At 33.4% G+C, this 72,089-nt stretch overlaps 3 protein-coding genes and 1 long non-coding RNA gene across 4 annotated transcripts; 3 read left to right on the top strand and 1 right to left on the bottom strand.

The window, feature by feature from the left end:
• The first annotated feature begins 9,202 nt into the window (after window positions 1–9,202).
• On the top strand, window positions 9,203–10,441 carry LOC149222774 (uncharacterized). Its single transcript, XM_089387671.1, has 2 exons — window positions 9,203–9,730; window positions 9,986–10,441. Exons 1-2 carry the CDS (start codon window positions 9,416–9,418, stop codon window positions 10,439–10,441), a joined length of 771 nt encoding a protein of 256 aa, XP_089243797.1. The 5' UTR covers window positions 9,203–9,415.
• Window positions 10,442–13,514: 3,073 nt separating this feature from the next.
• On the top strand, window positions 13,515–14,797 carry LOC149222775 (lysM domain receptor-like kinase 3). The gene is made up of 2 exons (XM_089387672.1): window positions 13,515–14,065; window positions 14,488–14,797. The coding sequence occupies exons 1-2, from the start codon at window positions 13,515–13,517 to the stop codon at window positions 14,795–14,797; spliced, it is 861 nt and encodes a 286-aa protein (XP_089243798.1).
• Window positions 14,798–14,860: 63 nt separating this feature from the next.
• LOC149222776 (uncharacterized) lies at window positions 14,861–15,597 on the top strand. Its single transcript, XR_016248927.1, has 2 exons — window positions 14,861–14,957; window positions 15,024–15,597. It is a non-coding gene; the product is annotated as an uncharacterized LOC149222776 (long non-coding RNA).
• Window positions 15,598–19,907: 4,310 nt separating this feature from the next.
• LOC149222777 (lysM domain receptor-like kinase 3) lies at window positions 19,908–20,498 on the bottom strand. The gene has a single exon (XM_089387673.1). The coding sequence runs from the start codon at window positions 20,496–20,498 to the stop codon at window positions 19,908–19,910; it is 591 nt and encodes a 196-aa protein (XP_089243799.1).
• Between the last annotated feature and the right edge of the window lie 51,591 nt (window positions 20,499–72,089).

Below are 72,089 nucleotides of genomic sequence, written 5' to 3' on the forward strand. Positions count from 1 at the left end.
GTGGTTGGTCCATACAATGGTTCATTACTTGACGATTCTTATTGCGGAAGCCCCGACGAGGCGAGGTGTCAATATTGTTGATCTTGCAATGTTCATCAACGATGGTCAGAGGCAGTTACATTTTAAATGGAGGTCAAGTGACAACTCGAAGATGTGGTGGTGAAAGAGTGGTGTTTGCAAGATTCCAGAGTGGATGTGAGTGCTGATGAAAACCAGGTAGACATAGATTATCCTTGTTGTTGTAATGTGTTTTCAATGTTTTCCATGTAAGCATTAAGGGAAGGCATTGGAAGTAATGCTTCCACGTCATGTTTTCCATGTGTATTACAAGTTGTCAATGCATATTTCGAGGCGTTATTCTAGATGTGGTTGTTTCCCATGTGTATGAGTTGTAATTGTGAGTCCCAAGGAGTCAGTCTAGAAGTTGTTATTTCCCTTAATGTGTGATTTGTCTATGAATCATAGATCTACCTTTTTCAAATCCTATCATCTAGAAGTTGTTGATCTAATTCTTATATATGTAACTGTTTTATGTGATCAATAAAATAGAGTATGTGATTTGTTGTGTGTATAATCTCTCTTAATTCTCTTCTATTTTCTAATATATATATATATATTTCAAATTTAATGTGAAATTTTATTTTCAAAATTGTTCCTCTCTAATTTTTATCAAACTTCAAAATTATTAATATAAATTTTTATTCTCAATTTTTTTATCAAACTTAACGATCATCAAACTCAAATTTATATGACTATTCAAATTTATTTATTTTTCAATTTCCTTTTACAATATAGATTTTGATTAAGGCTATATTTTGATTAAAACTCTATTTTGATTTATCAACACTGTGTTACACTTTTTAACTTTATGGGGATATAGAATACAATTGTTTTACCTAATGACAATTAATTATACATGATGTTTTCTTTAGTGACAATTAATTATACATGAAAGATAGTAGGATTGAACCTTCCTCAAGTTTAGAACTATTTTAGCAGAGTTTTGAGTAAAATTCTTAGGATAGTTTTATAAACATTCTATTCACAATTCTAATAGACTATACTAGAAAACTTGAAAACCTAAACTCAAGTTGGTCTTACGTTGGACCTTGTTGTTCTCCCTAGAATTAGTTGTACAAGGAGTTTTTGTCTTCCTCCATCTTGGCCAAATGAGAGTTCGTCAACTACATTTCCACTTGGAAGACACTCTTGAACTTTTTCCTTGCCTTCAAGCCTTGATATCTCATACCACAAAATTTTTCAGGAAAAAAACTTAGGTAGTAAGAGTCTTTGTCTTCCTCCATCTTGGTCAACTGAGAGTTCGTCAACTACATTGCCACTTGGAAGACACTCTTGAATTTTTTCCTTGCCTTCAAGCCTTCATATCTCATACCACAAACATTTTCAGGAAAAACTTTTAGGTGGTAAGGACTTTCTTGAATTCCCCTCACATACATGTGAATTTCCTTGTATTCGAAGTTGGTATTTATCCTCTTTCTAGATAGTTGTTAGTCTTTTTCCCAAACCTTCCAAGGCCACATGAATTTCATGTTTGAATTGTATTGTAACTGTAAAATTACGCTACCAGTGCCTAGCTCTAGAGTCTTTTAGGTCTACATGTTCTGAGATTTACGTATTCACCTACCTACTCTGCGCCTCCCATTTCAGTTGTTTATTAATATCAATGTTTCATTTTCAACATGCTCATTGATTTCTTAGATTTGGACTTTCTCCAAAGTTAGGAATTTTGTCTGTCTTTACCTGCCCCTGCTTCTGATGGGTACCTTAATCTAGGTTGTTCTATTTTCCTACCCCACCTCCCCCTGATCCTCTTTTCCTAAAGCAAATCCAATTATTGGAGCTCCACAAAGGCAGGACATAGGACTTGCAAGATGAAATGTCTTAACAATCTAGGGTCAATGAATTACCCTGGCAAAGGATCAAACTGAGGAAGTGGAAACATTGCTCAATGCTATTGATCAAACTAGTTCCATAAATTTCATAGGAAGTTGGTCATTCCTACAACCAGGAAGCATTGAATGCTCCATGATGCCTCACTAAACAATGGTATGTTGGTCCTCCAAACCAATTATTCTTCCACTGAAAAAAATATTTATGCTTCAAGACCTTTTTATTAAAACAAAATAAAAAAATATATCAAAAAAACATAATAAACTAAGACTAAGTATTTCATATATTTTATTATATAATCAATCATTCCTCTCTCATTCCTCCTTTAAAACTTCAACACTATGGTCATATTTCCCCATTGCCACCTCCTTACTTGGTAGTCAAACAATGAACTTAATGGCTATTTCTCTAAATGAATATATTCTACCTCTCTCAAACCTTCCTTCTAGTAACGTAATTAAAGATAAAATATTAGGACTTTGAAAAACCGTAAAATTCCAACAATTTTCAGACATGATGTTAAAGATAAAATATCATGTCTCAAAGACTTATAATTCCAACAATTTTCATCCATCTTGTTAAAGATAAAACATCTTGACTCTAAAAAACCCTAAAATTGTAATTGTTTTCAACCATAGCATTAAAGATTAAATATCATAACTCAGAAAAACCTTAATATTTTGACAAGTTTTCAACCATGGAATTGAAAACCTTAAGTTTTTAACATATTTGAACCATGAAATTATTGACAAATTATATGACTAAATAATTTTTAAAAATGAACAAGTAAATGAAAGATTCATTATTCCAAGAGTAATTTTTATTTTAAAGGCTAAAAGTATAGCTCTTTTGAAATCTTAGCCTAAGACAACTTATATTATTACAACAAAAACCTAAAAATCAATCATCAAAAGGAAGTGTCCTCTTTCAATAAGGCATTAAATGGTTGAATTGAGGCTTCTGTGATCCATAACAATTATAAGAAGAAATTTCGGCGTAAATCACATTCAGAAAATCATTGTCGACGCGTTTCGAACCAACCAGTGTGGTTCATCGTCAGGACAAGTTGAGAAATCAGATCTATCTTTGCCAGTTAAATACCTTGAGCAGAGCCTCCAACGGCTAACTAGGGTAACGTCTAAATTTGACTAGGGACCAAGGTCAAACAAACCAGTTATAAATTAAACGTAAACTATATATAAATTAAATGCATAAAGTAAATTTAATTAAATTGGTAGTTTAATAAATGGTTAAAAGTATTAACTATTTAATAGATACATAGAAATTATAAATATTAATATATAACTATTAAAATTATAAAATTTTTATTTTTATTAAATAGGAGGCTAAGTTTAAAGCTAGATGAAAAAAATAAAATAAATAATAATAAAAATAATAAATAATGAAAGAAAAAAAATAATAAAAAAAATATATAAATATAACTATTAATTATATATATATATATATATATATATATATATACCTAAAAAAATAAAAATGCCAGGGGGTTATTTAATAAAATAAAGAATATTAGTAAAGATTTTAACTATTAATATCTATCAGGGAAAAATAAAAAGAAAGAGCGACACATTAAAAAGAAGGAGCAGGTCAGGAAAAGGACCAAAAGAAAACCACAAAGCAAGAAGGGGAAACCCTAGGAGGAAGGAAAAGACAAGGCTCCAAGGGGAACAACGAAAGCTCGAAAAGGAAAAAAGGGGGGGAAGGAAAAGAAAGACTAGGAAGAAAGGGCAGGGATCCAACAGCTACTGATCTTCCAACCATCATTTCTATTGAGATTGTTAGGCCTTCTTTCAATTTCAATAGCTTCCTTCAATTTACGATAATGGAATTGAGCAACTTTGACAATAACCTTGGCCTCCTCTATACAAACCTGATGCTTGGTCTTCTCCGCATGCTTTGCTAACACTGAAGACTTGGTTCTCCCATGTCTTAGGTCAACTGCATGTTCGCTGATCCTCTGATAGATGGAGCACCCTGTTTCCCCGATATAGGGGGTCCCACACGAACAAGGGATCAAGTAGACACCCTTCATGTCCTTAGGGTCAACGGGATCTTTCACCGATCGGAGCGATTTATGAATTAAATTTTCAACATTTTTAAACGTATCTTATACATAATGATAACAATAAATAAATTCATGGCAATATCATTGTATAATTTAAAAATTGAACATTAATTTCTAATATTTTTTAGTTTTAATCAAAATATGAACAGATGATAACAATAAATAATATTATGGCAATATCACTATATAATTTAAAATTTGAAATAAATTTCTATTTTTATTTTTTTAATTTTTAATCAAAATATGAACAAATGATAACAATAAATAATATCATAACAATATCACTGTATAATTTAAAAATTGAACATTAATTTCTTATATATTTTTACTTTTAATCAAAATAAGAACAAATGATATCAATAAATAATATAATGGCAATATCACTGTATAACTTAAAAATTCAACATTATTTTTAATATTTTTTATACTTTTAATCAAAACATCAACTTTGGTAGACTGAATATAACATAAATTATTTTTGTAATTCATTGTTAAAACAAAAATAAAAAAACATTAAAATAAATTTAAAAAATATAAGAAAAACACAATAAAAACCATTAAAATAAAAAACTTTAAAAGAAATAAATAAGGAAAAAAAATGTTAAAAAATTAAACTTATAAAAAAAACATCAAAGAATAAATTTTAAAAAAATCAAATAAATAAATTCCATAAAATTTGTTAAAAAATAAATTAAAAAAAAAAAATATATATATTAATGGTAAAAAAAAATGTAAACAAAAAATAAAAATAAAAAATGGAGAAAAAAATAAAAAATAAAAAAAAAAATTAAAAATATATTTAATTTAAAGGAAAGAAAAAAACATCAAAAACATTTTTTAATTAAAAAAAACTAATAAAAATAATAATAATAATAATAAAATTACAAAAAAATAAATAAATATAAACAAATATAAAAAAATAAATTAAAAATAAAAAATAAAATAATCGAAATAAAATAATTAAAAAAATCAATTTAAAATAATGAAAAAAACAATTAAAAATAAAATTAAAACATTTAAAAAATTATTATATATATATATATTAAAAATCCACTGGTTGTGGGGGCTCCACCGCAGGTCCCTGCCCCAGGGTCGAGCGCCCCTAGGGTTGAGCTTGCACGATCGGTTGATGCCTCATATATATATATATATATATATATATATAAAATCCACTGGTTGTGGAGGCTCTGTCGCAGCTCCCTGCCCCAGGGCCGAGCGCCCCTAGGGTCAAGCTTGCACGGTTGGTCAATGTCATATCTATATATATAAATAATTATAATTATAACTTTTTAAATGTTGTTTTATAATTATTTTAAAATGATTTTTTTCGATTATTTTTATTTTTATTTTTTTATTTTTTTTATATTTATTTATTTTATTTCTATTTTTTAATTGTAATTATTTTTTATTTTTATTTTTTTTGGTTTTTTCCTTTTAAATTATGTCTTTTTTTAATATTTATTTATTTATTTATTTTTCTTTTTTTGGTTTTTTTTTTTTTTTTTTTTACAAGTAAATTTTGTTTTTTTTTTAACAATTTTTTGTGTTTTTTTTGTCATGTTTTTTATTTATTTTTATTTTTATGTTTTATTACCAACATGAAAATCAACATTTTAAAAAAATTATCCACACTTAATATATAGAAAATTTAAAGTGTAAAAAAAATGAAAATTCCTAACATTTTAAAACAAATGTCCCTGATACATCAAAAAATTTAAAGTGTCAAAAATAAACCCTCTAAAAAACTGGGTTGATTTTGTATCAATATTTTTCAAAATTAGTATGAAAATCAGTAACATTTAAAAAAATGTTACTTAAGAAAATTTAAAGTGCCAAAAATATGCTAAAAAATATAAAGGTTATTATGAATAACCACTTTTCAAAATCGAGTGTTTTTTTTTGCTACCTTATAAAAAATGGTATTAAGTAATTTTCTCGTTTGATAGGTAACTATGTTGAGTCATAACGCTCTGCTTTTTAATCTCCATGTAATTTCTTGTATCTGAAGTATTTGCCTTCGTCGTTGTTAATCTCTATGTAATTTCTTGTATCTGAAATATTTGTCTTCGTCGTTGTTCCAGGTATTTCAGGGATGCCCACACGGAGTTAGTAGGGATGCCCATCTCCATATCCTTCTGAATGTGCACCATCTCCACCAATAAATCATTGACTTCTTTGGATAGCGCTTTCTTCTTATCTCTTTCCCGACGCTGCTTTTGAGTCATTTTAATTTCTTCGAAATATTTGTCATCGTAAGAATATTACCATTCCTCTTTATAGAGAGCTATGCGGTTTTAACTAGTTCATTAAATTCAGCATAGTAATCTGTGTGCCAAGGGATCCCGTTTGCGTCGAGGCCCCCAAACTTCCTTACTGGGGCTCAACCTTGCAGGGCTTTGTGACCATTGCCGTGGGAATATGAAGTTTCACCACTAATATTCGTAGGAATTTCAAATCTAAAACTCCCTTCAAATTTATGCAATTTGTTTGTCTTCATCATTTGAACAAAGAATGTTAATGGGCATGGGAAAAAAATTATTGTGTTTAGTAAAATACTTTGTGATGGGCAGTTTGATTGTCTAATTCCATCCTTGCTAGCAAGTGTTATCCCAAATCTTCTCCTATATTTATTTGTGTGTCTTCGATAAAATATTGAAGTGCATTCTAATCGGTATTTTATCGTTGTTTTATGCTCAAAACTATATGTACAAAATAATATGCACACAATTCACCTATACAAAAAAGAAGCAGTGGCATATCACCACCACACAACTCTTGTTAAGAAAGATTCCAAAATAAAACCTATTACACATTAAAATATTGGGTCAACTTTTTAAAAATAGATTCAAAACTAGTCTCATCAAATTAATTTTTTTAAATTAAAAATGGCGTAGGTGGAAGAATTGCCCGAACTGTCAAAAGTGACCGAAATCCGACCAAAAAAATTTCAAGAAATCTTGTAGAAGTAGTGTTTGAATCATGTTTTTGATGGTGGAAATGGATTCAGAGCCATGACAAACCTCTAAAGCTCCCAATATCTTAAAATTTTGAGAATAAATAACTTTTTGTCAATTTACAACGACAACTATTTTTGTTATTATTTAAAAATATGAATAATTTAGATAAATGTTTTTTGGAATAATCACATCATTAAAATTTAATTTACATTTATAATTAACTAATATAATTAAAAAGATAAATCAAATCTTAATGATGTAATTATTCCAAAAATATTTATTTACATTATAAATCACAATGGAAAAATATTTATTTACATTATAAATCACAAATATCTTAAATTTAATATGAATAATTGTTTTTGTTCATTGTATAACACGATCCCGATGATTACATTCCTTTGGTCGGAGCCACAATTATTGACTCACATTTAATGTTGAAGACATATCGTCACTGTCTACATTAAATGCAATGTATTTAATAATAGGTAATGCAATGCATTTCGCACATGTCACAAGACGCATATTTTAATAGGAGAATGCCTCTACGTCATCATTTGTAAGACACGTAATCAAATCATTTAACCATACACAACTGAGACGTGTAAATAACACTTTTTCAATACAATACATCAATTTCTCCTTGAATTAAGTCGTTTAAAGTGTATAGATAGATTCATCTTCTTGAAAAAGAAGGCGCCTGATTAAATTTGAAGTTTTTTCAGAAAGAAAAAGCGAAATTGTATTATATTGAGTCTATGTAACTGTTCCAGGTAGTACATTTACATGTTAATTGAGGAAGTTAAAAACAGATGACACAAAACTAGAGAAAGAGATTCTCTGAAAAAGATTCTGGAGTTCAAAAACATACACAAATACAAATATATTAGACACCTCGAGCATAACTAGGAACAAGATCAGAGATAGATATAGTCATTCATACCATACAAATGCTTGAAAACCAAAAAGGTAAATAAAAACAGCCCTGAAGGACATAAGCAAGAGATTAAAAGCCAGGGATAGCAAAACCCTGAATGATAAAGGACTCTTCGCCAGATATTACCTTCATGGACCAGGGACCTGTATCTAGTTGAAGACCCTCCTTTGACAGGCAGTCCGCTCGCTGGTTCTGAGCTCTGAAGATGTGCTGAATGGAACACCCTCTCATAAGTCCCCAAAAAAACATGATCCTGTCCATCCAGTCTACCAGGTGAGGGCACCTGATGAAGCTTTTACCATTGACATGATCGATCATGGTTTTGGAGTCCCCATAAATAGAGATGGAATGAATGTCAAAAAAAATACAAAAGGCGAGAAGACCCGCAAGGGCCTTCGCCTCTGCCACACTGTTTGTGCCGTTATCTGCGTTCCAAGAAAGACTATATTGGAGATTCTCGTCCATAATTATGAAAACCCCACAGCCGCAAGAGTTTTGCTGAGCGGCGCCATCAAAAAAGGCCCTCGGGGACCTGAAAAGAGAAACTACTTGTCCATTTCTATTGACAGCGTTCAATTTGGGCAACTTTTTCGGGACAGAGTCGTAGATGAGAATTATGTGTTGTAATATATCCTTGAGAGGCTCCTTTGCTTCTTTGAAAATAATGTTGTTCCTCCACCTCCAAGCACACCATAGAACGATAATAATGAACGATCTCCATGAATCTCTTTGCCTGCTTCACCAATCAAATGCAGCATGTGTAAAAGCATGAGAGACAAGAGGGAAACCATATAAAATTGCCAATTCGTGCCATATTTGCATAATAGATTTGTATTGGAAGAACATGTGAAAGTTTGTTTCCTCTTCTAATTCGCACATGCCACGAGAAGTATATTAATTTGGGAGAGCATCCTGATTTCCAAAACGCTGATGGGAAAGTGAGATTAGAATACAAGGGCTTCAAACCAATCAGATCTGTATAAATATCCTTTACGCATACCTGTATATTTGCGTTTGACGTTTTCCAGATTAAATAATCCTGCGGCCTGGACCCGAGAAAACCACAGCTTCTCAATACGATTCTGACTGAGTTCCACACATTATAACATTAAACAAATTCTAACAAATATTCTAAAAATTCTCTACAAATTTAGAGATTCTAACAATTCCGAATTTAAAGATTCTAAAAACTCTCTTAAAATTCCAAATTTAAAGATTTAAACAATTCTCTTTGTTTAGAAACCTAAGATTCTAAAATTCCCTTTGTTTCATCCTATTTATATGCCAGCGTTTCCTGCTTCCGCTCTCGCTTTGGAAAGAATTGGTGTTTGAAAGCTTTTGGGTGGAACGTCCTCGACAGGGAGGCCAAATTCAACATCCACTATTTTGGTATTGTTCTATTTTAGTGATAAGTTTGGCCAATTTAGATTATCTGCAATCCATCCGTATGACCTTGGGGGTTGCCAGAAAACGTTTCCTGACCTGCAAATCCAATCCTAGTAATTAACGCTTGCCAGAGTTCCAATGGTTACCAAGGCACTGCAAAGCGGAGTCTTTGTTTTTCTTGAGAATTCTGTGGTTAAGCCTGCGAGATTGTCTTCTAATGGAAAACAAAGCGTGCCCATCTCTGCAATTTCATGTAAGAATAGTATTTCAAACGCCAAACCCTATGTCTTGACCAGCAATGCAACCAGTTTTCAAACAGGGAACAAGGAAAACAACAAAATGAGCTTATTGCCCATCGGTATAGATGAGCTAAGTTGTGCCGAGGAAATGAAAATTTGTCCGCCAGTTACATCTGAGAAGCTCGAAGAATGGATGAGAGATTCTGTAGTGGAGGTAGGCTAGTAACCATGAATAAAAATATAGTAGTTTTTACGTTTTGGAAGAATCTAATGCAATATTATTGATGGGTTTGTCGTTTATGATGCAATTGTCTTGATGTGACTTTAATTGTGGATAGAATCTGATGAAATTTGATTAATTGGTTTTCATATTGTCTGGCAGAAGTTAGGAATATCATCTTTTTGTATATAGCCGCCCCCCTGGTGAAATTCTGACTTCTGCTCCATGTTACATTGCCTGGTCGAGCAGATTGTCAAGCATATTCAGGAAGCCCCCTTTCTGCACTATGTATTTGACAGAAATTCTCCTTCAGCAAGTTTGAAGAAACAAAGGGATTATGCGGATATGTTTGGAAAGGTAGACAGTTGGGCTAAAACCAGAAATTCTCTGAGAGATATATCTCCTGATGCAGTTATTCTTGTACAAAAATTGAATCAAGATCTCTCTCCTGAAAGTGAAGAAGAAAATGTGCCCTCTAATGGGAATGGAAGGCATAGTACAGATCAGCAGGGCCGCACAGCTGTTTGGGGTTTGCTCATTCAAGGTAAAAGTGTTGGAGTGAGTGCTTGTTATATTTTGAAGACAACGCAGATTGTTTCAACCATTGGATATTGCACCAGTTTCTATTTGACAAGAGCAAAGTGCTTTGGTCCAACTCTCCATATCCATTTCCAAGAATCCTGGCTTCTCTCGTCTGCACCATAAGATTTCTCAATACCAATTATTTTTCCATTCATTGAGACATTCACTACAGTTGTCTAGTGCATATATCAATTATCATTGTAATCATAGCTAAGGTCTTGCATCATTTACATGGGGAAATTCCAAATTGTGAAACCCTAATGAAAACAAGTACACTATACATTGAGTCTTAGCCTGGTCTACTGTAGTAAACAGACGTAATTCCTTTTTCGTTTCATTAATTAATTCAGAATACTGATTCATTCAAATTGGTATTTTGATTGGCTTCCTGTGTTAATTCTCGCTAACTGTGTAATGGTGGGAATTTAGGTGCAACTCTACCCAAAGAAATAGAATAAACCCATTATTTAATCCGTGTTCAAAAGCCCATCTTGTGCCACTTGAGCTGTTTTTTATCTAAATAAATATGCCAATGGCCTACTTATTCAATGCTGTTACTATCCTGTTCATTAGTAGATTTCAGGATATTTGCTAAGGATTAATCAATATAATCCAATATTTTTCAGAATAGTTTGGATGAACCTGAAAATTATGTGTTCAAACAAGTGAAACGTTGGCTGGTTTTTGATCTCCAAGGATATTATGAAGATGTGAAAATGCAGTGTGGCTATACGGTGTTGGTTTTACGGAACATTGCCGAATATGATTTTGGATCTAGATTGTGCCCTGAGGCAAAACAGAAAGGAATAATGTGTAGAGTTCTCTCCTCTGTCACATCCATTTCGTTGGTTGAACATTAATGACAATAATTCAATAGTCATGCACATGAAAATGTACCCAAGCATGAGGCTGGCCATAATCCTCTGTGTAGTATGAATAAACCCCCGAGTAATAATGCCGTAACCCTCTATGTAGAATGAATAAACTTCTGAGTAATATTGCTGTTATTACATCTACAGTTTAGATATGTTGAGAGCAATATATTCAGCAATAAGGATGCAGATGATAATTAAAAGAGATTCATATTGTGGCATTGATCTTTCAAGCTTGGCTGATTGTGGTTGTGTTAGATAAATATTTCTTGAATGAGTCACATATCGCATGAATGAGCTACACACATTTGGAATTGAATGAGATTTAAAACATAGGGGAGTTATTTGGAATTTAGGAAATGGAATGCTGAAAAACGTTTCAGTTTCCTGTTTGACCTGGTTCTTATGATAAAGGCACCTCTGGGCTACTACTATCAAAACTCTAGGCTACTTGAATATTAATGAGAATAATTGATTAGTCATGGACATGAAATGTACCCCAGCAAGAGGTTGGCCATAATCCTCTATGTAGATTAACAAAACTTCAAAGTAATATTGCTATTATTTCATCTACTGTTTAGATATGTTGAGAGCAATATATTCAGCAATATTGATACAGATGATAATAGGAGATTCATATTATAGCATTGATCTTTCAAGTTCATATTCAGGCTGATTCTGCCTGAATTAGATTAATACATCTTCAATGAGACACCTATGGCATGAAGCTAGAGCTGAGCTATCGCATGAAGCTAGAGCTGACCTATACATATTGGAATTGAATGAAATTTCAGAAGGTAGAGGAGTTTTTTGGAATTTAGCAGATGGTACGCGGAAAGATTTTTCAGTTGTCTGGTTGATCTTCAACCAGGTTCTTGTTATAAAGGCGCGTATGGACTATATTACTTTCAAAGCTCCAAGTTTCAACTAATGTAACTTGAAATTAAATGTGGGATGGTTGGCTTCTAGGATGTTTGTTTCAAACATAATCAATTGATTTTTAATCACATGTAATAGAAGGCTTGTAATAGAAGGCTTGTACTGGTTGCTAGTCTGAAACTGAGCAAAAGGTTAGTTCCATTAGTGGAATTCATAGGTACTAGTTGCTAGTCTGAAACTGAGCAAAAGGTTAGTTCCATTAGTGGAATTCATAGGCACTAGTTGCTAGTCTGAAACTGAGCAAAAGGTTAGTTCCATTAGTGTAAATCAATTACTATGGTTGGTTACTGATGTTACTGATGATAGGGCAGGGAAAATAGATTTTTTTTTATTTATTTTTACCCAGATGAACCCAGTAGCAGGCTTAATATACCTTTAGGCAGGCTGGTTCCTCTGAGTCTAAAAAAAATAAATTGAAAATTGCAAGATTAAAATACCAGAGATTTTTATCTTTACCATCCAACACATTATTTTTAATCATTACATTACAAAACTCTTTAAACATTTTCATTTTCTTGGAATATAAGATTTGGCCTATAACTGGAAACTTTCCTTCAGGAAATGTAACACTGAGAATACATTACATTAGAATATTAGAGTTTCATTAACCCTGTGAAACTTACAAACAATATAATATTATATTTTTCTTAACTCGTTCAAAGTTATCGATTATAACCCCATGGAACAAAGAGATAGCCAAGAGCTAACCACAACTTGAGTCATTCCTTGCTACTGCTCAGATCCAGCTTTCTTCAATCTCTTTGTAAAATTCTTCATATTAACTTATTCCAGTTGAATTGATTAGCAGGAACTGCATTCAGCAATAAACAGCAGAGTTTCCCTGCTATATAAACTGACGAAATTTTGGCTTGCATGGCAATTTATGATAGCTATCAGTCCTGCTCTGCTACTTCGTGATTTGGAATCACCTTCACTCCGAATAAATTTAAGCTAAAAGAAGACAAATAGGGCATGATACACACCACAGATGGATTCTGAATCCCAGAAAATGTTTGCATTGTTGTTGACCGTATTAGATATTAAAAATGCGAGGGGTTGGTGTGCTTCTAACCAGGCGGAGGAATTGTCCAGTTTCCATCGCCGCCCGGAAAAACGTCCGGCTCCGGCCACCGGCAATTTCTCCGCCCTCCGCGACCTCCGCCACCCTTAGCATTAAAGTCGACGTCTGACAAGAATCGGTGGAGGCAGGATTTGCAGAATCTGAATAAAGCTGCCGGATAGCGCCCGCTTCTAGAGGTCACGCGACCCTCGCAAAGCTCGATATCGCCAGAGGAAAGGAGAAGGCTGCTGAGGTTCCTGCAAATCGATTCACTCAGAAAATCACTACGCAAGATCCTCCATGCCTGCATTTCCCGCAAAGAGTTATGCACCACGACACCAATATCAAGTACGTCCATAATTACATAAAGTCCAGCAGCATTCTCGTCACGGAGCCTGGTTACAGAGCGCGGATCTGCCATTTGGGCGCCTCTTATCTCGCCGGGGTATATGACACAGAAGGGGTCGGGGTTTTGCCTCAACGTTCCAGCATGAAGATAACCGGAACACAGGGCTACATGGCGCCGGAATACATCAACAGCGGCATCGTGTCACAGAAAGCGGATGTGTTTGCCTTGGGTGTTGTGTTGCTGGAGCTCCTATCTGGGCACGAACCGATAAGGTATGTGGCGGATGAGGGCGGTCGCGGTATTAGGAGAATAGGGCTTATACAGAGCCTGAATATTGTTATTTCAGAGGCCGGCGATAATTTTGCAGGGAGGCTGAGGAGATGGATGGATCCTCGGCTCAGGGGCTCCTTTCCTGTAGATTGCGCAGAGAGGGTAGCGAGGCTTGCTGCTTCCTGTGTGGATCCGGACCCCGGAAAGAGGCCTGATACAAGATATGTTGCAGGGGAGCTGTCCAGAGTGTTTATCATGTCCGAACAATGGTCTGAGCGAATGAATGCCAATAAAACATGTGTCAGTGGCACCTTCGAGGCCAGATAGAGTCATTTGTGTTTCATAAATATTCCAGAGTAAACGGGTTTGGATTATATTGGTGTGTATTGCTTTGAACATTGTTGTACTGCAAAAGGGAGAGAAAAAACCATGGTGGTTTGGATTATATTGGTTTGTATTGCTTTGAACATTGCTGTACAGCAAAAGGGAGAGAAAAAACCATGGGATATATGTGAGAATAATGAAGAAATAGGATTAGTTAGTTATAGTTAGTTATGAGTTGAACAGAATAGTTGGTTGAAGTAGTTATTGAACAGAATTGAGTTTCCTATATAAGTGAAGTGTAATTGAGTAAATGATGAATAAAGTTAGTGAGTTTTATATTTTTATATGGTATCAGAGCTCAGGGTTTGAGCTGGGGTGAGAGGGCAGGTGAGGAAGGCGTGTTGTTTGTGCCACCTGCGTGGAGCCCAGCAGAACCGGTCTTCTTTGCTGCGTGTGAGTTTGTTGGGGCAGCATCTTTTCAGAACCGTCCTGTGAGCAGTTGCTGGTGTGCTGTCGAAGACCGTCGAGCCGTTTGCTGGTGTGTTTTGCAAGCTTCCACCGTTTCTATTACCGTGGTCATATTCTTTTTCAGTCGGCTCGGTTTTTCTTTGCAGAGAGAGGCTGTAGAAAAGGCGTTTTGTTTGAAGTGTGATAAAGCTAACTGATATGTCTATTTTTTTAGACTTTTTTGACGATGATCCTTTTAATGATCATTTTCTCATGAACCCATTTGGGAGTAGCAGTATTTTTGCGTCCATTGACAAAGAGTTTCATGTTGTTGACGATCCTGTCCTTGAAGAAATCACTCATGTTGTTGAGGATCACGTTGTTGAAGAAATCACTCATGTTGTTGAGGATCACGTTGTTGAAGAAATCACTCATGTTGTTGAGGATGTTGAAGAAATCACTCATGTTGTTGAGGATCACGCTGTTGAAGAAATCCCTCATGTTGTTGAGGATCACCCTGTTGAAGAAATCACTGAAATTAAAACTTGCCCGGTTGTTCGAAGTTTTATTGGATCTACTTTCAAAGATGATTGCATTGTGGTGAATCCTTCGTTGGTTCCTCATGGAAAGTGGGGAGAACATGAATTAAATTACCTCGTTCGAGATCTTGCATTGCCTCTCAATCCAAAAGAGGTTGTTGACGTTAAGTATGTAAGCAAGGAGCAAAAGAATTTCCTCAGGAAATCCAAAAAGGTGAAGATGAAACTGCATCAGCAATGGAAAAGGAACAAGCATGGACCTTTTAATAAGAAGACAAAAATGAAATGTTTTGTTGTAAGCCTAGCTGAGACTTAGACCAGCAGGCAAGATAAAGTTTAAGTCGTCATCATTAAGAATATATATAGTTTGTTATATAGTTGGAATTAAGGGGGAGTGGTAGAAAGGTATTAATCCCAACTACCCTCTGTTAATGCAGTAGTTAGATAGAGAATACAGCAGATGTTGAGAATACAGCAAATGTTCAAAGTACAAGTTCTAGAAGTCAGTTAGGTATGGTAGAAAATCCATTTCTCCATTAAGGGAGGATGTGAGAATAATGAAGAAATAGGATTAGTTAGTTATAGTTAGTTATGAGTTGAACAGAATAGTTGGTTGTTATTGAACAGAATTGAGTTTCCTATATAAGTGAAGTGTAATTGAGTAAATGATGAATAAAGTTAGTGAGTTTTATATTTTTATAATATAATGATCCGAAGACTTCCTGTGAATATGGTTTGGATGGGTCATTTCGATGGATTATAAGCAGGATATTCAAAGGTTTCAGATCTTTTATGAGCACCACTTTGAAGCCTGGCCAGAGCTTAAACCTGTTGAGATGAGATCTACCAAAGAAATGTTTAAGTGCAAGTTTTTCTTTAATTTGTTCTGGAATGTATGATTCTCATGCCCCCTTCAATTTTTTTGGACCTATGAGGCAAATTGTATTCTTGGTCAAGAAAGTAATAAACTTCAAAATACAGACAATACATTGTTTGATCTTTGGATGTGTATTTTCTGATGCATGTATTTATATTTATTCGCTTCAGTTGAATTCCTGGAGTTTTAGCTTTCCAGGTTTAAAAGAAGTGTTCATGCAGATGTGCCTTTGTGTTGATACTGCCATGGATTTTGCATTTTTTCAGTAGGAAATTGAGAACGGTTTGCAATTTTTTATTAATTAAATCTCTCTTTAATATAGCTTTTCTTATTTTTATTAATTGAATCTCTATGTAATATATAGCCACTTTCTATTGAATCTCTCTTTAATATAGCTTTTCTTATTTTTATTAATTGAATCTCTCTTTAATATAACTTTTCTTATTTTTATTAATTGAATCTGTATGTAATATATAGCCACTTTCTTATGAAAGTGGAAAACTAAGATTCCCATTTAAAGAGAGCCGTGCTTGGATGGGAAAACTATGGCAATGATGTCTCAAATATTTTGCGTAAATATAAGAGAATATATTCCAAAACGTTGGGATTGCTTGGATTCATGGCAAGCAATATCATTAAATACTGATTAATCACGTTAAATCCAGCGGATGGATGTTTGAAAAGAATGACAGTATTTTCCAGGACAACGGGAGAATCTTTTTTTCAAAGTTTTTAAATTTGAAAAATTATCATCTTTTTCTTGATTTTATACTACATACATATAATGTGATGATGTTTATTATATAAATAATGTTTTAATTGATGGGAAAGAAAGTTTTTATATGGTTTTTAATTAAATTTTAAACATAAAGTTTGTAGTTACAAAAATTTATTTTAATGTGATATGTAATTATGATTTTTTTTAATTATTTATAATTTTATTAATAAAAACAAAATTACAATATAACAAATTGAATTCAATCATATTATTCTTTTTTTTGGTATCTCAACTCGCTTGACACATCACTATCAATAAACCTCTGGTGGTCTAGGACTTGTCCTCCTTTGTAAATTGGTTCACAAACAAAGGCATTTGAACCTTGGATCTGCTTGCCTAACACGTAACTACTAGTAAACCTCTGGGGTCTACCACCTGTTTTCCTCTCCGTAAACTGAGTCACAACTAAACCTCTGGGGTCTACGACCTGTCGTCCTTTCTGTAAACTGGGTCACAACTGGGGATTTGAACCTTGGATCTCTTAGTTTTTACAGATTTCACATTAATTCGATCACAAATTTAGTTGCCCCCTTGAAACAACTCAATTACTCTTTATTTATTTTTTTAATTTTTAATCTAACTTATATTATATTTTATTATTATTATTATTTAGTTAAAAATATGTTTTATTATTATTATTATTTTGTTATGTTATTATTATTATTATTATTTAATTAACTTTATGTTTAACACTTCATTCATTAAATGCTCCTCTATATCTCCCCTACATCTACCATACTTGGTTGTCAACATTCACTCGGGCTATAAATCTACTCTTAGCCCAATGATTTATATTAAAAATTTATATATTAATTATAAATTAATGTATTTTTAATTTCATCATTATTGTAAGAACAACTCTATAATCCAATATGAGGTAGATATAGCAACCAGACAAAGAGATGTTGTAGTATATCATTAAATAATAATAATAAAGTAATGATTAAAAGTAAAATTAATAATAAGAATAATAAGTAGATACAATTCAATTTATTATATGGAGTGTAAAGAGGAATTAAATTTGGGAACATTTCCTCATATTTTGCACTCAAAAACAAAGTCACATGTTGAGATATTTAGAATGAATATGTCTTAGTATATATATAAGTTTGTATTCTGGAATTAAGATGGATTTATGTTGGGGTCTCAATAACATAATAATTTTATACTCTTTCTACCCTTTATTGTGAGAAATATATCTAAAACCTTTCATAATAATGAAATGTGAGATATATAATCCCTTTCATAATCAATATAAAATTGACAAGTAATGTTTATATAATGGGAAAAAAACACTCACAATTAAAAAAATGTGTGTAATTCCATTTATAGAATTGTCATATAATGCTTTTAAAAACATTAACAATAAGAAACATATATTTCAATACCGATTATAAATAAATAAATAAACAATAAATAAATAAATAAATATTATAAATAAATATATTTCAATACCGATTATAAATAAATAAATAAACAATATCCATATTAAGTGATATATCAACTTTATTTTGTGTATAAAGGTGTTTTCTACCCTCTAAATGTGATAGCAAAAGTGTTTTGTACCATTAAATTGTGATAGAGATAAGTGCAATGGATATGTCTAATTAGTTGATGTTCAATATGGAGTTCACATGTTCTATTTCACCATTTAATTGTGATAGATATATTGTGATAAATGTGTGTAATTGTTGAAATGCTAAGTTGGCATATTATATCTATTATGTCAAAAAACATAATTTTATCTATGTAAAAATATTCTTAAAAGACATATATACTTTACCTTTCTAGTTTTGAACTTGAACATCTGACCTGGTAAGAGAAAACACACCTCTAATTTTGAACCTAAACCTCTAAACTAGAACCTAAACCTCTGACTTAGTAAGAGAAAACATATACTCTTAATTATTAAACCCAATCAAACCGTATAAAAACATTCAAATTATAAACTAATCAAACCTTATAAAAACATCCCAATTAGACATTAGATCTAGCCCTAGCCATCCAGGCTAAGGCAACGTAGCTGCTAGAAATATACCGACATAACCAGAATCAATTAGCTGCTAAAAATATATCGACATAACCAGAATCAAATCATCACATTATATGTATGTAGTATAAAATCAAGAAAAAGATGATAATTTTTCAAATTTAAAAACTTTGAAAAAAAAGATTCTCCCGTTGTCCTGGAGAATATTGTCATTCTTTTCAAACATCCATCCGTCAGATTTAACGTGATTAATCAGTGTTTAATGATATTGCTTGCCATGAATCCAAGCAATCCCAGCGTTTTGGAATATATTCTCTTATATTTACACAAAATATTTGAGACATCATTGCCAGAGTTTTCCCATCCAAGCACGGCTCTCTTTAAATGGGAATCTTCGTTTTCCACTTTCATAAGAAAGTCGCTATATATTACATAGAGATTCAATTAATAAAAATAAGAAAAGCTATATTAAAGAGAGATTCAATAGAAAGTCGCTATATATTACATAGAGATTCAATTAATAAAAATAAGAAAAGCTATATTAAAGAGAGATTCAATTAATAAAAAATATGCAAACCGTTCTCAATTTCCTACTGAAAAGATGCAAAATCCATGGCAGTATCAACACAAAGGCACATCTGCATGAACACTTCTTTTAAACCTGGAAAGCTAAAACTCCAGGAATTCAACTGAAGCGAATAAATATAAATACATGCATCAGAAAATACACATCCAAAGATCAAACAAAGTATTGTCTGTATTTTGAAGTTTATTACTTTCTTGACCAAGAATACAATTTGCCTCATAGGTCCAAAACAAATTAAAGAAAAACTTGCACTTAAACATTTCTTTGGTAGATCTCATCTCAACAGGTTTAAGCTCTGGCCAGGCTTCAAAGTGGTGCTCATAAAATATCTGAAACACTTGAATATCCTGCTTATAATCCATCGAAATGACCCATCCAAACCATATTTACAGGAAGTCTTCGGATCATTATATCCCATGGTTTTTTCTCTCCCTTTTGTTGTACAACAATGTTCAAAGCAATACAAACCAATATAATCCAAACCACCATGGTTTTTTCTCTCCCTTTTGCAGTACAACAATGTTCAAAGCAATACACACCAATATAATCCAAACCTGTTTACTCTAGAATATTTATGAAACGCAGATGACTCCATCTGGCCTCGAAGGTGCCACTGACACATGTTTTATTGGCATTCATTCGCTCAAACCATTGTTCGGACATGATAAACACTCTGGACAGCTCCCCTGCAACATAACTTGTATCAGGTCTCTTTCCGGGGTCCAGATCCACATAGGAAGTAACAAGCCTCGCTACCCTCTCTCCGCAATCTACAGGAAAGGAGCCCCTGAGTCGAGGATCCATCCATCTCCTCAGCCTCCCTGCAAAATTATCGTCGGCCTCTGAAATAACAATATTTAGGCTCTGTATAAGCCCTATTCTCCTAATACCGCGACCGCCCTCATTCGCCACATACCTTATCGGTTCGTGCCCAGACAGGAGCTCCAGCAACACAACACCCAAGGCAAACACATCCGCTTTCTGTGACACGATGCCACTGTTGATGTATTTCGATGCCATGTAGCCCTGTGTTCCGGTTATCTTCACGCTGGAACGTTGAGGCAAAACCCTGACCCCTTCTGTGTCATATACCCCGGCAAGATAAGAGGCGCCCAAATGGCAGATTCGCGCTCTGTAACCAGGCTCCATGACGAGAATGCTGCTGGACTTTATGTAATTATGGACGTACTTGATATTGGTGTCGTGGTGCATAACTCTTTGCGGGAAATGCAGGAATGGAGGATCTTGCGTAGTGATTTTTTGAGTGAATCGATTTGCAGGAACCTCAGCAGCCTTCTCCTTTCCTCTGGCGATATCGAGCTTTGCGAGGGTCGCGTGACCTCCAGAAGCGGGCGCTCTGCAAATCCTACCTCCACCGATTCCTGTCAGACGTCGACTTTAATGCGGAGGGTGGCGGAGCTGGGCGGAGCTCGCGGAGGGTGGCGGAGGGCGAAGGAATTGCCGGCAGCCAGAGCCGGACTTTTTTCCGAGCGGTGACGGAAACCAGACAATTCCTCCGCCTTGTTAGACTACTCCAAATTTATTTGGTTGTGGATGTTTGCCGTAATAGTTGAATCAATTTAGTTTCTAAATAGATCAAAATGCGAAATTGGTTTTACTTCGGGATTGAAACAATGCTAAATTAGTCAATGTTTATAGTAGGGTTGCTAGCGGTTTAGAGTGAGTTGAAGTTATTTTGTTTTAAATTTTTAATTTATGTTGGTAGAAGTTGAATTTATATTTAGCTAGTAATATTAGATTAAGAATAAAGTAGCTATATAAATTAAATGGTTAGTAATAATTATAAATATTAATTAAATGATTGGTAATAGTTATAAACATTAATTAAGAATAAGCATTAAAACAAACTTTTCATTATATAAAAATTAATAAAACTATAAAAATTAACTAAATTATAACTTTATTTTTAATTATTGTTATTATTATTAACTATAAAAATAATTAAGGTATAAGTTAAATATATATACACATTTAAAAGAAACATAGAATAAGATTCCTAACCATGCAGATTTACAGTCACTTTATCATTAAGATTCTTAATCTGTGAATAAGTTTTGCTACAATAGCATGGGACAATACTATGACTTATTAATGCCACACGTCCAAAAATACATAACTCACTTGACATGACACTTCTTCATATGATTTTTTTTAATTTTAATTAATTTAGTCAAAAGGACATAATTGATTTGGAGATAAATCTTTTTGATTTGTGTATATTATTATGAATATTCTATGAAAGTTGAATCTCTAATATTTTTTAATAATTGAGTTGAGAGACTCATTCTACAGGGAAATGTGAAGGCTTTGTATAAGTATGTCTATCCCTCTTAAAATAGAAATAAAATATTGTGTAAATAGAAAAACAATGTCCACATACAAAAAAAAAAAAAAAGAGGAAAAAAAATGTTATGTAATCTCTATAACATTCAAAAATACAACTTAAACAATAAAAAAATACATTTTTTTTTGCACTCTAAAATAAGTTTGTACTTGAAGAAATTTGATCCCTATTGACTCATGTTAGATCTACGATTAAGATGGATTTGCACTGATTAAATTAAAATTATAAAAAATTTACTAAAAAACATACCCTATCAACATGTGTGTGTGTATATATATATATATATTTGTGTTTTTTTTTTAATTTATTAAATACAAAAATATAAATTTATTATTAAAATAAATGAAGACTCATTAAAAAAAAAAAAAAAATTATATATATATATATATATATATATATATATATATATATATATATATATATATATATATAATTCACCACGTTATGATAAGTTTTCACACCTGTTACAGCCTTCCAAAATCTTCTATATTGATATGTGATATGAAAAGAAAATTTCAATAAATACATTTTCAGCCTAAAATATTATCATCTAATAAATAAAATTCTACATACAATGACAACCCTTATCCCGATTGCAGATTCGTTCAATTACAACCCTTATCCAGATTGCAGATTCGTTCAACCTGCTGACATGTCTGTTCGGACCCACTTGTTTATCTCCGTTTAAATTGACGGACGTTAATGTTGATTACGAATGTATTTATCACCGGAAAATAGTGCAGCCCAAACCTATCCCTTAACGAACTTATCCCTTACAAAATTCAATATTGACACAATTGCATGCATACATGAACAATTCATAATGAATCATTTACATCATACTTTAAAAAAATTGCCAAAGAGTTCTAATGTCATTAAACATGGATAGAATCAAAAGAAAGAGTTGTATTAGAGATCTTGAATCAAAGGAGCATTTTGGATACAATCCTCAAATATTCTATGGTAAACATCATGAATATAAAATTGTACAAGAAATAAAAAAAATATAGCACAAAGGGATCTCATGGTTTTTAATATAGTTAAAATATATCTATTTATGTAAAATTACCAATCATGGCGAGAATCTACTAAACCTACATATTACTACCTCAAATTTAAGTAATAAATTGAATTCATTTACCTTCCACTACTTGACCTTCAAAGTTGGCATTTCATCCAATTTCTTAGCAATATACGAGCTTGGCACAACAAGGATTATCGCTAATGGAAGAAGACATAACCCAAAACCACCCTCCTTGTAGATTCATAATCATATAGTGTGATCCTTGTAGATTTCATAATCATATAGTGTGATTAGGTCCTCCAACTACTTACCCTCATATTGTAGGCATTGAGATGTTAAGATAACCACTTTGGCTTGGTGTTCATTCTTGAAGGAAATAATAAAATTCAAAGAATTTACTAGAATGATAATGGATTTCTCCACAATAGTTCTCACAAATATTTGATAACCCTACTTGTAATAATGAATTAAATTAAAAGGTGTGGGATTTCCCACTTAAGCTCTCGAATATGCTTGAATCACCTAGAGACATTTAGATCTTCCCAAAAGTAGTCAAATTTAACCATATTTTCTTAAATCAATTCAAGAAAACATGAAGTTGTACTAGATGACACATATTTGCTAGAATCTAATTACTTCACATAAAACATATGTTGATAGAAATCTAACTACACACTTTGATCTTTGCCGATTGGAATACATCAATCATGGTTGCCTGTATTATAGACTAGAAGATGAGATATAAAGAATACCAAACCTTGCCTTTCTATATCATATGGGGAATTTGGAAATGCAAGAATATGTTTGTTTTTGAGAATTTTTCATTGGACATCAATTAAACCAGTATTAATATATTTTCATACTTCAATAAGACTTGTCCTTGGGTATTCAAGGGTTTGAAGAGATGCATTAAATAGGTGGAGTTTTGGCATTGATACCCAGTGAGGTTTTTTTACGGGGCTGCAAATAAGAACATTTATGGGAGTGGTGCATATATAGTTATTAAGCTTGGACAATACTATAATTTCTACTGGTTCAATGGGATGGGCACCAACTCGAGGGTAGAGATCATTGCACTATGGGGTATATTATATTGTGCAAAATGGTTATCCATAGAGGTAATAGATGTATTTGGTGACATAATGCAATTATTGAGTGGGTTTCAGACAAGATTTCCTTTGATCCTCCCATACTTGATTAAAAATATGTTTGTACTATTTGATGGGTTGACTTTTACTCATATATTCTGGGAACAAAATAGGACTGCAAATGCATTATCAAAATTTGGCCATCGATATCTTCCTAGAGAGATCATCTACATTGCATATAATAATCATTATTATCTGGGGTAAGGGATAATCTTCTATACATGATATATCATGGGATTTTTTTGTTTATTGTCATCAATGTTTCTAGCAATAATATACTTGTTGCGGTCATATGTAGATATGATATTTCTATTTAAAAGATGTAGTTGATTTTGGATGATTTTTTATAGATGCCATATGGGATACATTGGACATATTGTTAAATAGGGGTATCTTTGGTGATTAATGCAAGAATGATGATAAATATTAATATATGTAAACAGACTTATTAATAGAAAGTATGTTGATTTTTTCCTTCTAAAGAAGAAGAAGAAGAAGAAGCAAACTACACACTCCAAAATGAAGACTCTCTACTAATTCTTAACAAAAATTACAAGATACTTCAATGACATGAAAGTGAAAATTTTCCAAAATAATAAATGAAACATTTATAACGAATTCCTCACCTATAAATCCTTCATCACTAAGTGCACATAAAATGAAAATATAAATGTGTATCCCTCTTCAATTTCTCTAATAATATCACCCTAAGATTTGAATAATGTAACAATAAAATTTCCCTTTTCCCATCTCTAGAATGTAGTAACACATTAAGAGCAAGGTAGTTGAGTTCTATAGAGAAAAAAGACCATTGTAATGTTGTAAAACCTTTACACCTTACCCATAACAAAATCTTTCCTCAAGACCCATGACAAAATCTTTCCTCAAGACCTTATCACAATATATTTTAATAATTACTTTTTCAATGAGGAGAGAATATATATATGTGTGTGTGCTTTTATTTAATAACATAAATATTATAATGAATAGATACACAATTTCATTATTATTTTATTTTTTTTTGTATTAAGTTTTTTTAATTTATTAGGGATCTATTAGAATGGAAAATATGAGTCATATAGTTTCCATGATCTATGTGTCTTACAATTTTTAAGTTTTTAAGGTACTAATCAATTTATGCATTCAAAATACAATTTGAATAATTAAAAATTACATTCTCATTTAAAATATATATTAATAAATTAAAAAGGAAAAAATACTAAAAACATAATAAAATAAATTTTGAATTATATTTATTTTAATGTTAAACAAAACCTTTATAATTCATATATATTTAAGAAAGAAAAAAATATTATAAAAAATAAGTATAATTTCTATTTATACATCAAATAAAATAAAATAAAAATTACATTAACATTTATATTAATTTCATGCATTTTCAAACCTAAATACTTTTAATTACAATAATTTTAAATTACTTAAACAAATATTCAAATTTGTCATATTCACACTCAGATTCAAAATCTTAAACAAAATTCTAAACAAAAAATGACTTTACAAATAACAAAAAGGTAGGTGATAAGAACCCTTACCCTTACAGCAATATGATGCATCTCAACCAGCCTAGATCCATCTTACCCTAGGATCTATTAGGCACCAAGAGGGATCAAATATCTCGAGGTGAAAACCTCTTTTTTTAGTGCACAATTTGAGGAAAGGTTTGCACCTCGAGAGATTTGATCCCTCTTGGCGCTTGATAGATTTGGGGTTAAGATGGATCTAGGTTAGTTTCAATTGTGCGTGATCACAACAATTTTTATTTTATCTCTTTCTTTAATGTTATTTTGAATGCAAAGTGACAATGTAATAGCGTTGAATGATAGAAAATGTGGATAATAAAAATATAGTCAACATATTTCCTTCTACGATTTTTATTGCCACACCTATTAGTTTTGCCATCTTTTCATATCGATCATATGAAAAGGGTGGTTGAAATTATAGACCATTCAAATCTTTAAGTCAAGATATTGTAGTAAACATCATACCTTGTCTCTCTTGCTCTCTAATATTAATAGTAGCTTTTTCCAAGGTCAATCATTGTGACTTATGGAGTGTTAAACCCCAAATAATTTTCAATGGTAGTTGTTTTCTATTACCTCATTTGAATGCAAAGTGACTAACAATGTTGAATGATAGAAAATGAGAATAATAAGAATGTAGTCAATTATGAATAGTTTATAGTTACACAAAGCAAACATTTCAAGTAACATTTAAAATGAAGTATTTATTTATGGTTGAATTATTGTAACACAGATGTCAATGCATGTCATCAATATTTTTTTGTGCTTACATTGAAATCAATGCATCTATTTAAATGAAAAACCAAAATATTCATAAGATGGAAGAGTTTGTCTCTCTTTCTCTCCATATCTCTCTCTGCCCCTATCGTCTATATCTATATCTCCAAACATATTTCCTTCTCTGTCTCTCTATCTCACTCCCCAAATACATATTCTCTCTCTCTCCATATCTATCTATCTCTCCCTCTCTCCCTCTCCTTGTCTCTCTCTTATTCCCTCTCTCCACTCTCCATATATATCTCTATCTCCCTTTGTCTGTCCTTATTTGTCTCTCTATCCCATCCCTCAAACATACACACTCTCTCTCCATATATATTTATCTCTCTCTCTTCCGCTTCACTCAATCTCTCTCTCCTTCTCTCTCTCTCTCTTACCTTCCACTCTCTTCTCTCCCTCACTCTCTCTCCATCTCTCCCTTGTAATTCACGCTCTCTCCCCACCTTTCTCTCTCTATGTCTTTCTTCTTCCCTCCCTCCCCCCTTCTCTTATCAAATAGGATCAAGAATAAACATCTACATTGAAATCAATGCATCTATTTTAGTGAAAAACCAAAATATTCATAAGATGAAAGAGTTTGTCTCCCTCCCTCTCTCTGTATCTCTCTTCTTCCCTCTCTCTCCTCCCGTTGGCTATATCTATATCTCCCTCCATATTTCCTTCTTTGTCTCTCTATCTCACCTCCCAAAACACACATGCTCTCTCTCTGCATATCTATATATGTCGTTCTCCTTTCCTTCATCGATCTCTAATCAAATAAGATTAGGAATCAACATCTACATTAAAATCAATGCATCTATTTTATTGAAAAACCAAAATATTCATTAGACAAAAGAGTTTGCCTCTGTCCCTATCACTATCTCTCTCCTCTTCCCTCTCTCCCCCCACCGTCTATAACTATATCTCCCTCCATCTCTTCTTCTTTTTCTCTCTATCTCACTCCCCCAACACACACACACACACACACTCCATATCTATATATATATCTCTCCCTTCCTCTTCCTTTCCCTCTCTCTTCCCCTTCTCTCTCTCTCTCTCTCTTCCCTCCCTCTCTCCTCTCTCCCTCACTCTCTCTCCATCTCTCCCTCGTAACTCCCTCTCTCTCTCTCTATCCACCTTTCTCTCTATGTCTTTATTCTTCCCTCCCCCTCTCTTCCCCTCCAACTTTATCTCTGTCTCCCTCCCTCTCTCCTTCTCTCTTTATTAAACTTCATATTCATACCTTATATTATATTATATTAAAATTCATTATCCTAATATATTAATATATAATATACATGAATATTAAATTTATGACATATATATCCTAATACATTAATATATTTTATAATATATCAAATTTAATATTATTTTAAAGTTAATTAAATCATATTACAAAATACTAAGATACTATTTCACTTATATAGATAACAAAATTACCTTTTTCAACCATAAATATTTCACTTACACTAAAATAGTAATAAATTGGAGTATCTAAGTAATGATCTATAAATTGAAGTATCTAAGTAATGATCTATATGGTTATTTTCATTTTTATTTAGGCAGATATTCATTTGTATTAAGTAAATATTTTATTTTAATGGACACTTGTTAACTCCACATTGAGCACGGACGAAATTACACATCACCCTCATACTAGGTTGTAGAATGCATCTCTTACCGCAATAAAAGGTTATGCATTTATTAAAATTTATATTAATTTATTGACTTTTTAAACTTAAATATTTTGAGTTACAAAAGTTTTAAGAACAATTTTAAATTACTTCAATAAATATTTGTATCTTCCATATTAACACTAAAAATATTCAAAAGTTTAAACAAAATTCTAAACATAAAATGACTCTATAAATAACAAAAAGTTAAATTGCAATATCCCTTAGCCTTCATGTGATATAATGCGTTTAAATAATGATTCATGCATTTAATTAATGCACTTTTTTCACTTATATTTAAAGTTACTTTAAGGGGTAAATGATTTCATATAAAATTTGCTTGCAATGTTTTGCCATCATATATTAATTGCATTAATTACGATTAGAACATTGCTACATGCCAGCTTAGCCTTTGTTATTGAAGTTGGGAATTCCCTTATTTTGTTAACTTATAAGAGAATTCTCTTAGATTATATATAAATAATAACTCATTCTCTCAAATTAAAAGAGGATGCTATATTGAAATTACTCTTCATTTTAAATTTTCAAATTATGAGTACATGGATAATATTATGATAAAGACAACTTGTTCCAACCTAAAATCGTGACAAATTAAATATACTTTTACAATCTTATATATAATAATAAATCAATAATATCTAAAAAGAAATAAATGTTGAATATGAAACATGACTAGACAAACACATTATGAACCTAAAAACATAATAAATTTAATCTACTTTTATAATATTACATATAACAATTAATCAAAATATCCCTAAAAAGGAATAAATGTTACATATTTAACATCGACCATCATCATAAGGAAAGGGAAGAATGCTTGAAGATAAGATAAGAATGCACTTGATTATATTTATGGTTTTTGCTTTCAAATTTCTATAAAAGAATAATTTGTTTTCAAATAGTTCCTCTAAATTGCCCAATTCATGTTCCTTTTTAACTTCTCTTTGATGTGAGAGTTTACAAAAAAATTAAACATAATAGATGTTAGTACATAAGTCAAACTTCTCAAGGATGAGGGCACAATGAGGAGTGCTAGGGTTTCTCTGTTCATTTGCAAGACATGTCGACCTATCATCACTGAGTGTCATTGTTTCCGGTGGTCATGGAGGGCATTTCCTCCATCACAATCTCTACTTCAAGCGTGTTGGTTTTTGGTCTTTGTTGAGAGTATTGTCTAAAGATCCAGAGCCATGTTCTAATGTATATTACTCAACAACCTATCTTAGGGTCTGACGACATTATTTTGCTTTAGTTAAGGTCGTTGTGGGTGCGAAGATATGTTTTCTTGTTTTTGCTTTAGTTGGGATCAGAGTAGTATGACAACAGAAGAGTCACATATTTCTCAGTCAGGGCGTATTTTTCTAGATATGCATATAGAGAGTGTCATTTTGTATGATGAGTTTATCTCGTCATGCAGTCGCAAATGCACTATGTGGGGCTTTCCCTTCGTAGATTCATGGAGTCAATCCCAAGAACAATCACCCAACGACGAAGATATGCAAGTTTTTTTTGTTGGATCTGATAGGAAAATTGGTTTTTTCAATAAATATAGGAGAGTTTTCATGGTTCCCCTTCCAATCTTTGAAGTTATGGGATATATCTAAAATCCAAAGGAAATCGATAGTCGTAAATCAAATATGGCAAGGAGAGCAATCAACAATTATAAGGGTTCAGGGGATTAGGTGCTTTTTAGCATTATGCATTATTTCGGTCTTCCTTGATTGGACTTTTATAAATATCCCCAACCCTTTAGTGAGCATGCCATATTTATAGATTTTAGAACTTACCTTAACACAAATTTTGTGATAACTTATTCTAATTTTCTTTTTCAAACCTCTATATCTATCTATATATATATATATATATATATATATATATATATATATATATATCATCTTTAATGAATTATCTCAAAAAATATATATATATTATAATTTTTTAATTATATTTTTTATATTAAATTTTATAAATTATTAATCTTTCTTCTCTTTGAAATTATTTAAGAGTAGCACATTCATATAAATTAAATGGTCGGTAAGTCCCAATTGGCATCAAAACACTTACTATAAGATACATCTCACATTACTAAAATTAAAAAATTAATTAAATTATTAATTCATATGAACTAACTAAGTTCATATGACATTATTTTTAATTGATCAATTTAATTAAAAATACAAACGTTGCACATAAATCTCAACCTTTGATTTATGTATATTACTATGAATACATAGGTTGAGATTTATGTATATTACTATGAATATTATGTAGAGGTTAAATCTCTACCATCCAGTTAATAATTATTGATAATTAAATAAACATTTTAGAAGTCTTATTTCAAATAAACAAATCTATCAACATAATTAAATTGTTACTTAGTTTTTATTCTAATTCTGAAAAACAAAAATTATTGATTTCTCTTTTATAAATAAATTTTCTATTAATCTAACAATCTCTAATCTTAATATTTTATTATTTATTTAATTTCATTTTTTAAACATAAATAAAATATCAAATATTATTTTATATTTTATTAAAATATATATTATCTATTCAAGTTAAGTTTTTTTAAACATAAAATAAATTTATATTTTATAAAAAAATAATAACAATTAAATGCAAGTTTTAAACATTAATGCATAACATAAAAGTAAAAACATTTAAAATTTATTAAAAGAAATGTGTCATGCCAATAAAGACACAGTTAACACAAAATTCCAATACAGATATAAGACAATGATAAATTAATGCATAATCTAATAATATCATCCTAATATACTCCCTACAGTTTGTAGAACTGCTCCTTCGCGCGCACATAGCTCTGGGGCGACCGGAGTCTCTACCTCCTTCGCCATGGCCCCAAGTGGGGGCCCCGAGGCCCCTCCTCCTCTGCCTCCTCTACCAGAGATCCTTGCATTCAAGAAGTTGATCGACTCCAGCAATAAACGCCCAGCAAGGGAAACTCAGCGCAAGTTTATAAAGAAACTTGACAGCATCCCCACAGTCGCCCTGCGCGCAGAAGATTCTTGCAGATTTGCTATGAACTTATCTGAAAGAGGGCTCATCGGTCATTTTACAAGTCTATGGCCCTCCCCCAAGGCTGTCGAGGCATGGGTACAGAAGAACTGGCAACCATTAGTCAAGGAAGGCATCAGAAGTTTTCTGGTTGGTAAGGGTTTTTTTGTCCTTTTTTTTTATTCGATAGAAGCCAGAAATATCATTTTTAGGAATGAACCATATTTCATGGGCCCTCAGGGTCTGTACTTAAACTCATGGTCACCAAACTTCGATCTGACACAAGATGTGCCGTCAGCAATTCCAGTGTGGGTGCGCCTCCCACATCTACCACTGCACTGCTGGAACCCGAAGTCACTAGAATCGATTGGCAACACCCTGGGAAAATACATAGACCAAGTAGAGAGAAGGGATCAATACTCATGTGCAAGAATATGCATCGAAGTTGACTTGGAAATAGGGTTACCTGAAGCCATAAAATTAACAATAGCAGACTAGTCTTATATTCAAGAGTTAGACTACGAGCAACTTCCATTCAAATGCAGACATTGCCATGACTACGGGCATTTCGCAAGATACTGCAAAATAAAAAGGCGGAGGAAGACCTAGAGAAGTCGAAAGGAGAAAAATGGACCCAGGTACATAAAGCAGTCTCGTCCAAGGCGAGTAACAGAAATAAAGGGAAAGAGGTACTGTCAGAGTCTAGTGCTCCCTTAACAGGAATGGTACAAGCGGAAGGAAGAGGAGAACAACCAAGGACAATAGCTTCAATAAACCCATTCAAAACCCTCAGCACATCAACAGAAATTCCAGAATCAGTGATAGAGGAGATTGAACACCAAGTTCCTCCACCCGAAGTAGAAAAGGATAACGTAGAAGTAACCCATCTTGACTCCCCAGCAAGAACCTCCTCCTCACCTACCTATGCAGAAATGACAAGGAAAAAACCTCTGGAAACCTCTGGGAGATTCGAAGATGAGACATTCGAGAGACCCTCGAAAAGAGTTGGGAGGAAATCTCATAAGGAAGCCAAGGAAGAAGAATCGGAGAGGCAAAAATTGCAAGGTAGCCAATCCACCATTGAAATGTCCATTGGGAGAAACACCAGAGCAAGGCCCCCTAATGGGGGCCCAACCCACTCCACTCCCGTTAAATAATGAGATTAGTCTCTTAGAATTGCAGAGGCTTGGGGAACCCTGTGAAAGCTGAAGCAATTAAAGACCTTCTGGAAATAGAAAATCCTTAGATCCTCATGCTCCAAGAGAATAAGATTAAAGGGGAAACCCTTCTTAAGATCGGCAAATTAAAATGGAAAAAAAATGTAGGAAAGGCCATTAGTGCAAGAGGTTCCTCTGGTGGCCTAGCAACATTGTGGTCGAAGGACAAGTTTCAGTTAGAAAGTTCCTTTGAGACCCAACACTGGATTTACACCGAACTCCGGCACCTCTCTAGTAAGCTCACCATCTCTCTCTTCAACCTTTATGTTCCAGTCCTCCTTACTGAGAAGAAAGAATGCTGGCAGACCTTGTCTGATTTCTTAGACATTTACTCCCCTCAGAATATAATAGTGGCTAGAGATCTCAACCTCGTCTTTGATCCAAAAGAAAAGAGAGGTGGCAATAGTGGCAGGGACCAAATGCTTCCATTTGTAGAGGAGCTAATACTTCATTGGGATCTTCTTGACTTCAAACCTACGAAAGGTCTTTACACTTGGACAAATAATAGAGTTGGGGTAGATCACATCTCTGCTCGCCTAGATCGATTCCTAGCACAAAGCTCTTTGTTGCTAGAAAAAAGGTTGATCTCCTTGAAAATTCTCCCAAAGCTGGCCTCAAACCACAAACCTATCCTCTTACAGCTGGAAGAGGAAGAAAATTTGGGCCCTATCCCTTTTAGATTCAACCCGCTTTGGTCAGGGAAAGAAGGGTTCATGGAAATTGTTCTGGGGGCATGGTCCACACCTGTGACAGGATCTCCCAGCTTCGTGTGGGAGCAGAAACTGAAAGCAACCAAGAGAGCTCTGAAAAAATGGATTAAAAAACCCTCAAAATCTCCTACCAGCAACAGAAAGGAGACAATTCAGCTTTTATCAAATCTGCAAATGGATTTGGAAAGTAAGGAGATCTCTTCTTCAGATTTAGAAAAAGAACAAGCTACCCAAATCAAATCATTCCACGCTTTTCGCCAAGAAGAAGAGTTTTGGAGGCTTAAGTCTCGTAGCTTGTGGCTAAAAGCTGGAGACCGAAACACCTCATTCTTCCATAGGCAATATAGAGCTCGTATATCCCAAAATCATATCTCTGAAATCACTTCTTCAGATGGGACTGTTCTCAAAGGTCAAGAACAACTTAAAGAGGCAGCAGAAGATCATTTTCAGAATCTTTATAAAGAGGGTGGGAATGGCTGTGAAGAAGTCATCTCTGACTTTCTCTCTCATATTCCATCTTTGGTAAGCAAGGAGGACAACACTGGTCTCTTGAAACCTTTCTCTGAGGAAGAAATCTACAAAGTAATTTGGTCCATGGAGCCAGACAAGGCACCAGGACCAGATGGCTTCTCAATTCATTTTTATAGAATCTGCTGGGAAATAATAAAAACTGATTTACTGAGGATGATTAAAGCTTTTCACCAAAAAGCTAAAGTGGGAGGCAGTACTAATTCTACCTTTCTTGCATTAATACCAAAAGAAGTGAATTCGGGCACTTTTGACAAGTTTAGGCCAATCTCACTCTGCAATGCATCATACAAAATCCTAACAAAACTGTTGGCAAACAGAATCAAGCCATTGCTTGGGAAACTCATTTCTCCCACCCAAGGTGGCTTTGTCAAAGGGAGACATATCTTGGACAATGTAATACAGGTGCAAGAAGTCATACACTACAGTTATCTTCAGCAGGAGCAAGGTATGCTCATAAAGTTAGACATTGCAAACACATTCGACCGGGTAAATCTTTCTTTCTTGTAAAAAGTCCTCCTTTCCTCTGGTTTTAGCTCTAACTTTGTCAATTTGATTAAAGCTTGTACTGAAAATCCATGGATAGCTCCATTAGTTAATGGCAGGCCAACAAACTATTTTCAAGCCTCGAGGGGAATAAGGCAAGGCTACCCTCTTTCCCCTTTCTTGTACATCCTGATGGCAAACTCGTTAAGTAGAAAACTAACAACTGAAAAGAAAGCAGGGACAGCTCCAGGATGATGAAGGGGCTAGAGCCTCTCAACCATGCCTTATTTGGAGATGACTCTCTTCTTCTGGGTGGAGCCTCCATCAAGATAGCCAAAGTCTACAGTGGAATTCTCCAAAAATTCTGCAGCATATCAGGAGCTCTTATAAATAAAAGGAAAAGTGCAATATATGGGTGGAATGTGGATCAACATTCAATCCAAAGAATAGCCCTCTTCTTAGGCTTCTTGGGTTTCGCTTCTTGGGATAAAATCAAATACCTCGGGTTACCAATAACCCTAGGTTCTAACAAATCTTCGTTGTGGACAGATGTAATAAGCAAAATTAAGTCCAAGATTATAGCTTGGGGAGGGAAATGGCTCACCAATGCTGGCAAACTCATCCTTATTAAATCTGTTTTATCCTCCCTGCCAATTTATTAGGCTTCCTTTCTTCTAGCTCCAAAGAAGATCACAGACTAGATCTCCAAACTGATCACGGAGTTTCTGTGGAGAGGAGGAAGAGGAAATCAAAGAAAATTTCACTTAATGAACTAGGACACAGTAAAGAGCCCTATCTTTGAAGGAGGCCTACAGATAAGAGACCCAAGCCTTGCCAATCTAGCTCTAGGAGGAAAAATCCTCTGGACCCTCTTCTCAAACAGCAAACACCCTATCAGTCAGGTTCTAAAGAAAAAATATCTAAATGGCTCCACGCTAAGAAACCTTCATATCGATAACAGCATCAAAGGGATGATGATATGGCATCTTTGTCGTCATGGGATCGATTTCTTCCAAAAGCACTTGTATCGTATCCCTGGAAATGGAAAAAACACGATGTTGTGGCAAGACAGTATAATGGGTCAGTTGCCTCTTGGCAATTCTGAAGTAATCAAAGAAGTCAAGAATTGGCTCATGCAACAAGTAATTCTCATCCTAGCAAACATTTCAACATGGGATGACTCCGGAAACTGGAGAGATTGGAATATTCCACGAGCTCCAGAGCAATTGCGCATTCAAAAGACACTCCTGGAAGAAGCTTTAACGGGCCTGGCACTAGTCGATTTGCATTCAACAGACAAATGGGGATGGGGAAAGATTGGAATCTACACGGCAGCGCATGGATTTGCCTCTCTTCAAGCTCACCAAGCTCCAATCCACACTGCAGCATTGTGGAAACAGGTCTGGGACTCTCTTCGTCTCCCCAAAATAAACTTCTTCACATGGGTTTTAGTGCATAGGAAAGTGCTAACTAGCGACAATCTGAGTAAAAGAGGTATTTACGGGCCACATTGCTGTTCTCTTTGCTACAAAGCCCAAGAAACCATGGAGCAATTGTTCATGGATTGCTCATTTTCTCAAGAAGTTTGGGACTGCATCCTTCAAGGCCTCAATGTCTCTGCCCCATCGCAAGTCACAATAGTAACCCTCTTCAGCACCTGGAGAATGTGATACCCCCACGTGACCCAAAGAAAGACAGCATGGAACAGAATCTGGAAAGCATTACCTAAATACATTTGCTGGAAAATATGGCTCGCCAGAAATGATCAGATCTTCAACAGCATTCTGAATTCCCCTTTGAAGGTGGCAGCAAAAGCAAAAGCACTACTCCTTGAGACTGTGGCCAATCACCCCTTTAAAAATGATAACTCACTCCTCCCTGAAGAAAAGAAATGGTTGGGAACTTATATATTCCGAGACAGGATAAAGGACACTACTCGCCCCAGTAAAACTCTTGTATGGAGATTACGAGATACAGACACAGATTTTCAAGCTTGGTGGAGGAAACAGGGTAAAACAACAATCTTTTTTTATGGTGCCTCCAAAGGCAATCCAGGGACAGCAGGAGTAGGCGGAGTGATCTACTCCCCGGATGGTATTTGAGAAGATAGCTTCAATTGGGGTCTTGGACAGAGAACCAACAACCAGGTAGAAATCCTTGGGCTGCTAAAAGCCTGTCAGATAGCACGTGAAAAAGGCAATAAGGAAATACAAGTCTTCGGGGATTCAGAAATTCTGATAAAGATATTAAATTCAGAGGACCACTTCAGCAATCCAGCGCTTAACAAGACACTTCAAAGGCTGCGATACGTGCTTCAAGATTTCTCCTCCTACCTTCTTTTCCATATCCTACGTGGTTCAAATAAGGAAGCAGACGCAAAAGCAAACCTGGCATGCCTCCTGCCTCAAGGAGCATTTAGCAAGAATGATGAAGAACCTACATGGATCCTGATCCCGTAATCTAGAGTATATCTACACCTTTGTAAGGAAAAGGATAGCGGCAACTAAAAGTACTTCTGAATATTGTAATGATGGTTGTTTTGGTTTCGGCCCAACCGGTTTTTAAATAATTAATATAATCGTTATAGTTTAAAAAAAAATTAATGCATAATCTAGAAGTAAAAGAAAGATGAAACCACCAGCGTTTATTTGATTATTAAATTATTAAAGAGAAGTCCAATGCACACTGTTGTGTTAACATCATGGTCAGTGAGCGATTTGCCAATACTTGCATCACAGGCAGCTTGAGATCTCGAGTTGTTTTAACTGCTCTGCTCTATATAGTTGGCGATGCTCCTAGGTGATCATTGCTCAGGCTGCAACAATTTTTGCTTCCTCTGAAAATAATAAAAGGAAGTGAAAATAACAAAAGGAATTCTATAGACAACCTGTTCCTTTTCTATATACCATGAACCATTAGGTGTTCTAAGCTGTCGTATTTTCCATTACTCCATATGTGTCATTCAAATTTACATTAACTATTGTTTGAATATTCCTCTACAACCTAATTCTAATTAATATTTAAATCAATATTTGTTTGAACATCCCCTACAACCAAATTCTAATAGCCTCCCTAGCAATAAAATCCTTAATTCTGAACATATGATTCCAAGGAACAATTTATATACATAACCATTTTCAGCCTGCAAAATGATATTCCAAACTTTTGACTCTTAGTAACTTAGCACAGATATATTTAAGTGAAATTCATACCTTAGCTTCTTGACTTAATGTCTAATAAGACGAAGTTATGGTCATATGAAACTGCATACTTAGTGTAAAGTCGTGAAAGCTTTCATTTACTATTACACCAAATTCAATAAGTGTTGTTAATGATAAAAGAGCTTCAGCTGGGTATCTCTTCAGAACAAGGGCCAATCACATTATCGATTGTGTCAATTAATTACTTTGCACGTATATGTTTTGTTCACCAGATTTTCTCTTGTATATCTCTTAATGGAGTCGTATATCAAGGCGGATGAATTTCCCAGACGGTCAAAAGTGGTCGGAATCCGGGCAAAAAAAATTCAAAAAACCTTGTAGAGGCAGTGTTTGAATCACGTTTTTGATGGTGGAAATGGATTCAACACCATAAAAAACGTCTAGGACACCTAAAATTTTAAAGTTTAACAACTATAACTTGGATTTACAAAAATCCTTGCTGGATTTTCTCTAAATATGACCAGAATTCCCATAACTTTCCGGGCAATTCCTCCGGCTAGTTAGACTACGGCTCTCTGAATTGATGAAAAACTAAAAATATATGAACTTATAAATGGATGCAATTGATCTTAACTTTTTTAACCATTATCTTTTAATTTATAAAACCCTTAATATTGTATTAATAATATTAGTATCAACATTTATGTTAAATATATTTAATATAAGTTTTTATATATTAATATTAATCTTAATACTAACATTAACAATAATACTAGTATTAATTGACATTCATAATAATAATAATATCAACATTGATATTATTAGTATTAATATTAGTAGTAATATTAATAATAATATTAATATTAAAGTTTTAATTTTAATATTAATATTAATGTATTTTTTTAATTTTCATTTTTATTTTTTATATTAGGATGGAAATTGGTAATTGGAATAATATATTCATATGCACCACACATGATCACATCACGTCATTGCGAAGAAAAACCCTCATGACCCAATATAATAACATGTAAACTATATCGAACAAGGTAAGCCAAAGATACCCCTAATGGACTCACCCATGGGGTTTGAACCAATGACCTTTACAAATGAGTGCCTTAACGAAACACTCAATCACCAACAAGCCCCGCCCCGAGGGCTCTAATATCTCTAATATTAATACATTTAATTAATATTAATATATTTAATTATGACTTTAATATTAATTTTTTTTGTAAGGAAACTTTGTAATACAGTAGAATTACAAAATGTACATTCGTCAGAGCCTTAGAGCTCAACAAGGACTAGCCATGAACATGGGCCTGAGAGTCAAGAAGAAAATGATGGAGGCAAATATGGGAAGGTGAGGCTCACAAATGAGAAACAAGAGAGCCTTTCTTCGGTTACAGTTCAACAAAATATACAAAACCATGCCTAGCAAGACAACACTACCTTGAAGGATCAACAACATAAAACATATAGCAATGGTACCTTAAAAGAACAAAAATGCAAAACATGCAGCTAATGCTTAGGGGGGTCCTCTTAGACCACAGGGCATGGTTTGTAGTAGTTTGGGTCGTATGGCAAAAGGAGACCTGACGAGGTTGGCTAGTTGGAAGAAGTTGGGAACTCGGAGTGTCTTTGGAGAGAATCATTGACATGGCCACTGTGACCATTGACTTGGTTGTTGACATCACCACCTTTTCCACATGAGGGACCTAAACCGATAGAAACAGGTTTCGAATTGTCACGTGATTGGCGTTGGCATGATGAGGGGCTACGAGGTCTCTCGTGGGGAATGTCTGTGTGCACTAGAGAAAGAGACGAGTCATTTAATATGTCATTCGAGGGTGATTATGAACCTCGAAGCTTCATACCCAAAAGTCAGGAAACTTTGTGTGGTGTAGGTGGCATTCCAGGTCCAAGACATTGCCTTCCAACAACACGTTAATGTTGTCTTCTTGGTCCCTATAACAATGCCTCGAGATGTTGCATAAGGTCTAAAGATGGTCACTCAAGAGACGAAGCTCACGTGCTTCAACACCTTCAACCATTCTTTTGAAGCAATGAGGAAATCACAATTAAAATCTTCCTTATTGTGGCCATGCCAGGGAGGGTGAGGAGGTCAGTGTCTTTTAGGGGCACCTCTTCTGGGACGCCCTTGTTCTCGGACCATAGTTGCACAGAAACAAAATGCAAAGCTATGAAGCTGAGTGGAGTAACCACCTTCACACGGCTAGAGGAGTTGGAGGCCATATTGAGAGCTCCCAATAATTTAATGAGGAGTGAGGGATGAAAGACACCAACTAGAATTGCAATGCACTTAATGTGCTTTAAATGCAGGAGGGGGGTGGACTTGATGCCACCACAATGCTCCAACCTTGAGGCAATGTGAAAATCAAGCCTATTGCATCGTCGAAAGCCCACCCCAAGCTTATGTGCTGGCTTCATTAAGGGCATTGAAAACTTGAGTTGCTAGACTACCACCTGGATCCTGGGGACTTCAATATTAATACATGTAGTTAAATGTTAATATATTTAATAATGACATTAATATAATAATAAAACATATATATAACATTATTAACACATTAATATAGCCCTAAGGGTTAGCTCAATTAGTTGAGTACCCATCGCATAAGCACCTTGCTATGAGAGGTCACGAGGTTGATTATCCTCGACACCCTTGGGGTTGGGTTCAAAAATGAGCAAGAAAGACTAATCCATTTGGGTGGATCTACCTGGGACCATTTCCATGGACGTAGTGGTCGCCGATCTCTGGAGTTAAAAAACAAAAACAAACAAACATTAATAAAATTAGTATAATATTTAAATAACATTAATAAGCGTTTATTATAACATTAATGACACATTAATAATATATTAATCTACACATTTATAATGTCTTAACTATAAATTAATCTATACATTAACACATATTAACTATGGTTGACTATAGTTGACATGGTAAACTATATTCAACATGGGCATCATAGTCAATAATAATCAACATGACTGTCATGGTGAACCATACTTACCACGGGCATCATGGTCTATTTGTAGGTGACCTATAGTGAACCATATTGAACTATATTGAAACATAGTGGACGACCATGATTGATCATGGAGGCCTATAGTGGATGGTCGGGGTTAACCATAGTCAAAACATGGTTAACCATTAACAATCACCATTTCAATGGTAACCATAGTCAAACCATGGTTAACCATTAACAATCACCATTTCAATGGTAACCATATTCAAATCATGGTCTACTATAGAGAAACCATAGTCAAATTGTATTCAAACTATGGTCAACTATAGTCAATCATATTCAATTGTGGTTGAACATATGAAAACTATGATCAAATGTTGGCTAATCATAGTCAAACCATACTCAATCATAGTCAATCATCATCAACTGTAGTCAAATCATGGTCAGCCATAATCATAAAGTCGTTAACCATAGTCATTTGTAGTCAAAACATAGTGATGTTTAAACATGGTGAACGTGGACAACTATAGTCAACCATGGTCAACCATAGTCAAACAATTGTTAAAAATACTCATTCATAATCAAAACATAGTCATTGATGTTTAAACAAGGTGAATATAGAAAACGATAGTTAAGCATGGTCAACCGTAGTCAAAGGATCATTAGCCATAACCAATAATAGTCGGCAAAGTTTAACAATAGTCACACATGGTCAACCATATTCAATTATACTTAACCATGGTTGACCAAAGTCAAACATTTTCAACCTTAGTCAACTAAGGTCATCCTTGGTCGGTCACTATCAAGATTTAAAAATGTTTAATGATATCAATATTAATATTAATAAAGTTGACTAGTAATAACAATAATAATAATAATGGAACGTTGAAATGATATGGAAATCTATCCAACATTGCAATGTGACAAACATTGTCGCAATGTAACATTACATTGCAATTTATCCAACGTCGAAATGTAACATTACAAAATTAGTCAAACATAGTCAACTGCATTAATAGTCAAACATATTAACAGTCAATCATATTAACATAATCAGTCATATTAATAGTTAAACATAGTTGACCAAATTATTCAAACATAGTCAAACAAAGTCAACCTTTATAATCAATGTTTAAATAGTTGAGCATGCTCAAACTTGGTCAACCTTATGTTTACCATATTTAAAAATACTCAACCTTGTTCACTTGTAGTTGTCCTTAGTCAAAATAGCTCAACCATATTCAATTATAGTCAACCGTGGCTAACCAAAGTAAAAAATTGTCAACCTTAGTCAACTAAGGTCATCCTTGGCTGGTCATAATCAAGTTTTAAAAATGCTTAATAATATCAATAGTTGACTAATAATAATAATATTGATATTGTGACATTGGAATGGTACATAAATCTATCCAACGTCTCAATGCTACAGTTAACAATATTAATAATATTGTGACATCATAATGGTACAAAAATATATCCAACTTTGTAATGTGATAAACATTGTCGCAATTTTACATTACATTTCAATTTATTCAATGTCGTAATGCCACATACAAAATTATTCAACCATATTTATTAATGTGGTTGACTATGTTTGATAGTCAACACTCTTCAACTTCAATCAAACATAAGAAATTGACAGACTAGTACATAAATCTATCCAAAGTCGCAATGTGACAAACATTGTTGTAATGTTACATTACATTGCAATTTCTCCAATGTCGCAATGCAACATTACAAAATTATTCAACCACATTTACTAATATGGTTGACTATGTTTGATTATGTTTGACAATCAACACACTTCAACTTTGGTCAAACATAATCACATTTTAATAGTATCGATTAATATTAATAATCAAACATAGCCAACCACATTAGCCAAACACAGTCAAACAAAGTCAGAGTTTAAATAGTTGACCATGATAAAACTTGGTCAACACTATGCTTACCATATTTAACAAAGGTCAACCATGTTTAGTCGTAGTTATCCTTAGTTAACGCAACTCAACAATATTCAATTAGAGTCAACCATGATTAACCAAGTCAAACACTGTCAACCTTAGTCAACTAAGGTCATGCTTGGTAGGTCTCATTCAATATTTTAAAATGTTTAATAATAATAATAATATTGATAAAATTGACAATATTATTATTATTATATGATTGAATATAATATTAATAGTTGACTATGATCAAACTTGGTCAACCCAATAACATTAATATTAATAAAATTGACTAATAATAATAAGGTTGACTAAACCATGTTCAATTATAGTCAACCATGGTTGTCTAAAGTCAAACATTGTCAACCCTAGTGAACCAAGGTCAACTTTGGTTAGGGGCGCAGTCAAGATTTAAAAATGTTTGATTTTAATAATATTAATATTAATAAAGTTTACTAATAATAATCATTACAGGGAATTTTAGCCTAAAAGTGCTCATGAAATTTTCACGTAATTTCCATGTCATAATATGTAAACCAATAAAAAATCATTTAAATTTAAAAAGAGGTACATGTAAATAGTTTAGAAGGAAAATAAGAAAGAATACCTTTTTAAATTGTGTTTCTGACTTATCTCCTTATATGTTTACTCAAATTTCAAGTGTAGACACTCATTGGCTGCGGAATTAAATTTTGCATCCAATGAGTACCCATCATGAATAATTTTGAGAAGACCCACATTGATAAAAGAAGAAAATGTAGATACATTAAAAAAACATGTTTAACATGCTTTTTTAATGTATCTTCAATTTTTATCAATTTGGGTCATCTCAAAAGTATGCATGATGGGTACTTGTTGGATGCGTAATTTAATTTTTCATCCAACAAGTGTCTATACTTGAGATTTGAGTAAACCTGTAAGGAGATAGGCCAAAAATACAATTAAAAAAAAAAATAGTTTTCTTCTTTTCCCTCCAAAATTCATAACTTTTATTTTATTATTTTTCTTTAGGAGGCCACTTTTAGGCCGAAATTTCCTCTAATGAATATTAATATTACTATTAATGTTGTCTATATTATTATTATTATTATAATATGAAGTTGACTGTTTTTTTATTAATCAAGCATGGTCAACCTAATAATAATAATTTTGTAGGTTGACCAACCTTATTCACGGACCCTAAGAATAATAATATCAGGGTTTGTGAATAAGGTTTAATATTTAATAATGTTTTGTTATTATTATTATTATTAAGAAAGTTGACAACCACTAGTAATAATAATAATAATTGAATATATTATTATTAGTATTAGTATTATTATTATTATTATTTAATATACTATTAATAGTTTACCATGATCTAACTTGGTTAACCCTATGTTTACCATATTCAACAATAGTTAACATTGCTCATTCATACTCATCCTTAGTCAACATAACTAGACCATATTTAACTATAGTCAACCATGGTTGGCCAAAGTAAACTAAGGTCAACATTAGTCAACCTTGGTTGGTCATAGTCAAGTTTTATAAATGTTTAATAATAATAATATTAAAGTTGACTATTAATAATAACAACAATATTATTAATAATCATCTACTATTAATAATATTAATAATAATCATCTATTGTTCCTCCCCATGCATGTCGGTTATTAACTAGCACAACCACATTAGTAAATGTGGTTTACATACGTCGATCGACATCGTTTTTCACCCTTTATATGCCAATCGACATTTCAAAATGACGTTGAGCGATGCATATGTAATTGTGTTAGTTATATAGGATATTTTCTCTAGTGACAATTAATTATAGAAGAAAGATAATAGGATTAAACCTTCCCCAAAGTCTAGGACAGTTTTTCCAAAGTTTTAAGTAAAATTCTCATTTTTTCACAAGGATGGTTTTATAAACTTCCTATTCACAATTCTACCAAACTATACTAGAAAACCTAAAGTCAAGTTGGTCTTATGGTGGACCTTTTTGTTCTCTCTAGGATGAGTTGTCTAAAGAGTTTTCGTCTTCCCCCATCTTGACCCACTGAGAGTTCATCAAATACATTGCCACTTGGAAGGCACTCTTGAACTTTTTTTTCTTGCCTTGAAGCCTTGATCACTCATACCAAACACTTTTTAAAGGCAAAAATTTTAGGTAAATGGGACTTTGTTGAATTTCCTTCACATACATGTGAATTTCCTTGTATTCGGAGTTGGTATTTATCCTCTTTTTGGATATTTGTTATTCTTTTTCCTAAACCTTTCAAGGCCACATAAATTTAATGTTTGAATTGTACTGCAACTCTAAAATTACTCTGTTAGTGCCTAGTTATAGAGTCTTTTATGTATATTTATTTTCAGCTTTACATATTCACCTTTCTGCTCTGCCTCCCTCCCATTTCAGTTGTGTATTGATATTGATGTTTCCTTTTCAACCTCCTCATTGATTCCTTGGATTTGGACTCACTCTAAAATTAGGAATTTTATATATCTTTAGTTGCCACTACTTTAGATGAGTACCTTATTCTAGGATGTGCTCTTTTCCTCCCCTCCACCTTCCCTTAATCCTCTATTCACAAAGCCAATCCAATTATTGGAGCTCTACAAAGGAAGGATATAGGACCTGTAAGATAAAATGTCTTAACAATCTAGGGTCAATGAATTACCTAAAGGATCAAATGGAGGAAGTGGAAATATTGCTTAATGTTATAGATCAAACTAGTTCCGAAAATTTTGTAGGAAGTTGGCCATTCCTACAACTAGGGAGAATTGAATGTTGCATGATGCCTCACAAAATAGTGGTATGTTGGCCTTCCAAACCAAATATTTTTCAAATGACAAAAATATGTTTAGGATTTAAGACCTTTTTATTAAAAAAAAAAATCTCAAAAAAAACATAATAAAGTAAGACTAATCATAGATTTTAGTATATAATCAATCATTTCACTCTCATTCCTCCTTTAAAACTTTAATTTCAACAATATGTTCATGTTTCCCCATTGTCACCTCCTTATTTGCTATCCAAACAATGAATTTAATGGCCATTTTTCTAACATGGATATATTCAACCTCTATCAAACCTTCCTCTCCTTCTTGGACCCAAACAATAGGTTTTTTTTTTTTTTTTTTTTTTTTGTACAATCAATAGGAGAAAAAACTTCTACTAGTCAATTGTTTTCCACAATGACTACTTTCATGTATCCAAAATTTAAAATGGTTTTAAACCCTCCTATTAAAACTTTTATTTCATTTGTGTCCATGCTTAGATTTCCCCTTTGATTCATTATTGTTCCTCTATCTACAACCAATCTTGATTTCCTTTGGATATTAAATCAAATTTAATTGAACTTTTTGGAGGGGGAATGCAATGTTGGTTCATTTCCATTAAAGTACTTAGCATCTGTCAATTATTGAGATAATGCTCCTTTATTTTATTTTTATTTTTTTTTTCCGAAGAAAAAATAGTAACTTTTTATTAAAGGAGAAAAAGTTACAATTTGTATATGCATCGATGTGCATTCCAACCCTGTTCCAGCGACCAAGGAACAAAAAACCGCTCTCAAACACACTAGCCCTATGAACATGATATAACATCAAAAAGATAATCTTTTCCATATCCATATTATATTAAATGAAGACATGTGTTGTGTGGTGATAACAAAAATTGAAATCACATAGGATAACCACTATCATCATATAATATGTATATCAAGTCATCAATTGATATGTGGAGTAAAAGTATGCAATCACATTAAAACCGTAAAAAAAAGATCGATGTGTAAAAGGATGATGTTGGTATTCCTGGGCTACTCCATCTATATGCTCTGGCATCTGCCAATTCCCCAAAGGTTATCTAGTTCCCTCCTTAGACATAAAATATGCTTCATTGTTTAGTTCCTTGTAAATCAGGAATAAGATATATAATCAAATTCTTGTTTCAGTTGTAATATCTCCTTCGGAATTGGTAGTAGTGTGCGATTGTGACATTTTTTAGAAGCTTTAAACCAGTTTATAACATCCAGGGAGTCCCCAGAGACTTGAAGAGAATGACGGTTTTTTTTAAGAGCCAAAAAAAGAAGGATTTTGATATAGATAAGCTTTGCATAGCCGTTGGAGCCCCTACCCGATCCAATATTTTATTTTAAGAAGTGTTGATCATTAAAGAAAAGAAGTAGACCACCCCCACATATATCGTATTCATTGGATTCTCCCTCAAAATAAGAACATGGAATCTGACGTTCGATCACCTCTTCAGAAATAGAGTGAGGAACATGGTGAGAGTCCTTAGAAGGAAACATAGAAAAAAATGCACTGATTTGGGCAGAAAGAAGATCAAGTCTAGATGAAGTATCTATGAAACTAGCATTGTTCTTGGCCAGTTATACCCCCCAACAGATAAGGGGAAAAAAAATTCTGAGTGCTTCATCATTTGATCAATCCCGCTAAGACTTCCATGCTTCAAGAAAAGAGTCATGCCTCCATTCCAAATTACATCCAAGAAATTGTTTGGCTTTGGACCATATGCTCAAAGTAAATGGGCAGTGCAAGAACAAATGAGAAATAGACTCTCTTGCATCCTTACATAAGATGGACCATTTTGGACCTTGATTCTATCGCTTTTGTAAATTGTCCCAAATTGGGACCTTATTTTTGATAAGGCGCTAAAGAAAAAGTCTTGACTTTCCTAGGAAACTAAGCTTCCATATCTGTTACACTTCATTTTGTCACCATGACAAATAATCATCAAAATTGGATCTCTCACCATCCATCCAAGTGTCATGAAACACTCCCTTGCAAGTCAACAACTTATATACCTTGAAGAAAGTTGAATTTCTGGATCTCATGGTACAAAACTCTGCTTTTGAGCATCTGCACAATTTTTATGAACAAAAACCGCGCATGTGCAGTTTTGTCCACACTAAACTGCGCAGACCTGCGCTATGTTTCTGAATAAAAACTGCATAGGTCAATCAATAAAAAGTAAAAATAAAAAGTGAGGTCTAGAAGCATTGTTGGGGGAATAATTCCCAATAGAAAGCCTCGAACTCATGTTTATTTGAGCTTAAACTCATTTTTTATGGAACTAATTCCCATTCTTCAAGGAGCCCCCATCCCTATTTTAGTGGATCTCATCCTTGGACTAAGGATCTCAAACCACTTCCTTTTGGCCTATTAATCAAGCCATATGTTGGGGGATTGAGGGAGGCTACTGAGAGTAAGTTTATGCTGGAGTAATCAGGTTGGAGAGATTATCATTCTTAAGAGGATTGAGATCACTGGGAGGAGTTTCACAACATCAAGGCATAGGTTTTGTAGCTCTTTTATGTTTTGAAATTAATACAAACAAGCATTTCTTCACACTTCATTGTTTAATGGATTAATTGATCAATTTCATGGATGGTTTATGTTATTTATATTTGTCCATTGGAATGATGTTATTTATACTTGTCCATTAGAATGATGTTTGTTACTAGTCTCCTTGATCACTAGTTTGAATTATTGAATCATTTATGTTGCATATGCATTTTTTTGTCACTCATTGCTTTTTCAGTCACTAGTGGCTTCAGAAGCCAAATAGCAGTGATGTTTTATGCCAAATTTTGAGCCACATAAGCTGTCAGAACTAGATGGTACCCTCTCCAGTGCGTAGTGCTCGGAAAGAGAATTCTGGTGGTATATAGAAGTCCAAAAAAGGGTTCCTGGATCAGAAGTTAGAACCTGCTGAAGAATCTCTTTAGAAAATCCAAAAAATGGCTAAGTGTTGAAGAAAAATCGCAATCGGGACTTGAGACAATTCATCGCAATCGCGTATTAGTATCGGCAAGGTTCAGGAGGTAAAGAGCATTGGCGGAAGGAGGAATAGTGATCTTTCGATCGCCGATATCGCATATCAGCAGTCGACGAGTCTAGGTGCATCGCATATCAGTATCGATGGGGTCCAGGAGGTAAAGAGCATCGACGGATGTCTATTAGCGATCCACCGATCATTGATATCACATATCGGTGATCGGCGAGGTTTTAAGGCCTAAGACAACGCAAACAGGGCCAATTGCGATACTGTGTTGTACCGCTGGGAGGGGCCGATTCTGATTTACAAAGGAAATGGCTGCACAAACCAAGGGTCGAGCCTCCCCTTCTCTCTCCTCCACGTGGCATCGGTGATCGGCAGATCGGCGGTGTCACATGTTTGAAACTATAAAAAATCACCAATATTGCAATATGGACCAAAATCGTCGAGGAGGGCCGATTTTTAAATACAAAGAAAAGCATGGAAAAACATGGATCGGCGGGCCTCTTTCTCTCTACTCCAGGGGGTCCGCATGACGGCCTCTAATTGGTCCACTGAGCTGACATGGTAGCTGACGTCAGCAATGACGTGGTAGGTGGACACGTGTCACTCGTTTTGGGCGTTTTTAGGGGTCCTATGGGGTTGTTTCTGGGTGCCACGTGGCACCACTCACAAGGTGATACGTGGCAGTGATGACATCAGCAGGTAAGCGGTGATCAGTGATCAACGGCTCTGGGTCTCGAGCTTATTGGCGGTTGTGATGCAATAGAAAAAAGCTCTAGACACGATATATTATAAGTTGTGATTTACAAAGATTTCGGGTCCGGGAAATTAGCCCGTGAGGGACTTATGCGATATAAAGAAAAAGGCCCCCGCACAACAAGTCAAGGCCTTATGCGGGGGTAAGGGGGAGGAGAAAGTGGGTGTGGGGCTGGTGTTTTTTTTTTTTTTTTTTTTTTTTTTTCAAAATATATATATATATATATATATATATGGGGTTTATTTTATTATTATTATTTTAATTTTTAATTTTTAATTTTTAATTTTGAATTTTTTTTTAGTTTTTTTGAATTTTTTAAAATTTATTATTATTTTTTTTTTTTTTTAATTTTTTGAACATGTTTTGAATTTTTTTCCTTTTAAGTTTTGTTTTATAATTTAATGCTTTTATTGTTTTGAATTGTTTTTTTTTAATGTTTTTCCCTAATTGTTTTTTTAATATATATATGTTTTTTTTTTTTTTTGTTTCTTTTTGGTTTTTTTTTTTAATTTAAATTATATATTTTTTTAATTTGTCTAGATTTTTATTTTATTTTTAATTTGGTTTGAATTTTTTTTAATATGCTTTGAATTTATTTTTTTATAATTGTTTTGAATTGTTTTTTTATAATAAAAAATAATTATTTTGTTTTTAATTTTTATATTAATTTTTTTGTTATTTATTTTATGTTATTTTTTTATTAAAAATATATATATATATTTTATTTTATTTTTTTATTTTGTTTATTTAAATTATTTATTTTTAATTTTTTTAAGTTTTTTATTTTAATTGATTTTTTTCCTTAATTAATTAATTAATTAATTTTAAGTTTTTTCTCTAATGAGGTTTTTATTTGTTTTTTTAACTTAAAAAAAATGTTTTTAGATTTTTTTTATTTAATTTGTTTTTCTTAAAAATATATATATATATATATATATATATAGATATATATATTAAATCATTTATTTATTTATTAATTTTTTCTATTAATTTTTTATTCAATTTTTTTATTTTTACAAGTTAATTTTGCTTCTTTTTTTTACATTTTTAAAGGTTTTTTGTTTTTTTTTTTTGTAAATATATTTTTTTTATTTAATTTTTTTTGTCATGTTTTTTTATTTTTATTTCTATATTTTATTACTAACATGAAAATCACCAACATTTAAAAAAAAATATCCACACTTAATTTATTAGAAAATTTAAAGTGTAAAAACTAAGCCCTTTAAACAAAAAGGGTTGATGCTCATCAGCTCTTTTCAAAATCAAGACGAAAACCACTAACAAAAAAAAAAATGTTCGCACTTGATACATAAAAAAAAAAAATTAAAGTGTCAATAATAAGCCCTCTAAAAAAATGTGTTGATGCTAAATCAGCATGAAAATCACTAACATTTAAAAAAATTTAAAGTGGCAAAAATATGCTCCAAAAAAAAGGTGTATTCTGAATCACCATTTTTCAAAATCGAGTGATTTTTTACTACCTCAAAAAGAACGGGTACTAGTTCATTTTCTCGTTTGATCGGTAACTATGTTATGAGCACAGGCGGAGACCCGGGACTTATCTTTGAAGCGCTTAAGGCCTTGACTTGCTATGCGGGGGCTTTTTTATTTATATCACATAAGTTCCTCATCGACTAATTTCCCGGACCCGAAATCTTTGTAAATCGCAGCTTATAATATATCGCGTTTGGAGCTTTTTTATATCGCATTACAACTGCCGATAAGCTCGAGACCTAGAGTCGTTGATTTCCAATAACCTGCTGACATCATCACTGCTACATGTCACCCTGTGAGTGGTGCCATGTGGCACGTGGAAACAGCCCCATAAGACCCCTAAAAATGCCCAACGAGTGACACGTGTCCACTTGCCACGTCATCTTCTGTATGTGCCACGTCATTGCTGACGTGAATTTCCATGTCAGCTCGGTGGACCAATCAGAGGTCGCCATGTGGCCACCCTAGAGGAGAGAGAAAGAGGCCCATCAAGCCCTATTTTTCCATGCTTTCCTTTGTATTTAAAAATCTGCCCTCCCCGGCGATTTCGGTCCATATCGCAATATCGACGATTTTTTATAGTTTCAGACCTATGACCCCTCCGATCCGTCAATCACCAATACCACATGGAGGAGACAGAAGAGGAGGCCCGACCCTCGGTTTGTGCAGCCATTTCCTTTGTAAACCGGAATCAGCCCCTCCTAGCGGTACAACACGGTATCGCAATCACCCCCGTCTGCGTTATCTTAGGGTTTAAAACCCCACCAATCGTTGATATGTGATATCGGTGATCGGCGAATCGCTAATCTACTTTTGTCGATGCTCTTTACCTCCTGGACCCTGCTGATACCGATATGTAATGTGCCAAGACCCGCTGACTGTCGATATGCGATATCGACGATCGACGGATCACTATTCCTCCTTTCGTTGGTGCTCTTTACCTCCTGGACCCCGCCGATACCGATATGCGATTGCGATGAACTATCCCAAGTCCCGATTGTGATTTTTCTTCAACACTTAGCCATTTTTTGGGTTTAACAATGTAAACTTTGAAACAGGAACTGATACTGTTACCCGTTTTGTAGAGATAGCAAAAAAGTGACCCGATTTTGAAAAGGGGTGATGCAGAACACACATGTTTTTTTTAGAGCATAGTTTTTTGCACTTTCATTTTTTTTATGTACATTGCGTTTTAGAATGGTAGTGATTTTCATGCTAATTTTAAAAAATGGTTATTATGCATTAGACCCTTTTTTTAAAAGACCTATTTTTTTATTTTAAATTTTCTAATGTATGAAATGTAAATAATTATTTCGTAACCCTTTTTTAAAAGACCTATTTTTTTACTTTAAATTTTCTAATGTATGAAATGTAAATAATTATTTCGTAAATTTAATAATTTTGGAAGTGATCTTCTTCTTCACAACTTGGAAAGACATAATTAATAGATATCTCAACTTAAGTAAATCATACATGCTTTCCTCATATTCACTCTTTTGTTGAGACTTATTTCCATGAGTTGTCATGTTCAAGTTTACTTTTAATTATGTCCTTTTCATTTAGCTTTTCTTTTGATTTTTTATTTTCTTTCATTGTTTTCAATTTTTGAAGTGTGTTGATTTCGTTTCTTGCTTTTGGATTGATTTTTGTGATATTTCCAAAATCTATATGGAAAAATCTTCCCTACATAACATCAATTGGTTTACATGGGGAAATATTTACTCTATCTTTTCAATAGGATTTCATTTATCTAAAGGTCATCCTTATTGAGTGTCATTTTTCTTGTGCATTGACCATTATCTATGGGGAACATTGAGATTCAATTCATTAGTATAAGTTCATATTTATAAATGATTGAAGTGTCTATAGTATTTGTTTTGAATCCCACCACTAACTAGCACTGTATTTACCTCTTGTAACACCTTGCTCTAATTACCCAATTTCTAAATGCAATTTTATAAATATACTAATCAAGAGGGTGGTGTACGACAGTTGAAAGAACATACATGTGGGAAATGTATGCAAACATGTCAGGGTACTAAACAGGCTCGCTAATAACAGGTCAATGTATACATGGTACCAAGACATCTTAATGTATACATGGTACCAAGGCATCTTCGTTGAGCTACTGAAGCAACAAAACAATGTGGGAAAAAAGGTAATTCTATATTTAATAGATGCATAAGAATCTTTAAAATATTATAGCTATCTTTGTTATCCAATAGTAGAGAGGTAATTAAAAGTTAATAAACATTCCTTATATTAGGATTCATTATTTAGAACTAAGCATTCTAGTACTTTAAGTTTTAAGAACTTATTTTAGTTTGAATCTATCGTATGTGGGACCTTTAGAAATGGTCTAATATGCGGGAACCGTTTAAAAGCCCCTATTTTGACCTTAGTATATTTAGTCCTATTATATTAGCCAAAGTTAATTGCTTCGTCCCATGTGCCGCCAATTGTTGTGGCCACAACTATCCCCTTAAATTTTTCAAATTTTGGGGGCCCTCTATATGAATTTGGTAATGTTTCTTTTGGTTTTGGTTGATTTCTACAACCTGTGCTTATGTAAATAGCTAATTTTAATTGTTTTTATTGAATTAGTTTTATTTTTATTTTTTAGCTTATTTAAAAATTATTTAGTTTTTTTAAAACTTTATGTAAAAAATTTGATTTTATATGTTTTTGTGTTGATTAGTTTTATTGCTTAAAATATATATGTTATAGTTAATAAATGGATAGATTGGAGAACCCTTCATAAACCTCGTTATCCTATAATCATAGTGGCCAATTGTATTTATTATATTACATGACATTGCTCAAACCTTTTAACTCAAACCTTATACTTTATGCACCATTTGTTTTGGAGTCGTCTAACAAGGCAGAGGAATTGCCTAGATGGTCAAAAGTGACCAGAATCCGGCCAAAATCATATTTTCTAGTTTTTATTTTTTTTATTTTTTTTTTGTAGTGGGGCTTTTATTGGTTTGCATATTTAAAGAAGAAGGTCGATATTTTACATTTTCGATATTCTACATATTTATACATCATTAATTAAATTTTCAATCCACATGAAATAATTGTCTCTAGAAAACAAATATAAAAATATATATAAAAAAGGCAAAAACAAAAATAAAAAATGTTAAAAAAAATTTATATCATAAACCATAAAAGAATATGGAAAAAAAAAAAAAAACAAAAACAAAACAAAATTAATATATATATATCTATATATATTATCAAAAACTAAGAAAAAAAAATTAGAAACAAACTAGTTTAAAAAAAAAAAAATAGAAAAATAACGAAAAAAATTTAAAAAACTAGTGAAATTAATATTAAAAAAAAAAAAAAAAAAAACGTAAACAAAAAAATCTCACAAACCATAAAGATTTTGGAAAAAAGAAACAAAACTAAAATATATATATATATATATATATATATATATATATATAAGTAGAAATAGAGAAATTAAAAAACAAAAACATTAGAAAAAACTAGGAAAAAATAAAAAAATAAAAAAATAAAAATAAAAACAAACTAGTTTAAAAAATAAATAAATAAATACAATAGAAAATTAACGAAAAAAATCAAAAAACTAGTAAAATTAATATTAAAAAAACAAAAAATAAAAATTTAAAAAAATAAAAATAAATAAATAAAAAATTGGTTATTTTTTATTAAAAAAACAAAAATACAATTATCTTTTATTAAATATACCTATTTTATTTAAAAATAAATAAATAATTTTTTTTTTTAAACAATCTTGTCTTTTATTAAAAAAAAAAAAAAAAAAAAAAAAAAAAAAAAAAAAAAAAAAAAAAAACCAATTTTTAATATTATTATTTTTTAATTTAAAAGCTCAATTTATTAAAACTACAATTTATATTTTCAAAAAGAAATAAAAAAAATTAAACCTACATTTTATGTTAAAAAAAAAAAAAAAAAAAAAAATTACATTTTTTTAAACCATCTTAAAAAAATATATATATATATATATATAATGTTTTTTTTAAACAATTATTTATTTATTTCAAAAAAAAAATTTAATTAATTTTCTTAAAACAAATTTAATTTTTTAATTTAAAATTTAAAAAATTATTTTTTTTTTTTAAATTAATATATCAAAAAAATTAATTATAAATATGTTTGTTAAGAAAAAAATTAAAAATATTATTAAACATTTTTTTATTTATTAAAATAATTTTTTTTTAAATATTAAAATTTTTTAATGAAATTTATGGTTTTATTAAAAAAATAATAAAAAAAAAAAATAAGGGCCCCCGGCCGCGCCACCACCGGGCGGTGGGAGGGTCGTGGGTCGATTCCCGGAATCGACCCACGGCCCTCCCGCCGCCCGGTGGTGGCGCGGCCGGGGCCCTTTTTTTTATTATTATTATTTTAATAAAACCATAAATTTCATTAAAAAATTTTAATATTTTTTTAAAAAAAAATTTAATAAATAAAAAATAAAAAAATGTTTAATAATATTTTTAATTCTTTTTTAACAAACATATTTATAATTATTTCTTTTGATATATTAATTTTTAAAAAATAATAATAATTTTTTAAATTTTAAATTAAAAAATTAAATTTGTTTTAAGAATTTTTTTTTTTTTTATGATTTGTATTTTGAAATAAATAAATAATTGTTTAAAAAAAAATTTATTAAAATATTTTAATAGATTTTTTTATTAATTTTTTTAATAAATTAAAATTTAATAATTTTTATTACTACTGTTTAATGAATTTTTTTCTTTAAAAAAATACGTTTAAAAAGATAAAAAAATAAAATTATCTTTAATTTTTTTTGTTTGTTTTTAAATAAATAATGAAAATTTAATAAAAAAAAATTATTTATTTATTTATTTTTAAATCAAAAAGACTTTTTTTAGTAAGTTGAAAATGTTCTTTAATTTTTTTTATTTTTTTAATTGGAAAATACTTATATTTTTAAAATTTCGATATTTTTTTAGTTTTTTATTTTTTTTTTTAATAATTTGAGCTTATTTTTGTCTTTTTAGTTTTTTCTAAGTGTTTTTAATATTAATTTTACTGGTTCTTAATTTATTTTTTTTTTGTTAATTTTCTATTTTTGTTTAATTTAGTTTGTTTTTTTTTTTTTTTTTTTGCTAGTTTTTGTTAATGATTTTTTTAATCTTTATATTTTTACTTACTTAAATTTATATATATATATATATATATATATATATATATATATATTTTTTTTTTTTGTCCAAATTCTTTTATGGTTAAACGATTTTTTTTTAAATATTTTTTATTTATATTTTGTCTCATATATATGTATTTTTACATTTATTTTTTAAGTAATCATCATTTTAATCTTAATTTCACTAGTTTTTAATTTTTTTTTTGTTAATTTTCCATTTTTTTTTTTTTTTTTTTTAAATCTAGTTTGTTTTTAATTTTAATTTTTTTTAGTTTTTTTGTTAATGTTTTTTTAATTTTTCTATTGTTACCTACTTAATTTTATAGTTTTTTAAATGTGTTTTTCTTCTTTTCCCAAATTTTTTTATGGTTTACATATTTGTTTTTTTTTCCCCAATTTTTTTTAGATATGTTTTTTTTACTATTTATTTGTTTATAATTTGTAATTTTTTTCTAGTATTTTATTTCTTATTTTTTATAGGTTAATTTTTTTATTTTATTTTTTTATTGATTTTATTTTTGATGTTTGATTTTTTTTGTTTTGTGTTTTTTATTTTATGTTTTGTTTTTAGTATATATTTTTATTTATGTTTTGTTATTTTTATTTTTTATTTTTGTGTTTTGTGTTTTTTCATTGTTTTAATTTTAATTTTTATTATTTTTTTTTTAATTTTAATGTTTTTTGGGGTCATGATAAAATATTTTATGCTATTATTTTGAAATGTTGAAATTTCACCCTTGAAAAAAAAAATTGTTATCCCAGCATCAACACTTTTCGTTTTGAGGGTGTTTTTTGCACAAAATTTACCATTGCAAAAAAAAAAAAAAAAAAAAAAAAGTTATTCGAACATCAACACTTCATTTTGAGGGCGTTTTTTAGACAATTTTTGCACCAAAAATTGGTTTTCACCGTCATTTTTAAAACATGTTGAAATTTTAGCTTGGAAAAAAAAAAAGGTGTTATTCCAGCATCAACACTTTTCGTTTTTAGCACTGTTTTTGATGTTTTTTCGGGGTTTTTTGGCCAGAGTTCCCGTTTTGAGTTTATAGTTCCCGTTTCAAAGTTTACATTGTTGTTTTCTGAGCTTTCTAAAGGGATTCTTCAGCAGGTTCTAACTTCTGATCTAGGAACCCTTTTTTGGACTTTTATATACCACTGGAAATCTCTTTTTGAGCACTGCACACTAGAGAGAGTCCCATCTAGTTCTGATAGCTTCTGCAGCTCAAAATTTGGCATCAAACATCACTACTGTCTGGCTTCTGAAGCCGCCGGTGACTTAAAAAGCAGTAAGTGACAACAAAAGGCATATGTAGCATAAATGATTCAATAATTCAAACTACGGATCAATGAGACCAGTAACAAACATCATTCCAATGGACAAATATAAATAACATCACTCCAATGGAAAAATATAAATAACATAAACCATCCATGAAATTGATCAATTAATCCATTAAAGAATAAAGTGAGAATAAATGCTTGTTTGTATTAATTTTGAAAACATAAAAGAGCTACAAAACATGTGCCTTGATGTTGTGAAACTCCTCCCATTTATCTCAATCCTCTCCAAGAATGATAAGCTCTCCAACATGATTACTCCAGCAATAAACTTACTCTCAGCAGCCTCCCTCAATCCCCCAACCTATGGCTTGATTAATAGGCCAAAAGGAAGTAGTTTGAGATCCTTATTCCAAGGATGAGATCCACTAAAAGAGGGATGAGGGCTCCTTGAAGAATGGAATTAGTTCAATCAAAAATGAAGTTAAGCTCGAATAAACATGAGTTCGAGGCTTTCTGTTGGGAATTATTCACCCAACAATGCTTCTAGACCTCACTTTTTATTTTTACTTTTTATTGATTGACTTTTTGTGGAAGAAACTGCACATGTTCAACTTCGAGACATTCACTCGCATGGTTAGATTCGTACTATTGATCGAGAGATGGAAATCAAGACCCTAGATCTAGTTTCATCTATCCAGGTTGTGAGGAATTTTTTACTCATGATTATACAAAAAAAATTATGTTTGATGGTTGCGTCCATCCTATATCTACTTTGACATTATGTATTTCCATACTGTGTTATAAGACTTTTATGTTCTGAGTATGGGAATGCCTACCTCAGTGATGATTATTATATTACATTGTAATCCTTGATTAGTTGTAGCAGGTTTCCAACCATGATCTATGATTCAATCCTTGATATGATAAGTACTTTAGTCCTCAAACTTTTCTGACTTCGCACTTTAGGGGGCAATATGTTACACTTCATTTTGTCACCATGATAAATAATCATCAAAATTGGATCACTCACCATCCATCCAAGTGTCATGAAACACTCCCTTGCAAGTCAACAACTTATATACCTTGAAGAAAGTTGAATTTATGGATCTCATGGTACAAAACCCTGCTTTTGAGCATCTGCGTGGTTTTTCTGAACAAAAACCGAACATGTGCAGTTTCTTCCACTGTAAACTGCACAGATTTGTGCTCTGTTTCTAAACAAAAACTATGCAAGTCAATCAATAAAAAGTAAAAGCAAAAAGTGAGACCTAGAAGCATTGTTGGGGGAATCATTCCCAACAGAAAGTCTCAAACTCATGTTTATTTGAGCTTAACTTCATTTTATAGGGAACTAAATCCCATTCTTCAAGGAGCCCTCATCCCTCTTTTAGTGGATCTCATCCTTGGACTAAGGATCTCAAACTACTTCCTTTTGGCCTATTAATCAAGCCATAGGTGGGGGGGTTGAGGGAGGCTGCTGAGAGTAAGTTTATGCTGGAGCAATTAGGTTAGAGAGCTTATCATTCTTCGAGAGGATTTAGATCAATGGGAGGAGATTCACAACATCAAGGCATAGGTTTTGTATCTCTTCTATGTTTTTGAAATTAATGCAAACAAGCATTTCTTCTCACTTCATTGTTTAGTGGATTAATTGATCAATTTCATGGATGGTTTATATTATTTATATTTTTCCATTGGAATTATGTTTGTTACTAGTCTCCTTGATCACTAATTTGAATTATTGAACCATTTATGTTACATATTCCTTTGATCCGTTGTTGTTTCCATGTGTGCAGGTCTAGATTCAAGCATGGAAGAGCTGCATTGAAGCAAAAAGAGGGATCTTCATCAAGCATGTCGTAATGAGTTATGAATTTCCATTTCTCACCTTGTTAACTTCTGATTCAAGAAAAGATAGATTCAGGGAAGGAATTAGCTTGATTGTATGTTTGTTTCTAGTTTCTTTTTAGATCTAGGGAGATTGCTCTTGTGAGAAAGAGGGATTTATCCACGTAACAATATATGCTTCCACCGCCACTCTAGGTTAACCCTCTCTCTAGAAACAATCTGGAACACAAAGAAATTCCACTTTAATTTTTTATTTCACCCACATACGATTTTTCATCCCAAGTTAGATACTCCTTCATCCATCTTGGTCTTATTCTAGATTTGGTTGAGGTTTTACTTCTTCTTTTGGGATTATAAAATCTCTTGAAACCTAAAGGTTCTAGTCAATTAAAAGCATACTTATTTCCCAAATAATTTTCAGTTCGATTGAAAAGGAGTTTTGATCCAATTCTTTGTTACATCCTCTATTATGTTCCCTCAATGTCTTGAATAAGAAATCTTTGTTTCCCAATACACCCATGTGTCTTAAGCATTGTTATAAAGGAGGAAGGTGATTTTCATCTAGAGCTAAATGATTTCTTGGCTTGGTTAGATCTCACCAAATAGATCTTGGATTTACCTTAATGTGCATTGATGATGAAATATTCCTTATCCTTTATTAGATGACACTAGTTTTATCCTACACCAACACTACACCACACACATAAAGTGGTGCTACATTTACCTCCACTTCATCAATATACTTTGCACTTATAGAAAATTTGATCTTATAATGTTTGGTGACCTTAAGCTTTACATCCTTGTTTACCCATCCCAATAAATGTGGATTGGTATGATCGTGAACTTCTAATCCAAGCTTATTGAGCAAATCTTTCATCATGAGGTTGGCATGTGAACTGAAATCTAAAAGAACATCTACCTTTTTCTTTTTGACCTAGATATTAATATGGAATAATTGGTCATCTTCCTCTCTTTTGTGTGATGAAGGCTACTCATGCTACTCATTTTTCATTATAGTCCAAAAAAAAATTCATTGATGAGTTTCACTCTACTAGGTTGCCTAAATTCGTGGCTAACAAGTTCTTTTGATGGCATCCTTCTCATATTTCTTTGGGTTCAACTTTGGATGTTTCTTCCAACACTTATATTCGATGTAACAATCGATATTACAATGGTTTCTTGGATCCTTGCACTGATGTGCATTGGTCATTTTCTTCTTGTCCTTTTCTTTCCACTACTTATTCCCATCATTGGAAGCACCTTGGAGGTCTTTATATTTTGAACCACTTAGTGGTCCTTTCTTATCATTTGTGTTCTCTATATATTGTGCTTGCACACAGGCGTCATAAATTGTCTTAGGTTTAACAAGAATTGGTTGATTCTGTAAATGACTATGTACAACCCCTAGATACTAGAGAAGTACATCTAGGTTCTTGGGAGACATACTCGACATAATCACCATTTTCTCTAAACTTTGGGGTGTACTAACTCACACTCTACCCCTTCCTTTGCTTGAAGTGTTGCCAATGTATCCATTGGTCCCCTCCGTACCTAACAAGGTAGAAATGGGAGTTGACAAGAGTTTCAAATGCCTCCCACTTAGTCATTGGAGGATCTCTCCCTCTAGCGCAAGTGTCTCAATATGGATTTACCACTAGGTTAGTGCATGGCCCTCTAGTTTCAATTGGGGAAATATAATATTTTTCCCCTTTTCTATTTTTTGGACACTAAAATAAATTTCTAACTATTGTAACCAATGATTCAACTTAATGATCCCAATCACACCTTGGTAGAGTTTGGTGTCCACTTTTGCTTCCATTTTAAATATAAATTGTGAAGAAGTGATGACACTATAACTTGATTGCTCTTTCCTTGGCTCTTTTTTTAAATCTTCATTATCCATTGATTTATGTTTGATCCAAATTCTAAGTTAGATTTGCAAACCTCCCAAAATGGTCCAAAATATTTCACTAAACCCACCATGAGGAAAACAATGTTGCAAGAGATATCAATGACATGTTCTTCTAACTTCATAAATCACTTCTTTACCTCATTTGAAGGGTGGTTACCACTGGACTCATCCACCATGGCCATATCTTTGAGAATACCTTCTTAATCCAATTCTTGGCTCTTGTTATTTCCCACAAATACCTGAAAGAAAATTGATCTAATAATAATACGATCTTAAGATACTCTAAATATTTTATTATGTAGGTTATTAACTTAGATTTCAAATTTTTTATTACTATATTAGTGCTCAAACTTATGGAAATAATTGAAATTAAAATTAAAATAACAAGAAAATGAACACACCATCCACACAAATGAACACAAGATGCACCAAGGAAACCCAATACTAGAGAAAACCCAGCTAAAAGGTAAGACCTATGCTCTACCCTCTTTTTATCATTTATGAAATGCAAGTACAAAGAAATGGGCACTCACTATGGAGTTTTCATGGACATTGTAGCACGAATGGGTACTACAAAATCTCATACCTCTTGTTATGCTTCAATATCCCACTTCTAGATGCTTTGCTCAACTATGGAACAATAACAATACTAAAGTCTAAAAGAATGGAATCTCTCTCTTCCTAGCAACCCGATATCTAAGATATGTTTATAGTTGTCTAGGGTTATAGTTTGGGTTTTTGCATGCATTAACCCTCAGTTAATGTTAGGGTTTTGGACCCTTTAGAATATTCTTGAAAGTCCACAAGTGATTAGTGCCACATGTGCAAGTAATAGGGGTTAACATGGCATCCACTCAGTGCTATGGTGGTCAATAGGGTATGACAACTTGTAGGAGGCATAAATCTTGCATATGAGCTCAAATTGAGGTAATTTTTGCTTTGTTGGAAAGCTTTAGGTGTGTAGAATAATGTCAAAGCGTTGAGATATATGGTCATAATGTTTTGACTCCAAAGAGTGTTGCTTGATGTTGTAAATTTGGTTTGGAACGTTTGATACCCCAAATAACCAAATTGTGACCTATAAATCAATTCCTTTAATTTCCACCTGTAAGCACTAAATTTTAAATTTCCATGGATATTCCACTAAACAATTTCTTACAATAGATTTTATAAAATTACTGAAATATTTATTTTGAGTATTATTTCCCTTTAGATCTTATATTCTTTATTTTATTTTATTTTATTTTATGCTTAAAAATAAAATAGTTGAAATGCGATAAATATATAATAGAAAGAAATAAACACATAAACCATAATATTCACATAATTTTCCTTGGGAAACCCTTATGGAAAAAACCCAACTAGAAGGTGGGGTTACTTTGCTCCCTTTTCTTTGGTATGGAAAATGTGCAAGTAAAAAGAAAAAAGGTACTCTATATGGAGTTACTCAAGACTTATGGCCTATAAGTCTACTATGGAATCTTAAGCCCTTTTTTTATGCTCTCTACCTTCCCATGTCTACTTCCTCTACTCAACTATGGAACAAATACAATAACATAGAATGTAGCCCCTGCTCCTTCTAGTGGCCCAATGGCGAACTAGGGTAATGTTTGACTCCCTTAACTCTAAACTAGATACGATTTTGGACCTTCTAGGGTCTTCTTGAAATTCCATATGTAGTTAGCCCCATATGCATGAGTAACAGGGGCTTACATGGCATCTTCTCATACCATGGTGATCAACATAGTAGGTCAACTAGTAGGAAGCATAAATTTTGCATACAAACTTTGATTGATGTCATTCTTGGATTGTTGGAGAGGTATCTAAGTGTAGAACAACACCAATGTTCTAGTTCAACAAAGATTTTTTTGACCCAAAAAAACATTGTTTGATGCCTCAAAATGGCTTTAGAAGGTTTCAATCCCCAAATCTCCAAAGTATAACTTGTCAGTAAAAATGATCCTACAAGTGGATTCCTTGAATTTTTCCACTCAAAATGCATCGAGATAGATGAAAAATAATATAATGATTCAATCCACTTCATGTTGGTATTTTTGTAGCATCAGGCAAACATTCTCCCATGGGGTCGTGCTAATTTGACTAGTGGGGGAACAATACATTCACCCAAAGAAGCCATGATGATTTGGCCAGGGGTAAATTGACCAAGAGAAGACATCTCCTATGGGGTCATGTTGATTTCACTAGGGGAGATTGATACATTTATCCATGGGGCCATGCTGATTTGGCTGGGGTAAATGGCCCACAATACTCACATTGCTAGCATAAGGGTGAAGTGAAATATTTTATAGAGTGGGTTTGAATTTTTATCTAATGGGGTTTTTACCCATTAGTGAGGTTAATAAATCTAGTATAATGTTGATTTTTCATGTAGGCTCCATAGGTGAGGGGGTGAAGAGCCACCTCTATGGGTGTCCACTCACATTAGGGCTCTATATAAGTAGATATACATGTGAGAGGAAAATAAATCAACATAGCAAGCTCATTGATATTTTCTAGTGGAGAAGAAAGTCAACAAAGGAGAAACATGTTGGAGATCATCATTTCTATCTCTCTTGTTATGGCTACGCATGTGAGAGGAGGATGAGTTTAACTATCCGCACATGTGAGAAAGAAGGTGAGTTTGATCAGAGTTGATTGTGTTATTGGTTTAATTGTTTAACCACCTTTTAGAGGTTGCACAAGTGAGATATTAATTGTTTGAACGAGTTGTTTGACTACAAGTTGATTGTAGGTTGCACACATGTGTTTGACCATAGGCTTCACATGCATATTTGACTACAAAGTTGATTGCAAGGACAAGTTTGACTAGGCCCAGTTGACTGCAGACTTTAACATCTTGACCAGCATCGACTTCAGATTATTTTGACTGGTTTGATCAACATTTACTTGGAGCTATTTTGACTAGGTTTTACTGGTAGTTTGACCTAGATATTGGCACATATTTCTAGACAAATTTCTTATTTGTAAACCTTATTGAAAGAAAAATTCCCCTTAAGAAAAGATTGTTGGGTTTTTTTCCCAAGGTTGGGTTTCCCAGGGTAAAGTTATTGTCTCTATTGTGCATGGATGTCTTTCTATGATCTTTATTGTTTCCGCTACATTTACTATTGATATTTTCTGAGTGTAATTATTCAATGATAACAGTGGCATAAAATACTATTTGAAAATCATTAGGAAGTAACTATCTAGCAGAAAAATGTATTCTATTGCACTTGTCATAGAATTTCAACATGATATCAGGGCTTTGTTAAAATATCAACCATTAAAGTTAGCCTAAGTGATAGTATTCAATAGTTTGATTGAATTTTAGATCTCTTGTCAAAATCATGCCAAGTCTTAGAGTACAAGACAGGTTGGATGGTGCCACAAATTTTAGGTCTTGGAAGACCAAGATACTCCTTGCCTTGGAAGAAAATGAGCTTCAAGATCATGTGAAGGAAGTCATTTTAGAGCCAAAGGGAGTTGAGGAGAAAGCCAAGAATAAGAAGAATGAATCAAAGGCTAGGAGAATATTGATAGTTTCCATAAAGGACCACTTGATTCCACATGTTTCTAAGTTGAAGACCCCCAAAGAAGTCTATGATGCTTTGGTAGGATTCTACTAGAGTAAAAACACTAGCAGGAACACTAGAGGCATCAACTCCATGTGTCATGATGACGAGATCAGATTATGTTGTCTCTTATCTTATGAGAGTCTCTCAGTTGAGAGATGAACTTAGAGTCATTGGAGATACCATTGATGATGTGGATCTTGTTACAGTGACTCCCAATAGATTTCCTTCATCATGGGATCCATTTGTTCAGGGAATTTTTTCATGAGATAAGTTGCCCAAGTTTGATAATCTGTGGATTTATTGTGTCCAAGAGGAGGCCAGATTGTTGTCCAAGAACAACTTGCAGAGACCTAAAGATGAAGATACTCAATCCCTTATAACTCATGCAAGGAAAGGAAAAGGAAGAAGAAATTTTGGAAAGTTCGAATAGAAAGATACGGGTAGAATACCATCTCAAGTTTTGGATCGGAAGAAGGAGGATATGTCAAAGATAAAGTTCTTCAGTTGTCATAAATTGTGTCACTATGCCTCCTAGGGTATTGAGAAGAAATGGAATGGAAATCATTATGCATTACCAATTGATATTAATAATGATGATGAGCATCCACCACAAAAGAATTCAAAGGAATATTTCTTTGTCTCTGCTCTTTCAAGCACTATTATCGATAGTAGTGATATCTGGTTGGTGGATAGTAGTGCTTCTAGGCACATGACATGTTTTCAAGATTCTCTCACTAATTTGAAAGACACATATTCAATATTGCAGGTGGAACTTGGAGATAATTCCAAGTATGCACTGAAAGAAGTTGGGACTACATCATTTTAGTTGGAGTCTTTGGATTCTCTTAACATGAGAGATGTTTTGATTGTACCAGGATTGAATAATAACCTATTCTCTATCTCAACTCTAGAGGATACAGGTTACAGAGTTTCATTCGTAGATGGTCAGGTTCTTGTAGGGCCTAAGGTCTTGAGTATAGTGTCGACCGGATAAATCGTTCTTGCGGACAAGGCCGATCTCCCTAGTATCAACTGATATCTAGCGACAAGCAGAACAAGCAAATCTACCTTTCTCTAAATATTGTGATTTATAAATAAAAACCAAGAGGTGTTTTAGACCCTACCTTAAGTCCAACGCTAGTTTGTGGCAGCCACGCTTCTACCGTCCGAACAAGTTTCCTTTTAAGAACCTGCAATCACAAACAAGCACACATCAAATAACACCTACATAGCTAATATAATAAATCATATTCATCATGGTGATCAAGGAATCCATGAAATAAACCATAAAAGACAGCTTATTGAGAAAAATAAACTTGATTGTATTAACTTTGAACAAAGAAGAACTTTACAACCTTTGGTGCCTTGATGTTGTACAAGCTCCTCCCAAGGTCCAAGCAAGAATCTCCTCTACTTTGACAAGCGTCACATTCTTCCCAATGAGATCAAAAAAGGTATGTAATCTCTCCTCTCAAGCTCAATTAGGAAGACTAAATTCCAACAACATTTACCCTAAAAAATATTCAGCTTTCAACCTCCTCAGTAACTAGCCCAATGCCTCATTTTATAGTGCAAAGGAAGGAGGTTACAGGTCCACCTATGAAGGGATAGAGTCCTCCTTCAAAGGGATAAGCTCCTCACATCAAGGGGTTAGCTCCTTTAGGTATGGGATGCATGCACCTTAAAGGAGTGAACTTGCCACCTCAAGATTCCCTCTAGAAGCTTCCAGAAATAACCCAAAGTGAGTTTTTAAGAATGTAGAATGCGCCTTTTTTACTTTTACAGGGGTCCGCAGCCATTACACAGAAATAGAGCGGTCAGGTACGCAGGGGACATGACCAGTGGGTGTGGGACCGCAGGTAATGCTAAGAGAAAGTGCGGAACTAGAGTTTTAGAGATTTTTAAGGGCTTTCTCTTATTTTTCAAGGCTTGACATGAAGAGCTGAGGTTTAAGACTTGAAAAAGAGGAAAGTATGAGTGGTGATAGACTCACACTGATTGCAGAACGTCATGGTGACAATATTTTGTGTAACAGATTGCCCCCTAATGTGCGAAGTCTGTAATAGATGAGGATAACATTTGTCATCTAAGAAGAGTGAAGTACTTTATCATTTCAAAGATCATCCTGTGGACAGCCTGGTTGGAACCTGTAAAAACATTCAATACAAAATATATATATGTGATCATATCATCGCTGAGGTAGGCATTCCCATACTCAGATCAAAACTGACTAGAGAACTAACTAAACTGCTCTGATATAGGAATGATCTTGTAATACATCACAAGTATAGACATATGTAGACACAGTATGGACGCAATCATCTGTTTATGAATAGTCCACTGTATAATGAATAACACAATTTCTCGTAGCCTGGATGGTGGAAACTAGATCCAGGGTCTTGATTTCTACTTCCTGAAATAGTATGATTCGATCCATGTGAATGAATGTGTCGAAGCTGAACATGGTAGAAACCACTTGATTACCAGTCAATGATGTTAAATGCTAACAAGTGTGAGAGAAACCACTAGTAATGTCAATGGCTCTCAAAGTACTCAGTACAATCCATGAAATGTGAATAGATGAGTTGATGTCGAACATGTCATAGAATCCTTTGATCGAAGGTAAATGATGCAACCTGTCGTCGAAGGCGAGAAACCTACCATTGAGGCATGCAGATTCCAAGGTACTGACGATTTCTAGATCATCTTTCTAGATAATGAGTTGAAGTTGATAGAAATCGATCCGTCGTAGGCAAGCCCACAACACGAAATCATAGATCAAGTTTGAAGAAATATATTTGGCAAGGACTAACTCAGGGATGGTCAAGATGGATGACAGATATTTTGTAGATGAATGGTTTATTTGAACTGACCTCTTAAACACATAACGACACTACAGATGGTTTGGTGACAATTGACCCAAAGCTAATACCCAGAAACTGGCTGAAGACTTTCAATATGGTTTGATTAACTGTTAGGCAAAGGATTTCCCAACCCAGGTGAACAAAAAGTGTCGTGTTCAAGAGTGGTTGAATGCTTTTCTGAGACACAAAGTATAACAAACAGGTTCATTTTTCTCTCTTTTCCCCCACCATTTCTGGCAAGTACCTCTTTATTTTTGATAAGCTTGAGGAGGATAACATTTGCTTGGTTATAAGCTCATCCTTCGGATGAGTCCAACTTAGTTTAAAATTTGAACTCTAAGAAGGATTGGTTCGTTCCTGTTTGAAATTGAACAGGTCCTTTACTGTTAAATTTTAATAAGTCCAGTATAGGAGAAACTCGGCGTTTTTCAATTTTAGGGAGTCAGAAGAAAAACTTAAGAAAACTCCATGGTTGTCCTTTTTCGTAAATTTGTGTCTCCCAAGCCCGAAAAAGTATAAAATAATACTTGAGAGAACCGCTTGACCATTACGATCAAGGAGTACTTTTCATAATTAGTGTCTTTGATCCGAAAAAAGTAAAAAAGCGACCAACGACACGTTGTTTTATAACCAATATCGAACTTGAAACGACAAAATCCCGACAACCTTTTCATGTTTATATGGTCAGAAAAGAGCTGTAAGAGGACTCTAATGTTTTTGTTGAAAATTATCAGTTTTGCCTGAAAAATCCAATATTCTGCACAAAAACTCAAACATTACTCATACCTGTTTAAAATAAATAAAAATGCATCAAAAAGTTACCTTTTTAAAGTGAAAAATAAACAAATTAAAAATTCATTTATTCAAAAAAGCTTATAAAAAGGGCTTTTGTAAATTCATTTTTACCGTTTGACTTCAGAGTGAGAAAATAGAGCTTTTGGGTAAGAAACTTCCTGTGAAGATTGCGGAAAATCCATCCGTTGGAAATGAAAACCGTCACCTCCAGGTAATCCACATCACTTTAATCTTGCATTTCAACCATTTGAATTTTGTTTTTAGGCTTTCATTTTGATTTTTTAGAGAAAAATTAGTTGAAAAGACCGCTCGCGGGGGTCTGCAGGCGCAACACGCAAAACCTACGGACCCCGACTTTTTCCTACAAAGGAAAGAGCCAGGGGCCCGCACCTGCTGCTTGGGCAGAGTGTGGACCTACGCATTGTCCCTAACTGGAGGGTGTGGACCCCGCGAAATAGGTTTTAAAACTTCAATTTTTTCATTTCCGCCCAAAAATTTTTGAACTAAAATGTTCTAATCCGCCGTTTTTGCAATGTAGGATATACACAATGCTCATTTGGCGGGAACGGGAGCACGAAGATGTGGACCGTGCCGCAATTAGCCCTCAATAGATGCATTGAGAGCATGCAGGCTATTTAAATTCTAGGCCATACCTGGCATGAGGGCCCAAGTAGACTTTTTGCAGTGGTTGGTGGACAAAGGGAATATACAGGACCAGTGTTTCATTATTGGTGGCCAACGGCTCGAAATGGAGCTAGAGGACATTTACTTGTTGATTTGTTTGCCCAAGAGAGGTGAACGATTATCTATATTCGGGACTAGGCCAGGTGGCCAGTCTGTCGATAGCCTCCGACTAGAGTTTTGTAATGACCAAACAAAGGAAAAAGGGATTGATATCAAAACTATCTCCCATCCTGAATTTAAAGTGATTGCATTTACTGTCACCAGACTCTATGGAAGCGCAGCACTGCATGTAGCTACTGGATCCCAAATGCGAATGGCAGTAGATTGTTATCGAGGCACCATCTTCAACTGGTGCGAAGCTGTGTTGGCGAATGTAAAAGGCCAACTGACTAGAGCAAAGAACGGACAAGTAAAAAGATTTGGATATGGTTTCTTAGTTGTGAGCTTTGGTCTAGAGAGGGTTCCGATGTTGGTCCCACAACATCTTTCTATTGGAGCTGGACTTCCCCGAGAACCTAAGCTGATGCGCTGGGTTACAATTATGGCCCATCATCCTGAGGAGGGTTCAGAGGTTGTTCGATTTCCTCCTGAGTATTTTCGTTGGTTGGAGAACCAACTTTTCGTGATTCAGGATTTTCCTTATGCTGGGATGGATTATCGTGGTGATCCAGACATGACTCTTCCACCAGGAGAGTAGTGGGATGATTCAGGTAAAATCATTCTCAACATTTTCTAAGTTTTTTATTTTTTTTTTTGTTTTTTTAAATCGTCCAAAACTGATAGTAAAAAGTTTCAAATGCAGATGTGGGTCCACGATGACCAGCCACTCTCAGGCCCTATGAGAGGAGACACCCAGCTGCAGCAGTACCAACCCCACGGGACGAATCTACAGAGACCCTGACCGAATGGGAAAATTATCTAGAGCGTTTGACAGTAGATATTCTAGAGACTAGCATAGATGATATTCCACTTAGGTTACAGCGCTATGTGATTGGGGTCCCAGGACCTTTCAGGAGGTTCCTTTGTAGGGTGGCCCGAGTAGTGGTTTCTTATCGTGATCATCACCAGTGATAGGATGATCACTTTTGTAGACTCATACGACATTTTTTCTTTTTATACTATCATTTTTGCTGATCATAAGGTGTTTTTCAACCTATGATTGAAGACGATGTATATTTGACACACTTCTATGCTATGCTATATCACTATTACTGGCTATCTTGTAAAACATGTTACGGAATGTTTTTAAATTTACTGTTTGATTATTGCAAATGTCTATTTAACATTCGAGAAGCAATTGCATCTGCTAATGTATTTAAATATCTTGGAATATGCTGATATTCAATATAGTCAAATTCATGTTCCAAGAGACGAACTCTCAAAAATAATCTTAATAACACTAGATTTCTAATGGCATAAACTCTATTAAGCTGTAATACAACGAGTTCAGAATCTAACCTAACAATCAAACTCCGAACCCCGAATGAGATGGATTCAGATAATAACTCAATCACTGCACTATACTTTGCAATGTTGTTCATTGTTTGACTGAGGCTTACCCCATGCATAGATAGCAACTCATCAGAGGGTGAATAGATAACCCAAGCTGCGAAAGAAATGTTCTGTGTATTACGACAAGCACCATCAGCGAAACCAATGTATGTTTGAAGAGACGTCGACATCTGCAATATCAAGAGTAAAATCAAGATAAGCAGGAATAATGATAAAAACACTCTCTAAACTAACCACACTTTTCTAATCTAAAACACACAAGCTAGAAAGAAACTAATCTAACTAAAATCTCCACACCCATATTTAAGCATAATATCTCTTCAGATAAAGACCATTTCTGGGCTTACCTAAAGAGACACCGTTAAAATCTACCAATTCATAGGCCCCTTTCGCCAGCTTTCGCTTAACAACATAAGGACCATGCCACATAGGTACAAATTTTCCAGCCCCTAGCTTATCGTTTGCTTGATCGTATAGTAAGACTAGGTCTCCTTCCAAAAAATTATGAGGTGTAACATTTCAATCGTACTGAGCTTTAATTCGTTTGGCATGAGTTTCGATTGCTAATGCAGCATCACGTTGATTCTCATCTAGCTGAGCTAAGTACAACAAATGTTTCTCCTCTTCGGAAGTGGCTAGTAGTAACTCTATGGCTATTTGCAATGACGAAATTTTGCATTCAATGGGTAACACAGCGTCCAAACCGTAAACCAGTTGAAAAGGAGTGAAACCAATTGATGTTTTTACTGAGGTTCGATACGCCCAAAGCGCTGAAAATAACGTGTTATGCCAATTCGACCTATGAATACCAATGATTCATCGGATCATAATGACTAGAACTTTGTTGATGGCTTCAACCATACCATTAGCCTGTGGGTAATATGGAGTAGAACTATCGTGACGCAGGCCAAGCTGATCTGTTAGTTCAGTCATCATGATGTTTCGAAAATGACTCCCATGATCGGTAATAACCGCTTGAGGAACACCGAACCTAGTAATTATATGATTGAAAACGAAAATTGCAGTTGTTTTGCCGTCTGCCGAAAATGTAGGCATCACCTCGGCCCACTTAGTAAAATAAAGTCGATACCCCACTTTGCAAAAGGACCGACGAAAATTATAGGGTGGAGAGGAGCAGGTGGAGCACGCATCTTTCCATCAAAAATTTGACAATTGTGGCATTTTCGGACTGCATAAATACAATATTTAAATAAAGACGGCCAAAAATAACCAACGCGCAATATCTTTTGGGCTGTGGCATACCCAGACATATGACCGCCACATACTCCAAACTGACAGTCATTTAGAACCTTTTCAACTTCTTCATGAGTTAGACAACGTTGGAAACAGAATCTACCCCACGACGATAGAGTGTATCTCCAATAATTTTGTATTGTTGGGATTGGAAACGTATTTTTCGCCGCTGAGATCGTGAAATTTCAGGCCGAAAAGATTGGGTTTGGAGATAAACAATGACATCTCCATACCATGGATCAAGAGTGCTGATAAGAAACAAGGATTCGTCCGCAATGGGCTCTTCCGCCACAGTTTCAGTATCAGCACGCGGGAAATCACACATCAATTCCACAAAAACCAAAGATTTCTTTGCCTTGGATTTTTCAAATTCCAAGTCAAATTCCTACAGGATAACAATCCATTTGGAATACTTGCCCCCTAGCAATTGTTTAGTCAAAATATAGATCATAGGGTTACAGTCAGAAATTACTGTAGTTTTGCGTAGTAAGATGTAATGACGAAATCTTTGGATAGCTTGAACAGCTGCCAAGGCCAATTTCTCCACATGCGAATATTTAAGCTCAGTCGGATTCAAAGTTCGACTAAGATAGTAAATCACATGTTCACTTCCGAATTCATCTTCCTGAACTAAAACCATCCCAATGGTGGAATGAGAATCGGCGAGGTACAAGAAGTAATCTTGGTTGTAGTTGGGAGGATGCAATAACGGTGCATGGGTCAACGCGTTTTTAAGTGCATCAAAAGATTTGTCAGCTATCTCATCCCAAAATAATGGAGTATTCTGTTTCAACAACCTGGTAAAACCCTTTGTTATCTCGGCGTAGTTAGGAATGAAACGACGTAAAAAGTTTGATTTCCCTTGCAAACTTTGGAGTTAGCGAAGAGTCGAAGGAGGAGGAAATTTGACAATGGCTTCAACCTTCGAGGGATCGACACAAATGTCGGCTTTTGAAACAGCGAATCCCAGTAAACGACCCGTTTCTATACAGAAAACACATTTGTGTGGATTCAACCTAATTCGATAATGCCTACATCTCATAAAGATTGCTCGTAAATGAGTGAGATGATCGGCTCTACGTAATGAATGGGCAGGTAAATCATCGAGATATGGCTGCACAATGTGCTTGATGTCATGAAATGTGTAAGACATAGCTCTTTGAAAAGTTGCTCTGGCGTTCTATAATCCAAAAGGTAATTTGCAATAAGCAAATGTCCCCCA

This window comes from Pinus tabuliformis, chromosome Q (genome assembly GCF_031772625.1).
Source record: "Pinus tabuliformis cultivar Carrire ecotype Pingquan chromosome Q, CPIR1, whole genome shotgun sequence".
Taxonomy (NCBI): domain Eukaryota; kingdom Viridiplantae; phylum Streptophyta; class Pinopsida; order Pinales; family Pinaceae; genus Pinus; species Pinus tabuliformis.

Coding starts and splice junctions, on each gene's coding strand:
- LOC149222774 (XM_089387671.1), top strand. CDS start 9,416: ATGGTTACCAAGGCACTGCAAAGCGGAGTCTTTGTTTTTCTTGAGAAT. Junction 9,731..9,985: donor TGAGAGATTCTGTAGTGGAG/GTAGGCTAGTAA, acceptor CTGGTCGAGCAG/ATTGTCAAGCATATTCAGGA.
- LOC149222777 (XM_089387673.1), bottom strand. CDS start 20,498: ATGGAGCCTGGTTACAGAGCGCGAATCTGCCATTTGGGCGCCTCTTAT.
- LOC149222775 (XM_089387672.1), top strand. CDS start 13,515: ATGCACCACGACACCAATATCAAGTACGTCCATAATTACATAAAGTCC. Junction 14,066..14,487: donor CTGTCCAGAGTGTTTATCAT/GTCCGAACAATG, acceptor ATATGGTATCAG/AGCTCAGGGTTTGAGCTGGG.